This window comes from Lathyrus oleraceus, chromosome 4, assembly GCF_024323335.1.
Source record: "Lathyrus oleraceus cultivar Zhongwan6 chromosome 4, CAAS_Psat_ZW6_1.0, whole genome shotgun sequence".
In the NCBI taxonomy this organism is placed as follows: Eukaryota; Viridiplantae; Streptophyta; class Magnoliopsida; order Fabales; family Fabaceae; genus Lathyrus; species Lathyrus oleraceus.
In genome coordinates, this window is record NC_066582.1 from 56978567 (window position 1) to 57050655 (window position 72089).

Here is a 72089-nt window from a genome sequence, read left to right on the forward strand (position 1 = left end):
TCTTGACATTGTATTCTATACTACAGTTGTGGATATCAATTACTTTCCTAAGTTGTCAAGTTTCCTCCTTTGGCAACTTGGCATAGTATGTTTTCCATTGACAACCCTCCTTACATATAACTCTGACCTTTTGTTTGTCATTTTTTAAAACTTTATGTTCCTCTCAGAATGAACAACATATGTTCAGATTGCTTCCTTAAACTCACTTTTTGTACCAAAAAATGTTCATAACTTCCATTTGTAATTTGGCATATCTTTCTTTAACTTGAACATATGATACTTTTTCTTGGTTGTTCCACTACTCTCATCACTTTCACACCCATTTTCTAACTTTTCACTCTCATTTGCACTCCCTTTTTTCTCTCCATTATCTTCTTCCCATTTTTGTTTCTTCTCTTTACTAGTTCCCTCCTCATTCCCCTCATAGTCAATTAGATTACCAACTTCTTCCTGAGAGATATGACTCTCAACATACTCAGGTTGGGACAGGTGATTTTGTATATAAACATCAACACTCAAATGGATCCTACAAAGGTCAACAATGTATAATGCTCATTTTTCATCATTTATCACATTCATCCTAAAAGTGAGGTCATTATAATATATGGTATTTACCTTAGTATAACCTACTTTCTTAAGTATACCTACCAAATCAAAGTAACTCCACCTATCCATATCAATTTTTAATTCTTCGCATTTCCTCCTTCATACATAGTTTGTTCATTGTCTATAAACTCACCACCATGATGGATTTTCAAACACAATTATTCATCCATTTCTACCTAAGTCCAGGAAACGTAAAATTAACTAAGGAAAAAACAAAAACAACAAATAACATTACTAACCATAAATCCTAAGTCAAACACAAGCATTCATTCAGTCTTAATTCAGTCTTACTTAAGAGTGAAATTCTGAAAATCCTAAGACGAGAGATACCACAAAAGTTTAAACCTTTCAGAAAATTAAAAACAGTAGAAAGCATTACAACCCCTAAATACTAAAATCAAAACAGTGTCACTGATATTAACTGAGGTCGCCTTCGTTTTCTCCACCTTCGAATACGCCTTCACTTTCGCCTTCGTCTTCACCTTCGCTTAGGTCACCTTAGTTTTCTCCACCTTCGAATACGCCTTCACTTTCGCCTTCGTCTTCACCTTCACTTTCTCCTTCGTCTTTGTCGCCTTCTCAGAATATGCTTTCAAGTTTTCAAGTTTCTCTGTTAGGGTTTCTCTATGTTAATACGAAGATGAAATGAAAATCACAAAGCTAAAATTACTAACTTAAAACTTTCATCAAACTCCACCTCATTAACTAATTTCAACATCATTGTCATTTATTTTTGACTAATAAATGTAACGAGAGTTAATAAAAAAGGAACAAAATAACCTGAGGTATAGGTAAGGGAAAAAAATGTATTAAGCCTTTGATTAACTAATGTAATTAAAATCCTAGTTACTTGGACAACTTTTTAAAATAGAAAGGAAAATTGGCAAACAAACTTCTTAATGTATTTTTGGCTTCACCTTAAGGAACTTTCCTCAATTTCAACAATGGAAAAGAGAAAAGGTAGCAAAGAGGAACAAAAACACCACCCAAAGAGATGCCACTCTTCTCTCTCAAGCCACATATCAAAAAGTGAAAACCCAAAAAGGTCATATTTTTAGATCCTATATTGTCCACTCCCATTATCATCCCAAAAAGCACTCATATTTTCATTTCACATTGCATTTCCAAACAACCAAACACTGCCCAAATTAACTCAAGAAGAAGCACAAGCACTAACAAAAACTACCTTGAATCAACAAGAATTAACAATATAAATTATTGATGATAGTAATCTTCTCAAGTCTCAAATGAATAATACAAACGGCATGGAACTTCATTTTATTCAACTCTACTACTTCAATTTTCTCTATACTATACTATTACTAGTAGTACATAACAACAAGATCTATTATCATCAATTACAAAATTATATATATAAAAAAATGAAAATAACAAAATAAATTAGAGAAAATGAATATAATAACTTCAACGCCTGCATCGAGTGATGGCACTGCATCCACGGTGGTAGGGATTCGCCTGAGCACCAGGTCGACAATTATAATAAGAAGCACCGCGTCGTGAGCAAGGGACAGTGTTCCTCCTCAGCGCACCATAGCTTATGTACTTTGTTGCTGCTAAAATGCGCCTGTTGCTCTCAGATTCCATCAGAAACTCGGTATCTTCAAGGCTACATTCGGCGATGGATCCACGGCAGCCGGTGTTCAACGGGAGGAAGAAGTTGCCGAGACGGTTGTCGGTGAAATCAAGGGTAAAGGATAACGAAAACGCCACGTGGACGGCTAAGATTGCACAGATAAGAAAGAAGCTGATTCTGGTTCCCATGTTTGATTTGTTTACTCGAGTTGAGAATTCTAACAAGAGGCTCTGTTCTCATTATTATAGCCACGGTTAATTCAAAAATGCCATCAGATTCTCGTCTTATTTACAAATGCTGCCACTTGACTTTAACGTGACTCGTTATTGCTTCACACGCGCATATTAATCATATTCCAACTTTTATTTAACCATTTTAAAAATGTTTTTAATATAACATTTAAATTAGAATTCGCAATTATGCCCCTTATCGTCCAGTTATGGCTGTCAATGAGATGGATTTATTTATTATTGTTGCTTTTTTATTTTAGGCTAAGAAGGTGTTACAGCTGTTGATATATATATATATATATATATATATATATATATATATAATTGTTGCAAGAAAGACAGAGAAGCTAGACTTGAGAGTTGAAACAATTGCAGATGTTTTTCTTTTTTCTTATTATTCCATTATTAAAACAGTGCTCTATGATGTGTGCAACAGTGCAAGTGCGCTCGAATAATTTAACTTTAATATATTCTTCTCATATGGTAAGCTTTTAATTTGTATTGATTTAATTAGATTTTTAATTTTTTAATTAAACTGTTTTTTTTTTTTTTTTGGTTTTATATTCATGTCATTGTTAATCAAGTTAGTTACAATTTTTAAGAAAGGCTGAATTTAATAAGTTAACCTTCAAGACCAAGATTTTTATTAATACTTCAATAAGTAGCATCAAGATGTCATTTCAACCTCATCTCCCTTCTACCAAAATCTAAGACTGGTTTTAGAGAAATTGCCAAAATCTTAGTTGTTTCCACTTCCTTTGTTAATGTTTTTGTTTTTCAGTAATTTTTAAGGGAGAGATAAACTACTCTTTTTGTCTAACGACAAATTGAAGAGTGATTTTTTATTTATTTAATTAGATAATGAAGAGAATGAATAAAATATCAAATAATATTATTATAAAAGATTTATTCTTACATCAAAATATATACTACATTGTATTTTATTATGGGATAAACTATCAAATATTATAATAACAAAATAATTTTTTAAAATAATATATAAAAATTAATTTTAGTTTTAAGAAGTATAGGTTGATTAACCAATTTCATAATTTCATTAACCAACATTTCATATTTTATTAATCAATTTCATAATTTTATTAACTAAAATTTTATATTTTATTAACCAATTTTATTTTATTATTAAAAACTATTTTTATATGTGAATGTTTATAAAACAATTTCATAACTTTATTAACCAATTCTTTAGATTTTGTTAACCAATTTTGTTTTACTACTAAAAACTATTTTTAATATATTAGAATTTATTAACCAACTTCATCACTTCATTAATCAATCTTTTACATTTCATTAACCGACTTTGTGTTTACTATAAAATAAAATCATTGTTCATGTACTGTTCATGAATATCGTTAACGGTATTGTTCATGTACATGTTACTATTCATATGGCACTGTTCATGTATGGTTTCACTGTTCACGATATTGTTCACCGTATTTGTGAACAGTGTATTCGGTGTAGGGGTAAGTGTGAGTGTTAACTCAAAGTTAGCCGACACTAACTTCAACAATCCAAAACACTATTGAACCATTAATTTGCACTACATTAGAATTTGTAGGTGTATTGTTCGGTTATAGAATCAAAATTGATGTTAGTTGATGACATATAATTTTAGAATCAATGATGGTGAACTTTGATAGGTGGCGTGAGATGAACTTGTAAAATTAATATTTCGATGTCCAAGTCAGTTGATGCAGGTCAGAAGTGCACGACAATGTGAAGTCGTACAAAAGATATCGAACCACATGTAGATATTATTTGATTATCGAATTTTACTCTAACGGTGTAAAGCTAAGGCGATTGAAATGTTGAGGTTTCAGTGTTGATGAATAAAATTAACAAAAATAAACGACAAGACATGGGGTACATGATTACCTATCCCGACGTACACAATTGACTATTGAAATTGAATATGAGAAAAATAGAACGAGTTATAGAAAATAGACAAAATTGTACAACACCTACTTTTGCGGTGTGTGTACTATTTTAGGTGGATAATTTGTTTGCTTTCGCTAGCCCGAATCATCCATCTGAGAATATTTATTTAGCACGACTATGAGGCTTTCCTAACCAAGAGCGAGATACCCTTTCAGCGTCACCTCGAACTCAGTTGTTAAACAATCCACTTTCAGACACCGATTCATATCCTTTCAATATACGATCGATACTTGAGTTTCCTCGACTTTCTCAAACAACACAAGTATATTGAAGTGCTCAGACTCTAAAATAAAAATTTCTCTTATTTTTCTTATTATTTGTATACGGATGACTCAGTCGGGATTTGTCATGAGATAGATCTCATTACTCAAACATAATTAGAGACATTGCAAGATAAATGATAAAAAGGATAACATGCATAAGTTAACAAACAAAATAAAAGCAATAACAATCTAAATACGCCTTAATCAAAACAAGATTACTTGAATAACGATAAAGAAAAGTGCTCAAAAAATACAACAGAACTTAAAACAAGAGAACTAAAATTGAAAATAAGTAAAATGTAGTAAGGTCCTACATAATCCAATGATTTTCAAGTCTACTTATACCTAAAAATACAATCAAGAGCCTTAAATTTGTGCTAGTAAATGGATGAAGCTTTAAGGACTTAGATGGATCAATTTGGAACACCCAAAATCAGAAAACCATTACAAAACGCCAAAAATTCGCAACTGAAACTGGGTCCAACACAGACAGTGTCGTATAATAGATGGGCGTATGGGGAAGTGGTACGCGTAGCATACGCGTATGAGATAGGTGGTACGCGTATGGAATTGGCTGAGAATTGGGCCATACGCGTATGGGACTAGGCAATACGCGTATGGGCAGGATTGTGATTTTTCTGTGCTGTTGTTGTGCAGTTTTTGGTTGTTCAGCTGGATAATGTAATTTAGCTGAGGTATGATAGAGTAGGGATCATTTCCCGTTGTTTTGAGTAGTATAGGTATTAGTAGAGTGTGCTAATACTATGATTGATTATGATGGTATGCATAATGTTGTGAATGTATCTATTGTGTATGAAATTATGAATGGACTGTTTATGGCTTAGAGTGTGAGCATATGTCCATTGTGGATGATTGTTGATGTTTGCATGACTAAGTGATTTAGCTTGCATATTGTGGCCTTTATGGTGGTAGCTAATTCCCATGGTGAGGAATTAGTGAGTTAGTATTGTGGATTGTTGTTGATGTTTGCATGCTAGGTGATTAACGTGCATATCATAGCCCTTGGGGTGGTAGCTAATTCCCATGGTGAGGAATTAGTGAGTGAGTCACTAGGTCTCAAATGAGTGGGACTAGTGAGCTTGGTAGCCGTACCTGGATTTGGTCGGTGAGGTTGAACTATATGTTCACGAATAGTCGGTACCGCATGCATGGAGTCCCATTGCATAATGTATGTATGTATGACGTATAATATGAATGGATGTATTCCAATATTATACGTGTGTCTTATGGTTGTGTTGAGTTTGAGTATGATGATGATGATGATTATGAGTTGATATTGCCGTTGCTGAATATGTGTGATCTGATTAGGGTGATGATATGTGTTAAATTACTTAGCATTACATGATATTTTATAATGCTTATTATATCGATTGAGGAACTCACCCTTACAACTATGTTTCAGGTAACGAGCAATGATTGAGTAGGAGCTAGTGCTTGGAGTCTAGTGTAGTTCCTTAGTGGGTCATGCTCTGATAGATGTAACATCGGGATGGGATGTTTTTTAATTGTCTTATTGTTGGTTGTTGAACCATTTTACATGTAATGTGTTACATGTTTTACAATGATTGATGAGATTTCTATCCGCTGCGTATTATGCAAATGCTTATGTTTTGAATTAATAAAAGAGCATGACAGTTATTTTGGTGAATGGTGTGAAGTGATTGTGTGACACCCTTAATTGCATATCTACTCTGATATATATAATTGTTGTTTTAATTAAATATTTGGGGTATTTTAGAAGGGTGTTACAGGTGTCGTGTAAGGAAACACAGTCTGCCTGTGTTGTCCTCAACTTCTTCATATTGTAAGGACACAAACCATGTAAAGATGGAGCAAAATTTCCACTCATTAGACACCGTTTCGACTATGATTTTGTACCTAAGTCTCACTTATCGATTTTCTTCTCTTTTCGTTCTTTTATAAATCATATTAAGGCAATGAAATATGGATAATCATCACAAACTATACAAAGTTAATTGAGAATTTATTTGTCATTTACAACACATGAGCGAGTTAGCTTTTGGAAGGGGCGACCATTTCAGGTTAGGCCCGACTTACTCCGACCAACTGTTATTTATTAATTATTTTTTCGACAATGGGGATCAACCACCATTGGATTGAATAATTGAGTAAGGGTTGATTAACTTAATAGGTGCAATAATTGAATATTTTCTCTAATGTTTCAGAATTAGAGAAGAGATGGTATAGAGAAAAATTATATATCATCTCTTGGAGGAGGCAGAAAATACAGTATACGGGAGAATTGGATAAATTATACTATTTTTGCCTTCTTCTCTTGAGTTTTCCTTCCGTATTAAAACAAAATAAACTTGAAAAATGAAACAACACAAAATACATTAGAGAAGAGATGGTATAGAGAAAAATTATATATCATCTCTTGGAGGAGGCAGAAAATGCAGTATACGAGAGAATTGGATAAATTATGCTATTTTTGCCTTCTTCTCTTGAGTTTTCCTTTCGTATTAAAATAAAATAAACTTGAAAAATGAAACAACACAAAATACATTAGCAATTAAAAGTGTGGGTTTCCTCCCACAAAGTGATTCGTTTAACGTCGTTTAGCTCGACAATCCATGAGCGCAAGCACTCATGGTGGTTCCTTCAAAGATGATTATTCAACCTTAGGCTCAATGGTCTTAGGGGTCCATGCCCACCTATCTAACCATCTCTCATATTTACTACTCCCATTTTTCTTACTTTTATGGGATGGTTAATACTTCTTAATCGATGGGAGTGATTTTTGTTCTACCTTAAGTGCCGGTTGATCGGGTTCAGTTCATCACAAGTTTTAATCACATCAACTAAATAGCAAGAAAAATTTATATAAGGGTCTTTCAGGAGACTTATCATTATGACTTCAATCCTCTCATATCCTACCTCAAAGATTAACTTTCCTCTTTTAACATCAATAATTGTGCCATCAGTGCACAAAAAGGGCCTACCAACAATGATAGGTACTTGAGAATCTTCCTTAATGTCCATGATAATAAAGTCGGTTGGTATATAAAGATGTCCTATTTTTCATGGGTGCATCTTCTAACAGATCGAATGGGTATTTGACTGGTCTGTCTAATTGCAGAGAAACATTTGTGGATTTAATCTCACTCATTCCTAAGCTCTTGCACACGAATATGGGCATCAAGCTAACGTTGACCCATAAATCATACAGTACTATCTCAAACTCCAAAGTGCCAAGATGACATGGAATTGAAAAACTCCTCAGGTCCTTCCGTTTATGTGGCATACTTTGGATCATAACACTACTCGTAGCTTGATGCCCATATTCTTCATGTTCCTTTAATCTTCTCTTTTTAGACAGGATTTCCTTTTAAAAATTAACATAGGTGTGCATTTGGGAGAGAACTTAGGTGAAAGGTGTCGCGCCGCGAAAATACTACGGAGTTGCCACCGAACTTTATTTATTTCAAAAAAAAAGAAAAATATTGATAAAACCCATGAAAATAACAAATAGTCGTCGCAACCAAGAGCAAATTCAGGAGTATTATGCAAGGGGAATGTATTAACATCCCTCACATCCGTTGTACTTAACGAAAACCATTTTGTTTGTTCTTTGCGTGCACACATGTTATTATTTAAAGGTTACTTTTAAATTGATTAAAGGGGAAATATGTTTATTAGTTAGTGTGGTCGCCAAGGATTTAGACCATCGTGCCTACGTATTCTCATAGTATAATGAGAAAATCAAAGCTTCGTAGTTCGTGGTAGAAAATACGGATTTGTTGGTTGCTTTTATCGAACGATGTTAATGTTTATGTTCTAGCAGTTAAACGTTGCTTATATTCTCGCGCATGAGAGACCTAAGCGTTTGTTTGTTTGTGGTAGAATGAATGCGCTTGTATCACATTCTAGCAGTTAAATATTACTTGTATGCTTGCGCAAGAGAGACTTAAGCGTTATTTGTATTGCGGTAGAACGAGAATAACATGTCCTTTGTGAAAAGGTTTTGGATGCTTTAAGGCAGAACATTGGATTTGATTGGACCCAGAGTTTAACTCATTAATTCTAATGTGTCTATCCCATTCCGCCCCGTTTCCTTTGTGGACTTTCGTGAACACAGGTTTACTTAAATTTTTGCGTTTTTAGGTTTTAAAATGTGCAATACCCGCCGATTTTCTCCTTTCTATCCTCACTTCTTTCGCGATAAATGTAAGTTTTGGACCCGCATCCTCAATTATACTCCTCCCCGACCCATTTTTCTTTGCCGGGATGCCCATTTGCCACCCTAATTGCAATGCATAAGCGACCTAGCAAAGCACGCCGGTTGTTCGTATTGTGATTTTTCTCCGCTACGGCAGTTACACGCACTGCACCAGGCATCTCCGTAGAATCCAGCTGCTGCTCCCCTCCGTGCGGCCCCAATCGCGACACAATTGGCCGCAATTAACTATCTAGTTTTGAAATGCAGTAGATGGTATATATTTGATCTGCTCAGTTGAATTTCGAGAATTTGGCTACTGACATGAGCAAGGGTATTCATTCTCTGAAATGGGTTCTCTTGGATTTAATTGAGAGGTGCAATGATTTGAGATCCTTCAAGCAAATCCATACACAGCTCTTGACTTCTACCCTCGTTACCAATGACTTGGTTGTTCCCAAAGTTGCAAACTTTTTTGGGAAACATGTCACTGATATTCATTACCCTTGCAATTTCTTGAAGCAATTTGATTGGAGCTTGAGCTCTTTTCCTTGCAATTTGATGATTTTCGGCTATGGTGCTGGTCGCTTACCTTGGGCTGCAATCCTAGTTTATAGATGGTCTGTCCGTAATGGGTTTGTGCCTGATGTGTATACTGTCCCAGCAGTTTTGAAATCATGTGCTAAGTTTTCTGGTATTGTAGAGGTTAAACAGTTTCATACGTTGGCTGTTAAATCTGGTTTGTGGTGTGATATTTTTGTGCAAAACTCTCTTGTTCATGTTTATAGTATTTGTGGGGATACTCTAGATGCTGGTAAGGTGTTTGATGTTATGCTTGTGAGAGATGTAGTCTCTTGGACTGGTTTGATATCTGGGTATGTGAAGGCAGGGTTGTTCAATGATGCTGTTGAATTGTTTTTGAGAATGGATGTGGTGCCTAATGTAGCAACGTTTGTTAGTATTTTTGGGGCATGTGGGAAGTTGGGTTGTTTGAAATTGGGGAAGAGGGTTCATGGGTTGGTTTGTAAATACCCGCATGGAAAGGAGTTGGTGGTGAGCAATACAGTGATAGATATGTATATGAAGTGTGAGTCTGTCTCTGATGCAAAACAATTGTTTGATGAGATTCATGAAAAGGACATTGTTTCTTGGACGAGTATGATAAGTGGATTAGTGCAATGCCAGTGTCCACAGGAATCACTCGATCTGTTCGGTGAAATGTTGGATTCAGGTTTTGAGCCTGATGGGGTTATACTAACGAGTGTGCTTTCTGCTTGTGCTAGTCTTGGGCTTCTTGATTATGGAAGATGGGTTCATGAATACATTGATCGTAGACGTATCAAATGGGATGTTTATATAGGAACGTCATTGGTTGACATGTATGCAAAATGTGGTTGTATAGAGATGGCTCAACATGTCTTCAATTTGTTGCCTTCTAAGAATATCCGTACTTGGAATGCTTATATTGGTGGTCTAGCAATAAATGGACATGGGAAAGAAGCACTAGAACAATTTGGGTATTTGGTTGAATCTGGTACGAGGCCTAATGGGGTTACATTTCTAGCTGTTTTCACGGCTTGCTGCCATTCTGGCTTGGTCGATGAAGGTCGTAGCTATTTCAATCAGATGACAAGTCCCCCCTACAATCTTTCTCCCTTGTTAGAACACTATGGATGTATGGTTGATTTGCTCTGCAGGGCTGAATTGGTAGGGGAAGCTATGGAGTTGATAAAGAAAATGCCCATGCCACCTGATGTGCAGATACTAGGAGCTCTTTTGAGCGCCTCCAATACATATGGAAATGTCAGATTAACCCCAACAATGTTGAAATCACTTCCAAATTTTAAATGCCAAGAGAGTGGTGTATACGTGCTTCTGTCTAATCTATATGCAACTGATAAGAAATGGGGGGAAGTAAGGAATGTTAGGAGATTGATGAAGGAGAAAGGAATATCCAAGGCTCCAGGTTCTAGCATTATAAGGGTGGATGGTAAGAGTCATAAATTTTTAGTTGGAGATAACAGCCATCCTCAAAATGAAGATATTCACATTCTATTAAACATCCTTGCCAATCAAACCTATCTTGAGGGTCATATTGATACTCTCTCTTGATCAAACAGTCACATCGAGATGAGAGTAGCTATTGTTCCTCATAAAAAAAGATGTTTGGTTTAAATTGCAGCTATGGAATGCGTCAACTAATCAACAGTGCGGTCATTGTACCAAAGGTTCATATGAACTCCAAATAGTGTTGGTCTTATTGGTATACAACTTTGGAGAGCAATTTATGTATAGAATCAAATGTCTCAGGAGATGTTCCCAAAATTATTTTAGGATATCTTGCTGGGGCTTGGGCATGCTAAATATTTTCCAACAACATTTTATTCTGTTAAATCCATCACACATTTGACCTGAAATGTGGGGGGCAAGGATACACATGCGTTATAGAGTGCTACTATGAAGAAAGAAATTCTACATTTGGATCATTGTATTTCCGAAATGGTAAACTCCACTCAAAAGTCAGAATTATCTTGATATTAATTATTTATAAGATTGATGAAAACCAGAAATGCTAGATTTTTCAGCTCCATATGAAGTTCCTCTCCTTCATCAAAAACCTTTTCGGAATTCTTTTATCTATAGTAATACACTGTTCCTTCATGCCTTGTTTGTTTATTTTGTGGTTTTGCAATGTAATATCAACTATGAGGTTGTTTATTCATTAATATTTCCAATTTGATTTCCAACTTGCTTATTTTGTGGCTTTCTAAACTGATTTATTTTATTTTATTTTACTTCTGATAGCTGTTGATTCTGTTATTTTATAGGTTTCCAGATATTTGATGAAGAGGCCTATCACCTATGCAATGCAGCTCTTCCACCTACAGACTCATAACCATGCAATGCATTGACCATCTCTTCCACCAACAGACTCATAACCGCAAAGAACCATGAACCATGCCTCTATGCCTCTGTTCTGATCAACATTGACCACATATGAGATGGTTTCCTTCTGAGCACAGGTCTGTAATTATTATTTTGTTTATAGTTTTCTTAACTTATTGCTGAATTACACTATGGTCATTACTCCATTTCTCCACTACATGAGGATTACCCTCAGAACTGATGTTTATGAGAAATGACTGCTAACATTGTCGATATCCACTGCTTATTCTCTCACTCACAAAAGAAAGAACAAGTATCAAACTCAATTGATTATCAGCTTATGCTGCCATCCTGCTCTTTTTGTGGCATGTGATTTACTCTCCCATTGCGTTTGTTTTTCTGTTCAGGGTGATCGCTTGAGGGTAATGTTGCGTGCGGTGATATCTTTGTCTTGAAGGTTTACTAGTACTACTATTGCTCGAGATATTTCTGTTTTATGAACTTCACTAATTTCAATTTATAAATTCTGCAACTTTTGTTTTTCTCATCTATAGCATTAACAGAGATATGTTAATATAATCAAACCTAAAACAGAGGAGTAAATAACAACTTAAACCAACAATAATATAACTATAACTTGAATTTTTGAGTTTCTACAATGTACTATGATCATTATGGAAGAATCTAAAATAGAGGAAAAATAATTCAGACTTGAACTAATCTTTTGAGTTTCTACATGATTTTTTGAGGTTTCCTTTCTCATCCTAACTTGTTCTTGTATATCCTATATTCTCTTTATAATTAGATGCGGAATATGTTAGCAAATAAACCTAATTCATGATTCCCGTCGCAATATTTGCATGAAACACCGACACCATCATTATCAGCTTCCTCATCAGACCATGTTGACTTCAACTTCTCTGTTCCACCACATGTGTCAGAACAACAACACAGAGACAGATTTTGAACCACAACATGATTTTTCACCCACATGCTTTTAATAAAAGACTTCACCCTCTTTCTACATCTTGCAACCGTACTATTGCACGTGGAATTTTTCAATTCACCAAAGAGATCAAAACCAAGTTTTCTTCCTTCTTCATCTTCTTCACAATTAGCCATCAAAAGCATTGAATAAACATATTTAGCTTCATGATGACCCTCTAACGCAGCCTTTTTCAAATTCTCAAAACCCAAATTCACCATTGAAGTACTAAAATATTGCACCATTCCTTCACGATAAAGAATCTCCAAATTATCATTCTCTCTACAACGTCTCAAGAACGAGGTTTCTTTTTCGTTTGTGAACCACGGAAGTGGAATCAAAGCAAAGTTTTCCATGGATGCATGTTGATAAACGTAACCTTCTTCTGAAGCATTAAGAAAATCTTTGCAACTTAATTTCATTTGGCAAAGATCAGCCATTGAATGTGATGCAACCTTTCCAACAATCTCCACCAATAATTCGTTTGGAAGAGTTTTTACGATGTTGATGGGAGAAGCGTGTTTTTTTTTCTTCTTCAGTTTATTAATTTCCTTCTTCGCTCTTAACAAAGCCATTTTATTAAACCTTAAGAAATGAGAGGACGAACTTCAATTTATAGGACTTATTTAGAAGACTCCTGAATTAAATAAATAAAATTTAATTTGAAAATTACTTAAAATAAAAAAAATTATATAAAAAAATAGGAATTTAATAAAGTTATACATAATGGCGGTTGGACATAGTGAAAATAGAAAAAGTAGCCGCCAACGTGTCAAAATGGGTTTTTGGTTTTCCTAAACCCACATAAACCGATTCTGGAATTCGGTAGGGGAGGGTGGTGGAGTGGAGATGGATAACAGTCCCACCCAGCTGGATTACTATCATGACATGTGGAACCTCCAATCTACTGCCACACTTGTTTCTCACTTCAAGGTTTTTTTTTTAATTATTATTATTATTATTATTATTATTATTATTGTTATTGAATTTTTATTTTTCAATTTTTTAATTTTGAGAAAATGATGAAAAGGGAGATGATGGGAGGCATGTTTTGATATTGGATCGGACTATTTTCTATCCGCAAGGTGGTGGTCAACCGGCAGATACTGGATTCGTATACATTCATGACTTAGATGTCAAGTTTTTGGTTCATGATGTTCGATCAAAAGATGGAATTGTATGTTTTGTTTTTGGAAACATTATATTTCTTTTGTTGTTAAATTCTGTCTGCTGTTTTTATTGTTACTTTAATTTTGTCTAGGTTTTACATTACGGCGTATTTGAGGGTTTTGGAGAGGAGTTTGAGACCATACTCAAGAAAGGGAAGGAGGTTTCTCTATTTGTTGACGAGCATAGACGAAAATTGAATTCTAGGTATTTTCTTAGTTAGTAGCTATCAATTATTTGCATATGAATCATTGCATCCGTAGCTATGATTTACTTGACATCATTGAAAAGATGTCAAAATTAATTTTGCATCACAAAAATCAATTTTGACTCCTCAAAAGAGCCAAATTTTTACTATATCAATTAAATCTGGATTTGATTTGTTTTGCTAAACTATGGAGTATATGACCAATGTAACTCATTAATCCTACATTAATGATGAAAGTGCTAAATGAATGATACATTAAGCTTTTTGGTGAGAAAATGTAGCTTGGTGATTTTTATGTGGTGCTGACCATTAGTTTCCCTGCCTCCCCAACCAATTTTATTTCCATTACACACTTTCTTAAAACTCTCGTTTGAATGTATGATACTACTACACTGTGTTTCCAAAAATTTGTAATTCTGCTACTATGAATCTCATATTTTTTTTGTTTGTTGTCTAGGTTGCATTCAGCAGGGCATTTGCTTGATATTTGTATGGAAAAAATTGGATTAGGTCATTTAGAGCCCGGAAAAGCTTACCATTTTTCTGATGGGTATACTATACTATTTACAACCTTTTTATCCTGTCTACTTAATATACCAGCTTTGATAAGTGTCAAGAAAATTACGAACTTTACTTTGGACTTGCTATTTTGTTAACAGGCCTTGGGTTGAATATAAAGGTGTAATTCCACCAAATGAAATGCAGAATAAGCAAAAGGAGCTAGAGCTAGAAGCTAATGCTTTAATTACCATGGGTGGGAAAGTAAGTTTAGGTGTTTATGACCTGGCTTTTATATTTGGCAGTGGTACTTTTTACTTGTTCTGAAAATCTTCTCCTTGCCATGTAGGTTTCTGCTGATATATTACCATATGATGAAGCTGCCATGCTTTGTGGTGGTATTCTTCCTGATTATGTTTCTAAGGTCAGTCTATAAAAGAAATATACTACGCCACAAATAATTCCTGTGTTCTTCATCTTAAACTACTTACCAGTTTTCGTATATAACTGTGGTGTGTTCTTCATCTTAAACTACTTACCAGTTTTCGTATATAACTCTGGTGTGTTCTTCATCTTAAACTACTTACCAGTTTTCATATATAACTGTGGTGTGTTCTTCATCTTAAACTACTTACCAGTTTTTGTATATAACTGTGGTGTGTTCTTCATCTTAAACTACTTACCAGTTTTCGTATATAACTCTGGTGTGTTCTTCATCTTAAACTACTTACCAGTTTTCGTATATAACTGTGGTGCCTGTGAGTTTGTTGTTGAATAAGACTCTATTGGAATTCAAGTGTGAGTAGTAAAGTTCAACATCAACTAAAAATGGAGGAAAGTTGGGTATATAAAAGAGGTGACCCCAATTCCCATTGCCTTAAGGTTTTAAGTGGATATGTGGTGTCAAGATCTCTTGGATCTTGAATACGTTAAAGCCATTGACACTTCCGGCTTATGATTTTTATTTCCAAATATGAATATTTCATGAATTTTGATTTATTTATTTTAGTTTTTTAACAATTATGTGTTCATTAGTGTGCCGCTATTCGAGACTGATCACATAAACTATGATTGGTTTATAACAACTTAAACAATTTTAAATTTCATCTCTAGAATCAGTCTGTTTTGCTGTTTAGTATATCTAGTTTTAATGCATCAACTCATACAGGAAAGCACACCTCGCATTGTGCGGATAGGAGATAACCCGGGCTGTCCCTGCGGTGGTACCCATGTTTTAAATATTTCAGACATTACAAAAGTTAAGGTGTGTAATCCATTTACTTCTTACACTACTCAACAAAAAGGTTGATTTGATGATATTTACATTAATTTACTCTTTTATTATGTTTCATATTATGATTTGATCTATATATAAAAAGATGTTTTTCTTTGGTTGCTAATCTATATAACATTTTGCTTATAGTTAGTTATACGTGTATTTGATCAGGTTTCTCAAATTCGGTCGAAGAAGGGATTGACAAAAGTATATTACAATATCGAATCTTAGTTAAATGGTCGAGTCTTCTATCAATGAACTGTTTGAGATTCATGGCAATGACTACTCCTGGCTAGGCTAAGGCTATCTAAATTTGAATCATAGTTGTCTCTTAGAACAACTATATTTTATCTATTTATGGTTTATGGATGCTGAGTTTGAAAAAGAACAATAATGCAATAACTTTAGTTTGTGATGACAGTGACACATTCACACATATACAGCATATATAGAAATAGCCTTATACGTTCTTCTCTTGCAGTCATATTATACTCCTCATTCCAAATTCTGGTTTCTCCTTTGGATTTGGAATCAAACTCAATAACCACCCTTTCTTTTTGCTTCAAGCTCACGCATATTGACCAAAGCATTTTTCATTCAGCATTTCTCACACGTCATAATCACAATGATTTTGATCTTTGTGTCCCCATCCTCACATTGTGTGGGTGGTAGTGATGAGTTTGGCACCTTGTCCTCTAAACCCTTTTCCCTTTGCTTTGGCTGCCTAAAAACGAGGCGAAACTTAAGCTTACAACGAACAAGTCCAAGTACATCTGCATATTCGTATTTGGTTGGTGTTGTTTATAGTATTTTTAGCAAAATCTCTTTTAAATAGAAAAATGGGGTACAAAAGGGGAATCTCACGTTGAGGTTAGGCCATTCAAATTCTTCCGTGCGGAACATATGTTGGGCAATAATTCAACATAATGGGCATCCTATCCGATTCCATAACATAAAGTAACATAATGTTTCACCCAATTTTATGTTGTTTTCATCATTAAAAACAAGAACTTAAGAAACTAGACTGACTAGAAAGTGGAAATGTCTAATATGATTATTTCTAAAAATAAAATTATGTTTGTAAAAAACAACTAAGAAAGTATTTGCTAAGAAAAGCCCTACACCATTGGTCATCCAGTTTGGTGATCAAGTCCTACAACATCTTCATTACAATAGTCTCATTCACATGATAGAGTCTCTTAAAACTCAAACTATCGTTGACTTTATGTTGACAATACACATCCCAACTCATCAGATGTGCTTTCCGCCCATGCTCGGTGTCCAAATTGGACGTCTACACAAATTTAAGCAGACATTTTTATGTGTAATTTTGGAACAATTATAAGTTGTAGAGAACAAAAAGTAAATAAAATATATAGTATAGAAATAATTACCCTATGGTGAAGGAATTTTGATTTCAAAACAACAAAAGGCCAATGACAAAAGGTTCAAGAGTGAATTTTTAGAACGATTTAAAGTAGAAAAGATGCACATTAGATTTTGATTTTGACCAAAAGAAACAATATCGTCCTCCAACACTTTAATCACTATTTAATTCAATCAGATGGTTGTCTGCACAATATACCACATCATGTGCGAACGATTTCAACCGCTCTTGATATATAAGGGAAAATCACGTCATTTTAGGTATTTAAATTCACATTCATTTTCATACTATTTCTCATTCATTCAGTGACTTGGGCATTGGAGTGCTAATTTTACAGATCCGCTCTACTTCGTCACATCAGAAGTATTGTTCCACTACAAAGAGATACAACTCTGCCACGTTATCTTCTATTTCGAGTTCCCAACCGAACCTTATCTTCTATTTCGAGTTCCCAACCGAACTTAGGCATCATATATGGGTATTCACTTCTGATTCTCGCTAATTTTCATGAAAAACTAATGTTTCTTCACTAAAAATCCTGCTCACCGATATTCTTTCTAGAAACTTCATCTCTTTCACAAGCATCTCTACTATCAAACTCATCGAACATGGTGACATCCAAAGCCATTCGATCTTATGCCAACGACAAGCTATTGCTGAAACCGCCAAAGCTCCACTTTTCCTCCCCCTTCTTCGGTGGAAGGGGTCCAATTCTTATGGCATCTCCATTTGATCCTATATAACAAGATTTCATTTCTCCAAGAGTTGGTCAAAGAGCGTTCAAAAATCTCACGTTCTTCATACCTATATAGCAACCTAGTCAGGGAGAACCATCACATAGACCTCCTTCACAACCTGTTGTACCTGGACAACAAATACTCCTAAGCTTTCGGTTGTTGCAAGGTTGTTGCAAGAAAATCATGAAATGCAGGGAGCCATCGGCTTTCTAAACAATGTCTACAATCTAGTACACCAGCATAACTCACAATTCTTGGCCTATAGGATACTCAAAATTGACGAGAACCTTAAAATTAAAGAGAACCTCATAATTGAAGAGAACCTCAAAATTAAAGAGAATATGCAATACCCCATCACTATACAGGAGGCGACCTCCCACGTTAAACAAGTCGCCACACCATAACCAATCCTTCTTGGCATAGTTATGCCACGAAGAGAGGCCACAAAATCAAGATATTCACTACCAAATAGAAACCATGAAGTTCATTTATCCATCAAAGATACACCCAAGAGGATCACTTCAAATAAAAAATAAATAAGGGACTATGCATCAAACTCATCCCTAATAAAGATCGGTTCCCCATTCACCATTTCATGATTTATATAATTTTTCTCTAGCGAAATATGCACCGTAGGATAAAATTAGCTCACCTGCTACAACACATTATCGAAAGAAACATGCACGACATGGAAAACTGTTGGTGTAAGCCCCAGAGGCCAATACTTTTGGTACTTGTATCAAATTGTTTATTAATAATAAAAGGCTTTTTCTTTATTATGTTTGTTTAATAAAGAATAGATAGTCCGTTTAATGTATCAAGTGTGACTTAATCATGAGACCACATTAAACATAAGGACACTATTCTTAAAGTATCTGTAGTCGAGCTTTATTGTGAAGTGGGATAACATTAAAGCATGAAGACTATTATGTTTATAGACTGATGATCACATCTCGTGGATCATGGATAAGGAGTTATCAAGTCTTAAACATAGGTATGAATATTAAGAGTAATATTTATACTGGATTGACCCGCAATGAGAATACTATATAGAATGTTATGCAAAGTGTCATAAGTTATTCTCATGGTGATAATGGTGTATACCACCCTTCGACCTGAAACCACTATGGACCCTAGATGTAGAGTCGAGTGCCTTATTGTTGATCAAACATTGTCCGTAACTGGATGACCATAAAGATAGTTGATGGGTACTCCACAAAGCATGCTAAGGGACATGAGTGACCTAGATGGAATTTGCCCATCCTGCGTAACAGGATAAATGTCTATGGGCCCAATATTGAACTGGACAAGGATGACACGGTCTATGCCTTGTGTTCAATATAGACATAAGGGCAAAAGGGTAATTATACACATAAGTATTATCACATAAGGATTTGTCAGATCACATGACATTTTCGTGTCTTAGGTAGCAGTGATGTGTTGCTAGATACCGCTGACTGTTTATTATGTTAAATGCGTGATTTAATATAATTGACAATGCCGCGAAAACCTACAGGGTCACACACAGAGGACGGATTGATGAGAGATAGAGTAACTAAGAAACAACGTAAGGTATGATGCACTTAAATAAATTATAGAACATCGTAAGGTACGGTGTACTTAAGTATAATACGAAATATGGTAAGGTACCACGCGCTTAAGTGATTTTGGCATATTATAAGATATGGGCCACATACACTTAAGTGGGCTTTTTAGCTTATAACCCACACAAGTGGTTCTATAAATAGAACCCTTGTGCAGAAGCATTAGAGCAGTTGCAATTTCGTCTCTCTCTCTCTCTCTCTCTCTCTCTCTCTCTCTCTCTCAAAGCCTTCATTCGTAGCAGCTAGCACTGAGATTGAAGGAATTCGTTCGTGTGGACTGAGTAGAGGCGTTGTCATTGTTCAACGTTCGTGATCGCTCCGTAGATCTACATCAAAGGTTACAATCGCCACAAGAGGTAACGATTCTATCACTGATCATGCCCATTCGTAAGGATCATTAAAGGAGAAATTTTAAATTCCGCTGCGTTTTGGATCGCCCTTCTTCTTCAAAACCATCTTCTACTAACTTCGTATAATTCTTTTATAAGACAATATTTTCAAGACGCATCTACCAACGGTCGTCCTCAGTCTTCTTCCAACCTTCTCATACCTCTTTTAAAGAAGCCTTCAGCTCATCTACCATCTTATAGGAAAAACCAAGTATTTACCCTAACAAGAGTGGCCTCAACCTTGGTCAGTGTTGTTCGTTAAAGGGCTAGAGCTTCATCACTCTTCTTCACATCGTGTTCAAGTGACCACACCTTCTCGGTCTATGTGTTGGGGTACCTGAAAGTTTCTATAATTGCCCATATCCCCAAAAGCAAGATAGACGCCTCTTTAAGCTCTTCCAAGTACCGGTCTTGCTCGATTGGGAGAGTATGGTCAGGTTCTTAAAGCACTTCTTTTTCTTTCTGAAGACGGTCGGGAAAAATACCTCTCCCATATCCGCAGTACCAAAGGCCAAGACGACAATGCTTGCCAAGTATGATACACCACTCCGACTAACTCCTTTTGGCGATCAACTTCAACCATGCTTCAAAAATAGGTATAACCCTCTTCAGAGATAGAAGTTCTAAATTCCCCGACCATTTGTGAACCTTTACAAGAAAAGAGAGAATGAGGGTAATGCAATCGTTGTCGATGGAGAGCCTTCTTTAGAATAAAATCCCCCTAAGTTTTTCTCAAGCACTTGGGGCCGACTAATAGCTGAACTTTCATCATGAAATGCCTCAAGCTCAGCGCTAAAGACATGGCACCTCACACCCACATGTGGGACGAGCTTAAAGCATCTTCCACTACGACTGAGTCAAGAGAAAGCTCTGGAGTCGGAGTACTTCCATCGAATGGGATGTTAGCAACGCCTACCAACAAGGGGACAATCCGAGAGGCACTATTCAATTGCTGCATTGTTTTGTAACATTTTTTTGTATTTGCACGCCACGATTAGACGTGTTAAAAATTAAACCACCAAATGAACATTCAAGAAAAAGAGGATTCCCTGTGTTACTCACAAAAAATAATCTTTTTAGCCTCTATCGAGCCAGTGTCCACCAGCAAACGCATCTCTATGTACCACTTATTATATTTCTTCGACGTAGCATCATAAGGGGTAACGTCGTCGACGAAAATCAAATCCCCTAAAAAAGATATCAATTACCTCTTCACATAAATGTTCTCTTGAGACAAATGATCCATCTTAAGACCCAAGTCCTAGAGTCCGCCAAGAAATGGATCTAATGCCAAAACTTGGAGAATTGATATGAATATTAATAAGGTGGCCTAAGTTCTATGGTACACAGGTTAGCATGAGTCTTCTCGGTGAGATGAGTAACCAAGTAGTACTGATCCTTGAAATATTTCACACTTTCTAAGTAAACGTTGAACATCTTGGTACACTATATGAGAGATATCAGGCCTTGACCCCATACTGAATCGGCGGCGTTGCATTGAGCTTTAATGAAATGGAAGAAAAGTGTAACAGTCGACATTCCCTTCTTTTACCCGCACCAATACTTTAATACTTTGACGTAAGTCTAACTCACCAGATACAATTTCGAAGGAGCATCGTTTAAAGACAAATTTGACATCCTTATCAAATGACATTTATGGCAAGGAGGTTTATGAAAATTCAAGACAAAAATACCCGAAATATTGTAACCCTCTTCCCTAAAAACCTTAATGAATAAAGCATGAATAGAAAAGAAGGAAGCCTGTGTACTACCTCGAATAAACAGAGTTGATGGACCACATGTTGCAGATCCTGTCAAAAAGAGCGACACGAGTAGGTCAGATACGAAGAAAAATATAGAAATAATGGTCGTAAGAGAAGAAGTTGCTGGCGAGATAGTAGAAGAGTTCAAAATTTCACAAATGATAGAGAAATAGTAACTAGTAGTTCAAAAACTTCATATATGTGTCTAAACAAGGGCGAACTGTTGCAATCTATTACATTGGGAAACACAAACTACACCAATAAAGATCAATATCACATTATGAAATGTTTATAATACTTGAGTATACTAAGACATATATGATGTCATTGTCATAAGATATAGGGACACTCATTAGGAATTCCCTGCGAAAAACCGCCGATTAAGAGAAAGACATTTAAAACATCTATTCCCAATGCTAATGAAATCCCGTAAAGACTACTCACTTATTTATGCTAACAACTGGCCTAAAGGTGTGCACGGAGAAATCCTCATTCCATATAATAGGAATAAGGGCTTGGGCATCAGCTTTTTTAGACCTTCCGCAAGACCCATGTAATGGCTCAAGAGTGAACTCCAAGTAGAATGACCCACGGAATAGATAGACCTTCACTCTAATCAGAAGTAAACAATTTTGCCCTCTAATGCATTAATCACCGTCTAATTCAATCAGATGGAAATCCGCACAACTCTTCGCATCACGCACGAACGGTTGAAACCGCTCTTGATATATGTATGTATATATATATATATATATATATATATATATATATATATATATATATATATATATATATATGGGAAAACGCACTATTTCAGGTATTCAATTGCATTCTCACTCTCACATTACTTCTCATTCTCTCTCTTACTTAGACGTTGAAGGGCTAACATTGTAAGTCTGTCCCGCTCCATCATATCGAGACAGAACTCCACTACCTCATCTTTTATTTCTAATTCCTAACCGAACAATAAAAATTATGTGTAGTTTTGAAAACAATTATAAGGTATATAATACAAAAAGTAAATAAAAAATATAGTATATAAACCATGACGATCAAAGATGAGTTACAAGAAAAATAATACTGTTAAATTTTTCAACGACAAATTTTAGTTTTACAAAAATATTTTTCAATCTAATCAATTTTTTATAATATAAACCATACAAACCTAACATGTTTAAGGTATTTTTTAAATCTTTTGATGATTTCAAAGGTTGTGCAATGAGTGACAACGAACTTTATTTATAATTGATAAAACTTTAAAGATTCAAATCAAACTCAAAATATGACTCATTACGAAACAAATCTGAGAACCAAATCAATCTTACGAACCATCCATCGCAGACGTCACCATTTTGAAGGAGCACCTCCACAGCCACAATCACGCCCCTCGCCAGAAAAATCAGCAATACTAAAAGATTTTTTTTTTTCTCTTATTTTCTCACTTGAGTTTTAAAGACAATATTAGAACAATGAACTTTTTATTTTTTACTCAACTCATTTCCAAATTTTGTGTTTCAAAAATAATAAGTGAAAAAGAAAATGAATAAACATGAGGTGACATTGTTAGCTAAACTTAGTAATTAGAAAGTGAGAGATAACAAGAGAAGACATAGATACAACACAAAGGAAGAAGTGGCCAAGTAGGTGTTAAGCTGAAAATAGGAAAAGTTTTGTTGGATGTTGATTGTTAAAATATAGTAGCTAACTAACGTGTAGAAATGAAACTCAAAGAAAACGAGTGATTCTTTTTGTGAATAACAAAGTGGACAAAATAGAGAACTACTAAATCTAACTTCAATTCTATGCCCCTCTTGTGTTTCAATGTTGACACATATTCTCCACTTCTTGGTTCACAAAATGCGACCAAAACATTTTTCCTCTATGCTCTCTTCACCTTTGTGAATTTCTAAGTCACACTCCCACTCTCTCTCTCTCTCTCTCTCCCTCTCTATATAAACTCACAATTCCTCTTCTCTCTTTCTGTATAGCTTGTCACATTCTGAATTCAACAATTCTTTTATCTTTCTTTATCTTCACTTCTCCATCATACTCTCATCTAATGGTAATAACTGAGGTAAGTGTCTGTTCTTTCTTTTTCTTTTATTCATTTGTGCTATCACCATGATTTGGACTATTTGCTTGCCTTATCTTGTTATGAACGTTCATTCAGGTATAAATTTAGACCTTTACTTAATGTAACACTGACACCTCTAAAAAAAGGCGTGTCTGTATCTGCGTGTCTATCAGCGTGTGTGAGACCTTTTCTAGCACATCACAGTGTGTATTTATGTGTAGTGAAATTATTTTGATATGATTCTAGTGGTGTTGATAGTATTGAGAATGGATTTTTGAATGCAGGAGAGAAACATGCTTGGTCCTGAAGGAGAAATTAAAATAAGTTTTGGTTATAAATGCAATAATGATAGAGGTATTTCTAGCGAGATCGCTAATGGGTACAAAAATCATCCCGAAATCCGTAGAACAAGTAGTTTCTCTTGTTTATCTGGTGCAGCCTTAAGTGCAAATGCTACACTAGCCAACACAAACATCTGCAATGGTAAGATAGGTGGAGAGATCCTTCCAAGTTGGGACTCTCCTAACTCGTTTCGTAGAGTACCTTCTTCGCCAAGTCTTTCACGATTCGACAGACTATCGTCTTCCCTCCCAAATAGTCTCTCTTACCTTAGTTGCAGTCCATTAACTGCTAGTGACAGCCTTGAATATGAAAAATCTGCAAGTGATCGTTCGAGCAGCGACGGATTTCTTATTGCCACAGAAGTTCAAGTAGCAGGAGGAGCTGCAGGCGAAGATAGAGTTCAAGCTGTTTGTTCTGAAGAAAATGGCTGGCTCTTTTGTGCAATTTACGACGGTTTTAATGGAAGAGATGCTGCTGATTTTTTAGCAGGTACACTTTACGACACCATCATATCGTATCTAGATAAGTTAATTTGGGAATTGGAGCCAGGTTCCATCGCAGCTCCCCATCACACGGATTTGGGAGAATTCTTTCCATATAAGATGGATGACAGTCTTCATTGTCACCAGGATCGTTCTCAGTCAAGAACAACGCGCAAATCTTTTTCACTCGGGGTGCTTGATAGCCTCGATCGTGCTCTTAGTCAGGCTGAGAATGATTTCTTATACATGGTTGAGCAGGAAATGGTGGAACGTCCGGATTTAGTTTCGATTGGATCTTGTGTTCTGCTTTTGCTTCTTCATGGTAATGATTTGTATACGTTGAATCTCGGCGACAGTAGAGCAGTATTGGCGACATGCAGTAACTGTGACAGAATGAATAAGAGTGAGAGACTCAAGGCTATACAGCTTACAGATAATCACACTGTCGATAATGAAGCTGAAAGAGCTAGACTCATTGCGGAACATCCCGATGATCCTAAGGTCGTCATAGCAGGAAAAGTGAAAGGTAAATTGAAGGTTAGTCGCGCATTCGGAGTTGGCTACTTAAAAAAGGTTTGTATTTTCTTTTACTTTTTTCAGTGTCTTAAGATATTTCCATAAACTCTTTCAAACACTTCGATCCGTGTTTATTATCATTCCCTTGCAGAAAAATCTGAATGATGCTTTGATGGGAATCCTTAGAGTTCGCGACCTTACGAGTCCACCATATGTTTCCACTCAACCATCACTAAATGTCCATAAAATCTCGAATTTCGATCAATTTGTTATACTAGGGAGTGATGGTTTATTCGACTTCTTCAGCAATGACGAGGCGGTGAAACTTGTAGAGTCTTACATCTTAAGCAACCCTTTTGGTGATCCTGCAAAGTTTCTCATAGAGCAACTTGTAGCTAGAGCAGCTGATTCTGCAGGTCAGTTTTTCTATATCTTATGCTACATTTTAAGTTTGCGCGCACACGAATATAGATTGTTATGCGCTGTATTGACAAGTAAAGCCGGTACAGGTTTCAGCATGGAAGAGTTGATGAATGTTCCGCCCGGGAGGAGAAGAAAGTACCATGATGATGTTACTGTTATAGTGATCATGCTTGGGATGAATCAACGGACTTCAAAAGCTTCAACTTGCATCTAAGACGAACCAAGATACGACACAGTTTTCAATCTCGACCGTTAATATGAGATATGACAGTTTAGATTACACAATAACCGCGTGACACAGTTACTGCACCAAATCCAAATTCATATGAAATTGTCCAAAGATAACATGTGTGTAAACTTGCATGTAAGTAGTTTTTCAATGAATGCTCTTTGGTTAGATAAATTTATGGTATTGAAAGTGTATATATCCTTGTAAAACATATTTTCATATTTGTGCGTTTTTTTTTAAAAATTTAAATTTCAGTAGTCGCCTTAGGTTATTATTTCTATTTTGTTTCTATATCAAAAATAAAATTTCTTCTTTATCATTTGAAAGACATTGTCCTATTATGAGTGTGATTTCTAGTAATGTAGTAGTGCTTGTTTGTTTCACCTTGCATCACCTTTTTATCTTCTCGGGCTTCAAGCTTCTGATAATGGACTACAACACTTCACACATGCTTCTTCCTTTAATACTTTATTTTTTCCACTTTATTTCATTGATGTTCACAATGGTTTAGGTCCACAAGCTGAACCACTCACATGGGGCTTAACAACATGAAAAATGTAGAGAAGACATTAATTGTGCCCTCATCCTCTCATTATAAAATTATGAATTTGTATATCAACTAGCATTGATTCAAGTGCTAACTGCTTTATTCAAAGCAAGCAAAACCAATTGAGATTCGATCGTGTTTCCCTACAGTCAAATATGCACGCATTCGGGGCATTAGGGACCGTTCGATCAAGATCAAACAGTTTATATTTAAGTTTGATATTTTATCATGTGATTATATATATAAATATTCTTGAAAACGAGGTAGGTAGAAAAGCAGTAAATATATATATGCCCAGAAAAGTAGCAATCAAATACGGCATTGTTCACGGCTCAATCAAAAGCTCTCACAATCATATAGACTCATAGTAGTAAATAAGTTATTATTGCACAATTTGATATGTTCTCCTTCCATCACAATTTCTCCAAATTAAGTACACTCTAATGTGTAGAGCAAACTTGTGAGTCCATGTGTTGAAAAAAAAACTAAAGTTGTGAGCATTTTCAGTGTTGAAAAAAGAACTTGTAAATGTAAAAATGATCCCTACAAAACCAAAAACATAATGCTTAGCTAAATTTCCCTAACTTACAAAATTACCATAACACAACAAAACTATCCTATAAGAGAACAAACCAAAACCAGTTAAGAGTGCAACATCACATAATAGAGCATCCATTTGCATTTTCATCACTAAAAAACTCAAATGGAATCAACGGTGCAGATTGAAACTGATAAGAGTCACGATCAAGGCCTGCACACATGTAGGGTAATGGCGGAACATAGTAAGAAGGACAATCCATTGTACCCATGGGACATAATCTGTTGTATGTAGCATGTTGTTGTACCAAAGGAGGATAGCACGTTTCTGGATACATCATGTACGGTTGCTGACGTGTAGGGCTGAGATTCACTTGGCCCACTACCTTACCTGGACAATGGAATTCTGATCCACTGTGTGCAGGTGCACCATTAGATGCTGAACTCAACCCATTGTTTCTGGTTCTAGTTCTAGTTCTAGTTCTAGTTCCAGTTCCAGTTTCACCACCACACTGAACTTTCTTTATCTTCTTCTTCCCAGAATCTTCTCCTCCCTTGTTGTCCTTTTCCGGTCCCTTACCACTTGCCGGAGACTTTTCCGGCGACCCCTTAGTTTTTGCGTTACTACTGTTTTTTTCACCAGCATTTTCAACAACTGAACTACGGTTGAATTCAGTACTATTTCCTGAAGAATTGTTTTTCTTTTGCACGGTTTCTTTGTCTCTTTGTTCACTCTTGTTACTGTTCTTAGCTTTGTTGGAATCTTTTCCTTTTGCAGGAAGATTCTCCGGCAAAACCTCCGCATGTTTTCCAGCTTTGGCCAGTTTCCTTATCAGAGTCTCAACAGCAACATTTCCTGTCACTGTTACTTTCTTCTGTTGCGGATCAATTGCTGTAGTAAACACTCCTGAACGCAAAACCAGAAAACATATATGAATCAAAAACACAAACAAACATATTCGACACAATACTAATATAATGTCTGACAATAACATGTTGAATCTGTCGTGTCGGGTGCTACATTGTTAATGCTAAAACACAAAACCATACCGTTGTTTGTTGTTTACACTATATGCTTTTGGGTTTATTATAATTTATAACAGTAAAATTTGAGTTTTAAATCTTTCCATGCATGGGAAGAAGAAGAAGAAGAAATAAAGTACCATCAATGTTTTGTAGAACTTTCTTTACTTTTCTTCTGCAACCTTCACAATGGATAGAAACTTTCAAGAACCATGTCTGAGAAACATATAAGAGAAACAAACTTTAGCTTATAAAACTAAACATAAACAAAAACAAAAGAAAAAATTTAGACAGTAGAGTTGATGGAAGATAGTTACCTGAAACTTCAATGGTTGTGAAGTAGCATCCATTAGAGAGAAAGTGTGAGAATGAGAGGGAATTAGAAAGTTCAAAATGAAAAAAATGAAAGTGAGAGAATGAGAAGGAGAAAATGGGAAGATGAATGGCTTTGAAAGTATAATGTGACAATGACAGAAGAAGTAACACAGTGATGCTTCTTTCCTCTGCCCTCTGAAATCATTCACTCAATCTATTCTCCCATTTTTCACTTTTCTATTTTTATTTTTACTTTCTTTAAGACTCTACTCATTTACACACTCAAATATTACTAATTTTTTTTTGTCTCTTGTAAATGTTCTAAGCTTTTGTTTCTTTATTACAAGTAACTTATTGGTATGTATGAGCTTAAAATATAGAAGCAAGAAACAACATAGGACAAGTAAAAGAGCCAAAGTTGATAATCGCCGTTTAGCAGAACAAAAAGAGTGACTTAAATATTTCTAGTTTGGAAGAAAAGTAACATCATTTTACCCAGTTTAGATTATTTACTGTTCTTTAAAGAAAAGACTAATCTACTTAGGCCTATGGATTTGTTTATTTATTTAGTATGAAAGGGAAATGACTGTAGGGCAATCTAGAGTGGAAATTTTCTTATTGGTAATTGATTTCAGCTATGTTGCTATAAGATGACCAAGTTCAACAGTACCTTGAAAGTTGTTGTTTAAAATATGAGAATATATAATTCAGTGCTTGTGAATTTAAGTTTGCTCAACCTACTTAGAAGGCAAACTAAGTACTTGATCAGTAACAATCATTAAATGAGGAAAGAACTTAGGTCATGAGTCATCACTCACTTGAGCAACTTGTTTAAATGAATTAGCAGTACTCTATATCCAATCTTCATGGCTTAATAATGACATCTAGAACTACCCCGACCTAGACGTCATTCACAAGGCAACAAGTCATCAACATGTTTCAAATTAAGGTTATTTTTTAGAAGAGAACAAAATTGGTTGAATTTGTAGTGTTTTGTAAGATTAGCGTTTGAAGTGACTTATAAATATTTAAAAAATAACACAAAAGATATCTATAATTAAAATGACAATGATAAAATTGAGAGAAAATGATAAATTATAAGTTTTCAGTTATAAGCTTCTTAAATTATCGAAAAAGTTATAAATCAGTAAAAATAAGCTACAAGTTTACGAGGAAGTAATGGTTACCAAACAATTTCTTTTAAATATATGAGTTGTTATGTGGTAGAATCAAAATCGTTATGTGGATGATAAAATGGTATTTATTATAATTGATTTGAGTTTCTGGTGTGGTGGAATAGTGATTGACGTATATGGTTAACACTTCATCACTCAAATTAGTAAGAGAATAAAAAGTGATGTAAGAGTGAGCCGTGGATCGCGATCATCCATCAAATTAATTTAAACATGCAACAGAATTCTTGAAGACGGAATTGTCTGTCTCAGGGGGAGTAGAGGTTTATTTGCTCAACGTGCTTTACTACTTTTACTTTTCCATTAAACCTTTTGTCTTGGGCCTTGTGGATGATCTAAAACAAATGCCCACACAAGACAAGAATTTAGATAGTGGTTGGGGTTCTCATGTTAATAATTGCCTGACATTTGTCTGTATTTGCCTCAATTCCCCTTCCGGTTAACATGAAACCCAAAAAATTTCTCGCTTGCATCCCGAACGACCATTTATTTAGATTTAGCTGCATGTTTAGCCTTCTCATTGATGTCAATGTTTCCTTCAAATCTTCATAATGTCACCCTTCATTTGGGGTTTTAACCACCATGTGTCGATGTATACTTTAAGGTTCCAACCTATCTGATTTGAAAATATAGTATCCATGAATCTCTGATATATTCCTCATGCATTCTTCAACAGAAAGGCAAGACATCGTAATAGTAATTGCTCTAGTTTATCATGAATGCTATTTTGGGGTGTCGATGAGGCTCATCCTAATTTGGTTGTACCCAGAGTAGACATCCATGAAGCTTAAGGTTCTGAAACCCGACACGCCATCGATGAGCTTGTCAATTTTGGGTATTGGATAAAGGTCTTTAGGGAATACCTTATTGAAATCCATCACATTCACCACTTTCCCGAGTTCTTCTTTACCAATACTATATTCGTCAGCCATGTTAGATACTTAATTTCCTGGATGGCTCTCGCTTTCAACAACTTTTTTACCTCTTCTGATACGACCAAGCTTTTTTCTTCCTCTTTTTTGCGTTTTCTTTGTGCGATAGGATTTACTCTAGGCTTTATGGATAGTTGGTGGCAAACAACATTTGGGTTTATTCCGGGCATATATGTAGGCGCCCATACAAAAATATTCACATTCTTCTTTAGTAGTTGCACAATCTCAACTTCTTCGTACTTTGGAAGCGTCGTCTTGGTATGGGTATTCTGGTGCTCTTTGGTGCCTATTTGAATAGTTTTCAGTTCCTCAATGAGATTCATAACATCCTCTAGAGGATCTCCACAGGGATTGAAGTCCACATAGTGGACTTTGTGCGTGTCTGCTTATCGGATGGGCTCTTTGTTGCTTCTCTTTTTTAACTTTAGACTATCTCAATAGCAAATCCTCTTTAACTCTTGACCCATATTTACTATGCCCACTCATTTATTAGTTAACTGATATTTCATAGCCAGTTATAGTGTTGACATAACCGCCTCAAAGGCGTTGAAGGCCAACATGCATATGATGATGTTGTAAGGTGCTAGAGCATTTTTAACCATGTATCGTACTTTTACTATCTTCGCACTCCCTTCCTTCTTGAAAGTGGTATTGATAGCGATATAATCCAAGACATGAACCTGCTCACCTGAAAACCTAACTAATGATCCTTTGAATGGTTGGAGGAGTCCGAGGTCTAACTTCAATACTTCGAAAGCCTCCCAGTAAAGGATATATGCGGAACTATTGGGATCGATCAATACTCTTTTCACACTCCAATCATAGATCTGGAGATTAATTACCATTATATCATCTTCATGTGGCATTATATCCTTTGCATCTCTGTGAGAGAAACTAACAGTCAAGACCATGGCTCTTAATTATGTAAGTAGAGCATTAGAGACATGTATCATTTGTCAGACACATTTCTTTCTGGATGAGCTAAATTCATCGCCGCCTGCGAATCCGCCAACTATTGTATTCAAAGTATGATACATTGCACTCTTCATATGTTCTTCCTTCACACTCTGTGCTCTCTTGGATGAATGGAATTTTCCCCAAGTTTGTTTATATGGGGATCCTCTTCTTTTGCGTCATTGTCGCTTTCTTGCAAATATTTATGCAGTCGGAATCTCTGGACTAACTTATCAATCTCATGCTTTAAATGGTGACAATTGTTGGTGTGATGACCCCGCACTCTATGGTACTTGACTATTTGTCAGTGTATGTAAAACCTTAAACCTTCAAACTTATTTTAAAAGGTTTACACGATAATTTAAGGTGTCATCAATGACAATCCTTCGAAAACATATCAAATCATTTGAAAAATACGTAGCATAAAAACATTTTATAACTACTTCATAAATAAAGTAATGACTTCAAAACAAGAAAGTAAACATCAATATAAAGCATAACAAACTCTCGCCCCCGATGTTACACGACCAGAGCATTAAAAACCACTAATATCCGAAAAAATGGATAAATAAAAGAAAAAGTAGCTCCAACAAGCCACCTTCCACACACAACAATAATGCTTACTCCTGAGTATCTGCAAGATGTCCATGGTGGACAACATGGGCAAAAAGGGTGAGAAACAACATTTAAAATGAACAGTGTAAATAATGTTAAGGTAGAAAGCATACAGCAATATACACATTCAATACACAATCAACAACACCATAGTCTCACGCCCGTTCATAAGAACATACACATTCATTAGATAGACACACTATTCATAACAATTCATTAACTACATCAAGTATTCTAACCAATAACAACATCATGAATAATCAATTACATATGCAAACATGTATGCAATGTACTTCACAACTGACTAATTATGCATGAGGTACCATTCATGGACAACACGGGTCCATCTCACTCTTGAATCCCCACCATAGAACTAGAGCACACCAAATCGCTATTAATCACCATATAGTAACGCTTCACTAATTCCTTATTGGAATTAACTACTCGCTCCTAAATCCACACCATCAGACCAAAGCACACCAAATTGTTACTATCACAATAAGTAACACTTCATCGATTCCGATCCATAACAAGCATCTCGCTCATGAATTCATGCCACCAGACCAGAGCACACCAAATGGTTACTATCACCATAAGTAACTCTTCACTGATTCCCATCCAGAATCAGCTACTCGCTCCTTAATCGATACCACCGGATTAGAGCACACCAAATCGTTACTATAACCACAAGTAACGCTTCATCGATTCCCATCCGGAATCAGTTACTCGCTCCTGAATTCATATCACCGGACCAGAGCACACCAAAGTCGTTTTGGTTTTCCTAAAGTTATCGTATCTGATAATGGTGCTCAATTCGCTAGTACCACAGTTTTATATTTTGCAAAGACCTGGGAATACAAAATTGATTCATCTCAATTGGGTATCCTTAAGCCAACATTCAAGAAGAAGCAACAAATAAAATCATTTTGTTAGGAATGAAGAAAAAGTTGGACAGAGCCAAAGGATTATGGGCCGAGTATCTGCATGAAATTTTATCGTCTTGCCACACCATGCAGAATTCAACTACCCGGGAGACTCCATTCAGAAAGGTTTACGGTGCAGATGCGTTGATACCAGTTGAAATCAACACGTCAACGTGGAGGAGCTTGGCTTTTAATGAAAGCATAAACTCATAAGGATTGGACGTTTCGACAAGTTTGTTGGATGAAATAAGGGAAACGGCTCACGTCAGAGAATTTGTAGCTAAATAAAGAATTGCTCAGAGGTTCAATATCAAAGTAAGATATAGAGGATTTCATAAGGGTGACTTAGTGGTGAAGAAAGTAATTGATCCCACAAAGAAAGAGAAGTTAGCTCCGAATCTAGAGGAACCCCACCGTGTTCTTCAGAGATTAAACAAAGGGGATTACAAGTTGGAGAGCTTAGAGGGAGTTGAAATACCCAGAACTTGGAATGTAACTAGTCTCAAATTTTATCTGAGTTAAACTATGTAATAAATATAGTGAATAGAAGTCATGAAGATGCACTGTTCTCCCTTGCAATGAGCATGGGTTTGAATGAGGCACCCATAGTTGAGACAAATATCTTTGTAAAGAAAATCCTAGGACTTGATCCAGGAAAAATTTCAAGCGCACTTAAAGCCTCTGGCATAAACGACTTCGGTCGGGTAACGTTTAATGAAACCTCTGGCCTAACTAAAGTCCAAGCGCACTTAAAGCCTCTAGCATAATCGGCTCCGGTCAGGTAACGTTTAATAAAACCTTTGGCCTAACTAAAATCCAAGTGCACTTAAAGCCTATGGAATAATCGACTTCGGCTGGATAACGTTTAATGAAACCTCTGGCCTAACTAAAGTCCAAGCGTACTTAAAGCCTCTGACATAATCGGCTTCGGCCGGGTAACATTTAAGAAAACCTCTGGCCTAAATAAAGTCCAAGCGCACTTAAAGCCTATGGAATAATCGGCTTCGGTCGAGATATGTAAGAACACATATGGCTTAAGAAAAACCCAAGTAGCTCAGGGCTTCCGACACCTCGGTTGTGACTAGGTAATGCTTAATGAGAGCATTTGTATTCATTTAAATGTCAAACCTATGTGGCTTTGAAAAAACGTATAAAGCCAGTACACCTATGAAGTCTAATAACGCAACCAATTTATCATCGATGAAGCATACGACTTATCTTAACCTCCTAGACTTTGTTGCCGAAGATAAGATAATTGCGTCGGCCAATAAGGTCGGCCTTAAATTCATAACTCAAGTAATAATAAATAAAGCCAAAGGGAATGTATAGAAAATAAATGAAATAACATCATCACAAAGCCTTTAAAAGTCTTAATTATTCAACAGGAAAGAAAAATACTGTTCAAAAAAGATACAAGGTGCACATCACCATTGATGGCTAACAAAAAGCTTTAAAAAAACTTAAACTTCATGCTCGTTCATCTGAGCTTATGATGTCGAGTTGTCATATGTCAAGCCTTTCGAGCCCTCTGCTTCGGGTGAAACATCATCCATGTCGACTAATTTCCTGTCCATCACGGTCTTAAAGAAATCCATCTTCGACACGTCTAAGTCTGGTGTGATGCATAGAGCTTGGGCTTTAACTCTCTCAAAAGCTTCGTCGCCAACAAAAAGTAGGTCCACCTATGCATCTTGAATAGATTTCTTCAAAGTCTCGTTGAGATTCCGAGATTGCTCTGCTTCTTGAGTTAGGCTAACGTTAACTGCTTCCAGTTCTGAGCACCTAGTTACCATGGTTTCGTTCTTTGTGGACATTTCTAATAATTGAGATGCTGACAACTCCTACTATGTCTTCATCTTAGAAAGTTGTTTGGTCAAATCCTCCACTTGAGCGGTCCGGGTTTTCAAGTCATCCCTTGTCTGAATCATCTCTTTGTTAAGACGAATCTCGTTTGGCTCATGCGCATTACCCACTTCAAATAAACCCATAGTCATTACATCACACCTCACCAAGTAGGCCCTAAGGTTTTGGGTCAACTGTTGGGCACCAATACACTTTACTTTTTCAACATCCTTTGATGTGTTTAAATGATCATAGAGGAACCTCAAACCCGTCAAAGATGTTGGACAAAAACTTAAACTCAAAGTAGGGTTTGGCTTGATGACTACTACCCAAATCTTGCATAAGAGTGGTAATCGTCAAGTCTGCTTGATTGGCATTGTCACTCATCAAGGTTTTCATTTTCTTGGGAGAGGTAGGTTTTGGTTCCTCGGAAGCAGGGACATGTATTGACTAGGGGTCCGACGTAATGGAATCCATTTTAGCAATGCCTAGCTTCTTTCGCTTGAGATCCCGGGTCTGAATTCCCGTAAGGTCACTCTTGGAAGAAAATTGATCCCAACGTTTTTCTCTTGCCTCAGCCATCAATTTCTTCTATTATGAGAGTTTAAGGTTTGTCATTTTGGTTGAAATAAAAGTTAGAACCAGTAAAAAGGATGATTAAATGACATTATGTTAAAGTAATAAATAACATATGGACGATTATCCAAAAAATTAGAAAAATTTTCGGGTTCATCAATCATTTGTAAAAGATCTTTAACTTCCACTACCCGAAAAACATCCAAGACGACCAAAGATCAAATTTACAAATCATTCAGTTTGTCGTAGTCAAAAATAGAAACCAATAAAGGGTTGTCCGACTAGTAGATCGGGAAGCGGTGGTTCCCGTCTAAATCATATATAATCTAGGGACATCTCGTCCCACTTTTGACTCGAAGGAATTTGCCTTCAAAGCCCTTATAGTTAGTAGTATAAGCTTGCAGAAAACTCTTTCCCATAATTCCGCTAAGGGAAACCCAACCTCTTTTCTAGGCACCCTTTAACTCAAAGAACGAGAAGATTTGACCTAATGTCGGCACTATGTCTATCGAGTCACAAACAATCTCAAAAGCTTTAACAAAGCTCCAGTTGTTAGGGCGTAATTAAGAGGGAGCTATATTAAAAAAATTTGAGAAGGTCGGATTCGAAGTCGGTAAAGGGAAAGCGAATTTTGAAATCTTCGACGACTCCTAAATAAAAAATAAAAGCAGTCATACAAAACTTCTTTAGGGTGAATGGTGCCCACTTTTTCACATGTTTCGCAGGGTTCCAAAATTACGTCCTCTTCATTCTCGGTGGAAGAGACTGAAGTATTGGACCGAAGCTTCGAAATATAGCTTTCATAAACAATAATGTGGTTGTAGCTCAAAACCTCTTTATCTACCAAATATCTTGTTGCATCCATCTAAATATTCAGAAAACCTGAGGAGGAAGACTCCAAATCAACGTTACTAATGGGGGAAGGGATCTCACCATAAACTTCTCTAATGATGCGGTCAAAATATGTTATATTCAAATAACCCTCACACTCTCGCATACAAGCATTTCAAATTATATTCCTATCACTAATAGTAAGAACGACTAAATATGAACACATAATAATAATAAAGAAAAAGAAACAAATGAGTAGTGATACCTGAAGTTTGAAGGTTGGGAGTCCAATTGATAGATACTTAGTGGGAGAGACGATTGAAAGAAACGCTTGGAAGGGATATTTGAATAAAAGTCAATTTAAAAATAAAACATTTGTAACGGCCAGGAAGTTTTCGCAGAATATAAATGATGAAGTGGGAGTTCTCATAAAAATCATCATGATGAGGAGAGAGAATTTTTTTTGTTATCATTAGAAATGACGGTGGAAATTCGAGTAGAAAGATTGAGGAAGATTTTCTGGGCTTTTCTTGTCCGAACACTTCGATCTTTCAGACCTATTGTTCAAGGGCTTATGTACATCCTGAAAAGTTAATTGATCAAACCTAGGTATGAGATCGATGAAGCCTATCTTGAAGCATGTGAGTTCTTTGAGGCCGAATTGACATGATAGTCGAGTATGGTAGGATTAACAGATCGGGTAGTCAGGATGTCATCTACTAGTCAGAATCAGGTTAGGCCATTCAGATATGCATAACAAAACCGACTTCCCATAAGCCGAGGATGGTTCAATTAAATACAAATCGGATCTGGTGACAAAGCTAGGATATCATCTAAAGAGTCATAAGAGAGTGGATACAATATAATTCATGAAGATAAAGAGTTATCATTATTGAAAAGGAAGTCATTAAAGGACAATTATAAGGGGCAGCGGATGTTACTAACAGGAGATTTAATGAAGGATCTGGAGAGTTCAGGGAGAGGGAAGAAGGAAACCTATAAATAGGAGGATATTCGGAGGATAAAGAAATAAGACATGAAAACCTAACATAACAGACACCCCAACCATTCATTATAGACTCTCCTTAAACTATAACGAGGAAGTCAACATTTAAGTATTTTATATATATATATATATATATATATATATATATATATATATATATATATATATATATATATATATATATATATATATATATATATATATATATATATATATATATATATATATATATTATATATATATATATATATATATATATATATATATATATATATATATATATATATATATATATATATATATATAAACACAACAATACATCACCGACAATTGATTTCATAACAATACACCGACTGAACTCACTAAGCAGTAACAACCCAAAGTAAACAATCACTACCATCGGAAACAACTCGAAAATTGAGTCGACGACCTAAAAATGGTCAACATAGGGACTGAGGGTCAGCCCACCCATCCCGACGATTGTCATGACTGAACAGTCACCCTTTTCCCCACCATACTATCACCCTGTGACGCCTGGGCCAACAACCCATCTTCGGAGACCATGACGGACTCCCCGTCATCCCCATGACAATCGTCACCCAACCCGGAAGCAGTGACAAACAATTTATCATCATGTTGACGCACATCAGCTTTTCCTTATGCAATGATAGGTAGACCGTCACCCAGGTGACGCCCGTTACCGCTATGCAGCTAGCAGAACTTACGTTGCCACCATTTGAGCACTTTCAAAGCTCTGATTTCAACCCCCAACCACCTGAATCGAACAAAAACGCATCACCCATGTTATATTAAATAAAAACCTCATCAAATCAGCACCAATTACACATCAACACCAATTTATCATGTGACTTTAACTACATATTCATCATCACCAAAGCATAAAACATAAACAACACCAATCCAATTCTTCTCATACAATTGCATACGAATTTCAACATGTAATTACACCATAAAACATAATCAAAGTATGATAATCTAGAGGTGTATGCACAACCATCCAATGGATTCAAAATCTTCAACAATGGAGGAAGAGGGTTAAGATCTCTCCCTATACTTTAAGAAAAATACACTCATCTAAGAATAATCCCCTTACCTGAATACTGCAGAAAAATTCTAAATCTTCTTTTTGAAATCCTAGGTTTGCATTTGCCTCTTTGAAATCCTACTTTCACAACTTTTACGTTATGTTCAAAAACTCCCCCTTTTCTCCCTATTTTCTATTAAAAATAAAACCCAATTTATCTTTTATTAATTCTAAATCTTCCATCATCTTTTGGTTTCTCTCGCCTTGTCCCACCACTTTTCTCATTATACCACTTTCTACCCCATTACTCTTTTCTTATTTTTCTCTATATTCTTCTATTATTTCTATATTATTTTAATTAATCAAAAATAGTGATAATAGTATAAATTATATGCCACCTCAAATAATTCCACCAAAAATACACATAACACACCAATAAAATTATATAAGTATATACTGACTCAATTAAATAAAATAAATTCAAATTTTGGGGTGTTAAAGGTAGTATAGCCTGACGGGTGCATCCCAATCCTCCATGAGATTGACTCATTCGACCATGACTCTTTATAGCAAACCCTGATGCCATGTAAGAATGAAAAGGATATGCAACTGCCATTGCATTATCTGCGTACATCGACGCGATAGTCTGTAGGCCTACCATCATTATAATTGGCATGCCATATGGATACTTTGTACCATTGGGGAAAGTGTAAAACTTGACAAAATGAAGGCATAGAACCTCCTATAGTGGTTTGTTTAACCACATGAATAACGGGAAAACTAGTTTGTGGTGGTATCACCATTTCTAGTGTTGCAGTCGAACCCAGTGCCAGACTCACAATAGGAGCAATTACTCCAACGGTTGTTGAACTGCATGTATCGCCAATTGTCTTTTTGATTGGCTGTTCTTCTACATTTGGGGCATTATTCTGGGAGGAAAAATTCCATGAGGGTATTAATTTATTAATAGTTTAGTCATACTAACGGATTTACCACTCCTCAGACGCATAAACACGTAACATATGACAACATTTAGATGTGAAGAAAAAAAGTAAATATAAAAGCACGATATACTATTTGCAAAAGTTTAAATTTTGCATAAAGAGTTTCACTGGACGTGCCAATTTGTTTACTAGTGTTTTTAGTAAACAAATCACAAGTTTTAGTTCACTTAAAGGGTTAAACTCGAACAAATCCTAAATACATTTTGTGCGAGATATTTGAGAAATGTGTTTGTACCTAAAAGTTTTATCTTTGAATTTATAGAGACCAGATAAGAATGTAAAGAAATAAAATGCAGAATTGCTTAAAAAAGGATCAAGTAAATGAAGAAAACAACAAAATAATTGGATAAAAAGTGTTTGAATTAAAAGTGGGTCGCATGTTTATACATTTCTCATGAATTCTTGATCTCGGTGACTCAGATATGTGAATTCTAAAGACAATAGAATGAAAATGTGAACCCTTGTCCTAGAGACCAAATCTACTTATATAATATGTACATCCATAATTCTCGACAACAATTACTTCCTAGGGATTCAACACGTAACTTGCTACATGGGCTTCTTCCTTCTCCTTCTGTTGTGTTTCCACATGTCTTTGGTTCTTGAATTGTCTTAAACTACTATTCCCTCCAATCTCAAATATAAGAAAAAAAAAATTCAATGGTCTTAAATATAAGCAAAAATCATCTATAATTGTTACATTCAATGATAGTATTCCAAATAAACCCTTAACTTTTTTACATATCTATGTTTGTAAGGATTTCCAAAGCAGAAATATTGATAAAATTAGAAAGAGTGTAAGAATTAAATGCAATCATACATTTTTTTTAAAGGATGAACGTTTTTTGTAAATTGTCTTATAAATGAGATCGAAGGGAGTACCATTGTCGAAATTAACTTCAAATCCTCTAACTGTATCTATCGAAGAGTTCTTCTGTCGAATCTTATGATCTGATGTCGAAATGCTTCTAAGTCATTCAATTCCACCTAATAGGCAAGTTGAACCCATCGTCCCTGATAGGTGTGTCAAATTCATCAACTCTGTCGAAACGATTAATATATCGACACTTATACCTTGGTCATCTTACACTTTAAGATTTTCATACTTTTGTTTCATATCTTCATGTCAAAACGTTAAGTTAAAATTTTCTTCAATTTTTTTTTTCAAATTTAATATTAATTCAACAAACATGTCGTGTATATAAAATTCATCCATAAATACTTATGTTACCATGTTAATTGTGATTTATTTTGTATCTTACTTTCTGTTATTTATTTACCTCTAATTTTCTTTTCTTTTTTTAGTTAAACCAATGAATAATCAATTTTAACTTATTTATTCATGAACCAATGTCGAGCGGCAACAGACAAACCCATGCACATACAAGGATAAGTTACTAGGAAAATATTTATAATAGTTCAACTTCTAAAATATACCAAAAGATAAATGACATGAAACGCCAAAAAATATGTCTCATCTTCTTTTCATCTTTCTCCTAGGATGAATTTTATTACTACACAATATATAATGCAGAAATACAGAACCAGTATGAATGATCTGGGGAACATTCATTCGTTCCAGCCTACCCAACAAAAGGAAAGTACAGCATATTATCAATATAACGTTAACATGTTCTGAACTGCACACACATAACCAACTGTTGATCACAATACATATGGTGCTTTGTTGCATTCTGGCCTTTTTTTGTAAGAAGAAGAAACCTGTGATGTTGGAGTAGTAAAGCAAACCTTAAATTACTCAACAACAAAAAAAAAGAGAGAAAAAGAACCTAGAATATGAACATATATATTATGTAATTGCTCTGCCTTTCCACTTTGATGGCATGATCATGAAAAAAAAAATCATTAAGAGGGAATGTAAGTTTAACTTCCATGTCAATATCTATTGATTATTGCCAAAAACACAACTTAAAAAAGGAAAGTACAAATGCTATTGGCTATTCAGCTATTGCTTAAACTCTGAACCTAAATCAAGAAAAGGAAAAAAAATCTAATTACACAACGAAATCAAGTTCCTGAAGCCTCGTTCGAATCTTATCCAATGTACCATCAATGGTTAAATCAAATGCATCCTTCTTCGTTCTCAAACCAGGAGAACTATTATGCTTCCTATACACAACCCTAGGAATCATCTCCATTACTTTCTCCCTCATTCTCCTAACCCTAGCTCTAGGTATTCTCTGCAACACATCAAGAATCCTCAATCCCTTAAACACAACATCCTCCTTAGGTATAGTAACAGAAAAACTCTCAAATTCATTCTCCGGCAAATGCCACGAATACTGCAATTTCGCAGACAAATCCTCGAAAAACACAGGTATACAACCCACAAGAATCGCATCGAAAGTCGATCTCCGAGTCGGAGTATCCCCGGGAGGTTGCAAACAGAAACTCGCCCCTAACATTGGTTTCATAAACCTAATTGGATCATGCTCACAAACACCATTGGAACAATCAATAGTATCACAAAGTTTTTCATAACCAAATGAATTTCCATTCTTACTACTGCCACTGCTGTTATCGCATTCGATTCTTATACTCCGCCGGATATTCGGCGTCGAAGAGTAACCTCCACCGCCGGCGAAAAGAGCAAGAGAAAATCTCTTCGACCGACGAACACGCTGGATCCATGAATCCAACAAAGCGAGATTCGGCGGATGAAACGACGTCGGAAAAGGAACAGCGTGTTCTTGCCACGGCCAAGCACGAGCCTCGAGAGTCAAAGCCGTTACATTGAAAAACTGCTGTAACTCAAGAAACGAAGTTCCCCAAAGATGAGGATCCGTATCCAACGGCTGACAAAAATCCCAAGCGGGTCGGGCCATAACCAGAAAATGATCGTGACCCGAAAAACGGTTCCATATGGAAGGGTTATCGTTTTGAAGGAAATGAAAAAGTTGAACACCGTGTTCTTCGCTGGAGTTATATTCAGGACCGTAAAGATAACGGAGAGCGTCGAAGCCAGCGTAGTAAGGAAGATAAACGGCGTTAGCGATTTGCGGATCTTCCGTTAAACATGGATATTCCAACATTCGGCGATGGAAGATGAGTTCAAGCATGGACGGGTCGGTTCGGTACCAACTATGTGAACGGTTATGGGTTTTTTGACCCAAACCATGATTTGCTAAGAAAGGACATAAATCGTCTAGGAATGTGTATTCGGAACAATTTGAGAGGAGATCTAGGTTGAAGATTGAAGGTAGTTTTCTTATGTGGATCCAACGTTTTTCACAGTCGATTTGTGTTTGTGTTGTTGATTTGAGATTTTCATTGTTTTGAGATGTGGTTGGATTGAAGAGGAGGAAGAGAGTGATGATGGAGACGGTGATGGGTGATATTGATAATGCCATTGATGATTGAAATTTGAAGGTTTGTTTAACGGTTTTGATTGTGTTTGGTGTGTTTCATTGTTTTGGTTGTGACTTGTGATAATGAATGATTGATCTGGGTTTGGGTTTAGTATGAAAAGGGAATTAAGGTGAAAGTGGAAATTAGTTAATTTAAGAGTGATTAATTGTTGTTTAACTAGTTGTATTTAATTATTTATTTATTAATGGGGGGTTTGATTTATGAGTGTGCAGGGTTGTCGGTGTAGGACGCGTGGTTTGGACTTTGGAGGGTGGTTCTCACTTCTCACTGCCAGTGGCATTGTTTACTTTTGTTTTTACTACTGACAGTGGAAGCCATCAATTGTGTTGTGCGATTCTTTTTTGTACTGAAGCAGAAGGGAGGGCTCATTTTATGTGTAGATGTAGAAAGGGTCATCATCTAATATGGAAGTTGTTTTTAACACCTAAGAGTAAGTTTTATTGTAAAATGTAGAAAATTAAATCAAGTATATAAAAAATGTTTCTAAATAATTTCATCAATTTAAGAAGATTCCTTTAATTTATATATCAGTATTATCTTTTTGTGAATAAATATTATTCTTAGTCAGAATCATAATTATGTTTGAATAGTGAAGTTGAACTTTCTAATTCGAGATTGCAAGTCTTTGATGCAATGGATTACTGGGTGAATATTCAAGGCTAACATTCAGATATTTAAGTTAGTTAATGAGTTTAAAATGGGATAGGATAAAATATGGAAAAATATGAATGTACCTTATGTATTGGGTGCGTAGAAGTATTTATTCTTGAATCAAGTTGGTTGTTGGATCTTTTTGGAATATCGGTCGGTCTCTTCATATTGGGATTTTGGTCGATCTAGAACAGTTACTCCAAGATTTGCCATTGAATGTTGGACGAGAAATGTTCAAGGATTTGTGTCGGCCTAACTTTATTATATCGTTTATGGGTGAGACTAGTCGTGTCCGACTGAAAGAGAGAGGAGGAACAAGCATATTAAATTCCCTTTCATCATTTAGGCGTTTTGAGTGAATTTTAAATGTGTTCCCCTAGGTGTGACGTTTTTCCCTAGGGTGCTTGAGTCCACTCAAGAGTTGTGGTATTCCCGAGGTGAGATCTGATTGTTGCTTTTCATTTTCTCATTTTCTTTCCATCTGCATTGTTACTTACTTAGTTTGTTTTTCTATATAAGGATCACATGATTTCGTAAGTGGGTTTTTGATCTTACCACCACTTGAACAACACTCACCCTTTTGAGAATCATTTTCTCTTCTTGACACTTTTGGCAATATTTGATTACAGTGCCCCTTCCTTCCTTACTAAAGCAGTGTCTTCTCTGAGTGACTCTTAACTCCCTTACCTACCTTTCTTCCTTGACATATCTACACCCAAGGTACCTAAAGGGAAATCGCGATATGAACGCAGCGGAAAAACAAAAATTTCCCTTAAGTTGCTATTATGAATGATCATGATCAGTGATAGAAACAGTTACCTCTTGTGGCGATTAAAACCTTTGATACAGAATCAGATGAATGATCACTAGCGTTGAACAATGAACAACGCATTGACTTAGTTCACGCGAACAGAGTGCCTTCAATCTCAGTGATAGCTGCTAAGAATGAAGACTTTGAGAGAGAGAATACGACTAGGGTTCAAAATTGAACTTCATCAAGTGTGAAAGCTTATGCACAAGGGTTCTATTTATAGAACCACTTGTGTGGGCTACAAGCTAAAAATCCAACTTAACTGCAATGTATCTTTTGATGTAATGTATTTCACTTATGTGCACGACACCTTAACGTATTCTGTGTTCCACTTAAGTGTATCGTATGTTACAATGTTCTATAATTCACTTAAATGCATCGTACTAGCAACACATTACTGCTACCAAAGTCACGAAAATCTCATATGATTTGACAAAATCTTTTTAAAATAATGCTTGTGTGTACAATTACCCTTTTTCCCTCATGTCTATATTGAACACAAGACATAAATTGTGTCACCCTTGTCCTGTTTAATATTGTACTCTTAGACATTTATCGTGTTACGCATGACAGACAAATTTCATCTAGGTCACGCATGTCCCTCAACATGATTTGTGGACTACCTATTAACTGTCTTTATGGTCATCTAGTTACAGACAATGTTTGATCACCAGTAAATTACATGACTCCATATCTAGGGTTCATAGTAGTTTCAGGTCAAAAAGTAATATACACCACTATATCCATGAGAATAACTTATGACACTTTGCATAACATTCTATGTAGTATTCTCATAGCGAGTCAATCCGGTATAAATATTACTCATAATATTCATACCCATGTGAAGACTTGATAACTCTTTATCCAGGACCTATGAGATGTGATCATCAGTCTATTCACATAAGCTTTAATGTATCATATTTCACAATAAAGCTCAACTACAGATACTTTAAGATTGATGTCCTTATGTTTAATGGGATCTCATGATTAAGTCACACTTAATGTTTCATTAAATAAACTAGCTATTCTAGGAACTTTATTATTTTGGAAAAACAAAAATAATAAAGAAATACAATTTAATTATTAATAAATAATTCAATATAAGTACCTAGTTCTAATAAAACTATCATCCTCTAGGGCTTACACTGACAATGCCATCTTCAAACATTGACCTTTATTATATAATTTTCATTCCTTTATCTTTGTTATGGATGATATAAAAAATTCGTCATATAACTCGGGAAGTGACCCCTTTGATTATGATCATTCATCATCAATGGGGATAGAAACCTCTAGTGACCTGAATAATAACTCGGGTCGTATTCTCGCCCTGATTCGGACCTGATGATTATTTCTGAATCTAGTGGTACCTTTGGTAAAACCATTTTTGGAGAGGATTTTTCCAATGAATCTTCTAACTTTTCTCATAGGGATGTTGGGAAGTCTATTGATGAGGCTCAATTGTGTAACGTTACTTTTGTTCCTTCAGTGTTCATCGACGACTCTATTGATGAGGCTCACAAAGTAAGCGCAAGGTTGGCGAGGAAAAAAAACAACTATTGATGAAGAAGTATAGAAGTTGACAAGCGATGATTTCATAATAGAGGTAAAATACCCATCTTAGCTGGCTAAATTGGTCTTGGTAAGGAAGACGTCAAACAAATGGCACATGTGTCAACTTTATTGACATTATAGTTGCATGCCCTAAAGTTTGGTACCTCGTACCCAATATATATCGCTTGATTGATGGATATTTGGGCTACAAAATGCTTAGTTTCATGGATGCCTACTTTGAATACAACAAGATTAAGATGGGACTCGTTGATGCACCCAAGAGAACATTCATGTCTAGATATGAAAACTATTATTATAATAATGTCATGCTTTTTGGGTTGAAAAATGCATACGCCACCTATCAAAGACTCATGGACACGGTGTTCTGAAAACAAATAGGATGCAACCTGGAGCTTTACATTGACGGTATGATAATGAAGATTTTAGAAGGGGAGAGTCACATAGAAGACTTGGAATATATCCTAGGGTTAGTTAGGAATTATAGCACACACTTGAATTCACCCAAATGCTCATTTGGTGTGTAAGTAGTAAAATTCCTTGGTTTCATGTCGACCATGAGAGGCATATATGAAAACCCGTACAAGTGACAAACCATCATTGACATGAGGAGTCCTTCCAATATTAAAGAGGTTTAACAACTAATAGGGTGAATAACCTCCCTATCTCATTTTCTTTTTTGTGCAGGTGACAATCAACTTCTTTACCACACATAAGAAAAATGAGAGGTTTTAATGGACGGGCGACTCCAAGGAGGCATTCTCAAACTTAAAATCATTTATAGTGTCGTCGCCCATCTTGACACACCCGATAGATGGTTCACCTTTATACCCTTATTGGTCTATTATTGACCAGGAAATAAGTAATCTACTCGTTTAGGAAGCAAATAGAGTGGAGCGACCTATCTATTTCGTGAGCAAGGTGTTTAAGGGCATTAAGGCCCGATATTAGAAGATTGAAAGAGTCACATTAGCAATAGTGGTAACCATAAGCAACCTTATGCCTTATTTTCAGGGACATCAAGTAATGGTCAAGGAGAACTATCCCATTCATCATGTCCTCAAGAAACTAGATCTAGTAGGAAGAATGGTGTCTTGGGTTGTCAATATGTCTGAGTACAACATCTAATATATACCTAGAGAAAGCATTAAGTAACAAGTACTAGCAGATTTCCTGGTAGAATTCAATTTAACGGTAGGCGAGGATACTCCCCTCACCTGGATGTTTTTGGTAGACAGCGCCTCTAATGTGAAGGGAAATGACACAATGATAGTGCTAGAAGAACCAGACAATTTTATGGTCAAGCAATTGTTAAATTAGAGTTCAAGGCTAGCAATAATCAAATTGAATATGAAACCCTCATCATCAGCGTGACCATCGCCCCAGAGGTAGGCGCATCGACTCTGAAAGCCAAGAATGAGTCCCAATTAGTGGAAAAATAAGTCATCGGGGAATATCAGATGAAGGAGCCCCAACTCATAGAATATCTAAAAAGGTACGTGATTCGTCTGAGCGTTTCAAAACTTTTGAGATAATGCATGTGCCCATGGAGTAGAATTTCAGGGCGGGCCTACTGTCCAAGCTTCCTTGCTCGAAGAAAATAGGGTACAACCATATTGTAATTTAAGAGATGCTATTCATCCCCAACATTGATGCGGACGATACCAACATGGTCGAAACCGCCTAGTTTTCAAGTTGGATGACACCTATAATACATTATCTTCAATTAAACGAATTACCACAAGACAAGTTAGAGACAAATAAAATATGCAAGCTTGGAATAAAGTAAATTTTGATGTCATAAAGGATCTATAAAATGGGAATGGCCTCTCCCATGTTAAGGTGCCTAGGGGAACACAAAATCTCTTTAGTCCTCGCCGAAGTCAATCAAGGGGCTTATGACAATCACATTGGAGGAAGAGCCTTAACCCACAGGCTACTAAGGATGGGATACTATTGGCCTACCCTAATGAGGGACAATATGAAGTTGGTAAGGAAATGTAACAAATACCATAAACATGCCAATCTACACCAGACTCTAGATGAACTCCTCAAGTTCATAATAAATCCCTATCCATTTTACTAGTGGGGCATAAACATTCTAGGTCCATTCCCCTTGACTCCTGGTCAATTTAAGTTCTTGATCATTGGAGTGGGTTATTATAGAAAATGGATAAAGGCTGAAGTTGTATCCAAGATCACACCATAAAGGGCCTGCTGCTTTTATTGGCAGAGGATATGTGCAAGTTTGGTTTTCCAAGGGTCATCAATTCAGACAATGGAACATAGTTTGCCACCAATGTCATGGTTGATTTGTGTCACGACCTAGGAGTGTAAATAAAGTTTATTTTTGTTGTCCATCCATGGGAAAATGGGCAAGTGGAATCAGCATACAAAATAATACTAAAAGGGATCAAGAAGAAATTGGATGACAACAAAGAACTGTGGATTGAGAAGTTGCATAAAGTATTTGGTGGTGTAAGCCCTAGAAACCAATAGTTTTGATACTTGTATCAAATTATTTATTAATAATAAAAGAATTTCTTTGTTATGTTTTTTTTCCAAAATAATAAAGTCTCTAGAATAGCTAGTCCATTTAATTAAATATTAAGTGTGACTTAATTATCAGATCTCATTAAACATAATGACATTGTTCTTAAATTATCCATAGTCAAGCTTTATTGTAAAGTGGGACAACATTAAAGTATTGAGAATATTATGTGGATAGGTTGATGATCATGTCTTATGGATCATGGATAAAGAGTTATCAAGTCTTTACATAGCTATGAATGTTAGGAGTAATATTTATACTAGATTGACCCACCATGAGAATATTATATAGAATGTTATACAAGTGTCATAAGTTATTCTTAAGGTGATAGTGGTGTATATTACCCTTCGACCTAAAACCATTATGGATCCTAGATGTGGAATCAAGTACTTTATTTCCAATCAAGCATTATCTATAATAGGGCGACCATAAAGATGGTTGATGGCTACTGTAAATTCATATTGAGGAACATGAGTGATGTAACACCCGAGGCTGGAGAGGACAGAGAGTGGTTACATGTTACACCCGAGGGCGAGGGAGTGGTTGTCGGTGCACGATTCATGATAATGAGACACTCCTGGCAACTTCTAGAGAAAAAGTGAATTCACATCGAAATGAGAGGGGTCCTGAGGCTGTGCAGGTATGAGACTGCATGGTTGAAGGAAGGCTAATAAGGATTAATTGGTACTACCTATACCAATAAGATGCATCTTCTTTTTGGTAGCCTAACAAATAAGAAATCCATAGTTAAACGTGTTTGACTTGGAGTAATATTTGGATGGGTGACCTTCTGGGAAGTTTCCTAGAAAGCGTGTGAGTGAGGATAAAGCTTGTTGAAAAGACTCGTGTTGGTTTGTGGGGTCGGTCGATAATCCTGAAAGCATTATGGGGCGTTACATAGTGGTATTAGAGCATAGTTGATCCAATCGGTCAATATTTCATTAATTATTTACTTCCTTTTGTGTGACGAGTTTAATTAAACTCTGTCAACACATTGTTTCTTATAATAGTTACTTGCTTGAATAGAGAGATATGGTTGGAAGGAACGATCGTGCTATCACTGATGCATTGGAAGCTATTGCCTATGCGATGCGACAGCAGAATCAATAAGCTGTTGGAGGTGATTATGGTTTGGACATGTTTCTGAGAAACAAACCTTCAACTTTCAAGGGAAAGCATGATCCGGAGGGTGCTCAGGCATAGTTGCTGGATTCTGCTAATCAATCGGAGGAACTACTAAAGGATGAAACATAATTTTTCGCGATGTTTGCATCCCTGGAGGCTGAAAGTAAAGCAGAGTTAGTTGAATTGAGGAAGCAATTGGAAGATTTACTTGATAAGAAGTTCATCAGGCCGAGTGTATCACCTTGAGGAGCTCCAGTCTTATTAGTGAAGAAGAAAGATGGTAGTATGAGGTTATGTGTGGACTACAGACAACTTAACAAAGTAACCATTAAGAATAAGTATCCACTTCCCAAAATTGATGATCTTATGGACCAGCTAGTGGGAGCATGTGTGTTTAGTAAGATTGACTTGAGGCCGATGTATCATCAAATAAGAGTGAAAGATGAATATATTTCTAAGACTGCCTTTAGAACTCAGTATGGTCACTATCAATATTCAGTGATGCCATTCAGAGTTTCTAATGCACCTGATGTATTTATAGAGTATATAAACATAACTTTTCACCCGTTCTTGGATAAATTTGTTGTGGTATTCATTGATGATATTCTTATTTACTCTAAATCAGATGAAGATCATGCATAACATATCTGTATTGTACTTCAGGTTTTAGAAGAAAATAAGTTGTTTGTGAAACTGTCTAAATGTGAGTTCTGGTTGCGGGAAGTTAGTTTCTTGGGTCATGTGATTTCCAGTGGCGGTATGGCGGTGTATCCTTCTAAAGTTGATGCAGTGTTACAATGGAGGGCTTCGAAAATGATTACTGAGATCATAAGTTTTCTTGGCTTGGTTGGTTATTATTTGAGATATATTGAGGGTTTCTCGAAGTTGGCCTTACCTTTGACGCAATTGACTCGGAAGGGTCAACCTTTTGTATGGGATTTTCAATGTCAAGAAAATTTTCAAGCTTTGAAGAAGAAGTTGACAATTGTACTAGTGTTGATTCTACCTTATCCTACAAAATCGTTTGTTTTTTATTATGATGCATCTAAGATGGGTTTGGGTGGAGCGCTTATGCAGAATGAAAAGGTAGTGGCTTATGTGTCATACCCCAAAATTTGCCCGTTAATATTACGAGGCATTTTTAAGGCACCCCAACTTATTTTTCAAGGCATTGATCTTAAGGGAACCAAGACCCAGCTCACAGATGGCCAAATCCAGAAAATGGCCCAAACTGGCATGCTCGCTAGGCGAGCAACTCCTTCGCCTAGCGAACCCTTCGTTACGCCACTCGCCTAGCGAAGCTTGCGAATACCAGAAAATTCTGGGCTTCATTCTGAGCCCATTAGGTCACAAAAAGAGCATTATAAATACCACAACTTCAGTCAGAACATGGGGAGGAAAACGGGAGAACGGAAACGGAGGCTAACCCTAACACTCACAGACGGCAAACCCTGGAGGCAAACCCTGAAGGAACTCAGCGGCATCAAGGTTTACCTCTGCCCAATTCAATCCGATTTGCCAACTCAAGGTCGTAATTCAATTGCAAACAGGTTTACATTGCTATTACCGCCTTATGTTCTTAATGTGCATATGGCATTATGATTAAATTTATGAAAATATCTTAAGTTTGGCATGTGAATTTTTAGTATGTATTTGAATACCTTAAATGATTAACCATATAATTGCTGTAATGAAAGCCATAAGGCATAAAATTGGCTGAAATTATACTGTTATCAAAACCAGAATCCGCAGCCGCTCGCTAGCACATCGCTAAGCGAGCATGCAGCGAGTATTCGCTAAGCCTTCGCTAGGCGAGGCAGGAGCGAACGTGACAGTAGCTGACTTTTCTGTTCTGATTTTTCACTCATGTTTTATCATAGACATGCATCATTTACCTGACCCCATTACTGTTGTGATCTTTTTTTTTTGGTGTAATCTTCGATTGCACCCTGATTTGGTATTCTGACATGTTTGTTGAGTTTTGTAAAGGTTCACATATCCCAGGAAAAGATAGCTTGTTAGGTATTCCACTTTATTTGTGGGATACCCTTGTGGAGATTCACCCTAAATTACTTAATTGATTTTAATGTATTGATTTTAGTGTGGAGATCTACCCTAAATTACCTAGCTGATTTTAATGTATTGATTTTAATGTGGAGATTCATCCTAATTACCTAATTGATTGTAAAATACGGCCTTTGAATATATGATCCTGGACCTCTCTTTGTTACCCTACGACTCCGGTATTACGGTCATGTCCCGTGAATATAGGGATACACTTAGCAAAGACCCTTCGGTTAAACCATCATAGTCCCTCGAATGTTGCCTTTGTCCCTCGATGACCCTTCGGTGTAGCCTACGGTTAAATGATGGTGGTCCGTTCGAATGCTAAGGTATCCTCACAACTGTTGCCTTCAATGACCAATCAATGACCCTACGATGACCCTTTTACATCCAAAGGATAAAACTACTTACTCTTCAATAGTAAGGACGGTTTTACCCTCATAAGGATAGGAAATGCCCATAAAGACTTTGGGTGGGTATAACTCTTAATTGCTAGCTCACAACCTAAAATATTTTTCATACCTCACACTTTGCAAATACTAGAAAATCACCACTTGGTATACATTTGTACTAGAATCGTTACCAAGTTATATTTTTCTAAACCGCTTTCAAAATTAAACGAGATAAACACTTTGTATACATTCGTACAAGAATCATTACAAAGTTAAACTCTCTTTTCAAAACATTTTTTTTAGCAATTCACAAACACTTTTTTCAGACAAACATAAGTGATCGGGCAATTAAGAGCCCATGGATAACCATGGATACAAAGGGTGCTAACACCTTCCCTTTGTATAATGTACCTCCCGAACCCAAAATCTAATTAAGGTCTTTCCTGTTCTTTTCCACCTTTCCTTATTGGATAAAAGAAAAGTCGGTGGCGACTCTTGCTAACCGCGACATTTGCTTTCCAAAGCAAAAACACACCAAGTCAGTTCACCGTATGACAGAACTGGCGACTCTGCTGGGGACCCTTAAAAAGAGAGGTTACCTTAAAAACAAGATCACTTAATCAAATTGTCTGATTTACTTTTAAGGGATTGCTTGGGTATGTTATGCTTGAGTGAAAGGTCCTACACCCGGATCTAGTGCACCTTAGGTAAGTAGCAAAAGATCATCGCGACTATCCGGCGTATACTGGAATGGTCAAAATGATGGCTACGGTTAATGTGACACTTTGGATGTCCTGATGTTCCTCATGTTTACTTGAGGAAAAATTTGGCTTCCGCGTGGTGTCACCAAAGCATTAACCAGACCTTTAGAACCCTAATTGACTCATCCTAGCCATTAGAAAGTGGTGAGATAACTGACTTCGGTTCCGACTGGGGTTGGTTGAGACTCGATACTACACTCTTTGAGATTGGACTTTAGGGAAGCTTCGGTCAACCACTTGGTGTTGCACTGAAGTGGACTTAAGGAAAGGTCAATGATTTGAGATCCTTCTAGAACCTGGTTACTATTCTAGGACAGGTTGAACCAACCAAACTTCAGTGGGGAGGGTACTTACCTATGGAACTCATGCAAGCCTTAAAACCTAGGAATGATGGTTGTGTGACTTGCTTGTGCTTGTTATTTACTTAACATCATAACATCATAACATCATAACATCACAACATCATAACATCATGACATCTGGCATTGTACTAACCATTTCAAGGACTTTAAACATTGAAAACATTTCATACATTGCATAGCATAACATAACATTTCATAATAGGTACTCTAAAGGGATCAATGTTCTCACGATCTTCCTATTGCAAACAGAAAAATGGCCCTCGAACAAATTGTCAAGGATCTCCAGGCTCAGAATACTCAACTCCAAGAGATGGTCTTGAACTTATCCAAGGGGCAGGAGGAACTGAAGGCTCTCTTGCTCGAAAAGAAAGACAAGAAATCTGTGAGTCACATTAACCCGGGAAGAAGGCAGTTTACGAAGATCAATATGACTTTAGCACAAGCACTGCAGGGTATGCTAAAGGCAAATTTGATTACCCTTAGAGTTCCTCTTGCAAAACCCAACACTACCTCTCCTAGTTATAATCCCAACGCCAGGTGTGCATATCACTCCGATAGCCCCGGGCATGATACAAACGATTGTTGGTTGTTGAAAAATAAGATTCAGGATATGATCGACGTTGGAGAATTTGAATTTGATCATCCGGAGACTCCTAATGTCATCACTGCTCCTCTGCCTAACCATGACGAGACTGTCAATGCTGTAGAAGATGCTGATAGCGATTGCAACCTGGATAGCTGGATTTTCCCAACAATTGGTGACGGACTCAATAATTGGAAGGCTGAAGACACTATCCTAATTTCCTTTAGTCAGGAGTAATTGTTATTGCTATTTTAGTATTTCAAAGCATTGTGTCTATGCCCGGGGCACAATAGCTAATTTTTCAAGGGTTTTGTCATTTTCATAAGCATATTCGTATTCAATAAATCAATGGACCTTTTTGCATTCAAATATTGCGCTCCTTATCTTTCTTGTCATTTTTCAAACAAGCTATGCTTTCTTGCACACACTCACGTAACAATTCGCAGACCCATATCCACTCTGGATCCTGTTGATAATAATTCTACTACTGTTCATTATGACTTTGAAAATCCGATCTACCAAGCCGAGGATGGAAGTGAGGAAGATTGTGAAGTACCTGGAGAGCTTGCCAGATTACTGCAAGAAGAAAAGACTATTCAGCCGCATGGGGCATCGATCGAAATCATAAATCTGGACCGCGTCGCCCGATTTAGCTCCCATTTGACCGCTACTTGCAAATCCGTCTCCAAATTACTGAGACAAAATCAAGAAGTATCTCCAAGAACCTTCAATTCTGATGCCACCAGTTGAAGGAGGACCTCTAATCATGTACTTGACCGTGTTAGAAAATGCAATGGGGTGTGTGCTGGGGCAACATGACGAGTCTGGTCGAAAAGAGCATGCAATATACTACCTTAGCAAAAGGTACCGACTGTGAAACAAGATACTCACAGCTCGAGAAAGCTTGTTGTGCTTTGGCTTGGGCTGCTCGCCGACTAAGACAGTATATGTTGAATCATACCGCTTTATTGATTTCTAAGATGGATCTTATCAAATACACATTTGAGAAACCTGCTGTCTCCTGAAAGAGCTATCACTGATAATGGTGCTAATTTGAACAACAAGATGATTACTGAACTCTGCACGCAGTTCAAAATAAAACACCATAATTCCGAAGTGGCGACTTGGTAATAAAGCGTATCATTCTACCACAAGGTGATTCTAGAGGCAAATGGACTCCCACATACGAAAGGCCATTTGTAGTTAAGAAGGTATTCTCTGGTGGAGCCATGATGCTTGCTACAGTGGATGACGAAGAGTCCCCGCATCCCATGAACACAGACATAGTTAAAAAATACTACGCATGTACACCCGGCAAGTCGAAAACCTAAAAAGGCGGCTTGGGCAAAAAAGGGTATCCTGGTGGACTGAAAACCTGAAAAGGCGGTCCAGGCAAAAATTAGGGATTAAAGCGTATGACTATGTCCCGTTCTCGGTCAGCTTCACCCAAGTTCAAGGGACTGAACAAGCCAATCACTTCTATCTGACAGCAGGAGATGAGAGGCTTGAAGACATAATGACAGTAGCAAAATTAAAATCGATGGGACTTTTTCTGCATAGCTTTCTCTTTGTTTCCTTGACAATTTCCTCTTACTAGGATTTCTGTCTCCCTGTACACGAATTGCCTGTTTATAGGCCCTCTTTCAAAATCGATACAATTTTACTTCCAAAGAAATGATTTTGTTTTACTTCCTCTGTTTTGTTTGCGTAAATGTCCATTGATTTAGTTTGAATTAATATATGCATTTGAACATGATTGATGTTTACCGAAAATACAGGCATAAAATAGCAACCACAGTTACTAAAAGACTTTAGGATCGTGGATAAGGTCGAACCATGCTTTCCGATGAATCCGGTTACAAATCCTTTCCCCAACAAAAACCAGCTATTTCTCAGAAGAGGTCGACATCACCAGACAGACTAGTCATCTCTTCTATCCCCAGCCAGGCTCTGTTGAGTGTTTCCACCATCAGACAGAAATCAAGTATCCCCAGCTAAGAAAGGGCCATCAATACAAATATCTCCAACCAGAATATTGGGATTTATTTTCCCTTGGCAAAATTTTCAGACGCATAATTCATTCATTACATCATTTCGCATCATATACATGCATACATTGTTCGCATTTATTTTCAGAAGCATAAAACATCTCATGCATCATGACATGGCATGAAGCTAACTTTATTTTTCAGGTTAATTATCCTCCTGATACAGTCAAAACAAAGGTTCATTCAGACGGACACCCTTATCGGTTACATTCGAGATTCAACTACATCTTTCAGATATACTCCATGTCAACATTCATTCTGACATCCTCCTAACGATGGCATCTATAAGCCCATCCCAGACATTTATTGCAAATACAACATATACAAATATCATCGGATATAGCCTAACGGACGGCTCATTCTGATTCAGCCTAACGTATGGTTTCTTCAACTATTCAGAAACAGCCTAACGGACGGCTCGTTCTGCTGCTCAGAGACGGTCTAGCGTACGACCCATTTGGATGTTCATCCCCTCAGATGCTACCTAGCATACGGTACATTCTGAAGTGTAGTCTGGCGTATGACTACCCCCTTCATCATCAGAAACAACCTAACGGACGGCTCGTTCTGCTGCTCAGAGACGATCTAGCGTACGACCCATTTGGATGTTCATCCCCTCAGATGCTACCTAGCATACGGTACATTCTGAAGTGTAGTCTGGCGTATGACTACCCCCTTCATCATCAGAAACAGCCTAACGGACGACTCGTTCTGCTGCTCAGAGACGATCTAGCGTACGACCCATTTGGATGTTCATCCCCTCAGATGCTACCTAGCATACGGTACATTCTGAAGTGTAGTCTGGCGTATGACTACCCCCTTCATCATCAGAAACAGCCTAACGGACGACTCGTTCTGCTGCTCAGAGACGGTCTAGCGTACGACCCATTTGGACGTTCATCCCCTCATATGCTGCCTAGCGTACGGTACATTCTGAAGCATGGTCTAGCGTACGACTCCCCTTTCATCCTCAGATACAGCCTAATGGACGGCTCATCTTGCAACTCAGATACGATCTAGCGTACGATCCATTCTGATCCTTCCTCCCCAGCGAAATCGCCCGCCTAATGGACAACTCATTCTGCTATTCAGATGCGATCTAGCGCATGATCCATTCTGATCCCTTATCCCCAGCGGTGTATGACTCATTCGGATCCTTATCTCATCAGGTCTAGCGTACGACCCGGTGTGGCACCCATGTCTTCAAATTGGTCTGACGTACGACGCAATCTGAAGCTCTCATCATCAAACTTCCTGGATGGCATCTTTAAGCCCATCTCCATCAGGAATAACTTCTGATTAACAAGTGCAAATTTTTAGGGCATCCTAGTGTTTAATATTCTTCCACCTCCAGACCACGAATGGCGTACATACCATTCTAACTCTCTCGGTTCAAGAATATTAAACAGGGGCAGCTGTCATACCCCAAAATTTGCCCGTTAATATTACGAGGCATTTTTAAGGCACCCCAACTTATTTTTCAAGGCATTGATCTTAAGGGAACCAAGACCCAGCTCACAGATGGCCAAATCCAGAAAATGGCCCAAACTGGCATGCTCGCTAGGCGAGCAACTCCTTCGCCTGGCGAACCCTTCGCTACGCCACTCGCCTAGCGAAGCTTGCGAATACCAGAAAATTCTGGGCTTCATTCTGAGCCCATTAGGTCACAAAAAGAGCATTATAAATACCACAACTTCAGTCAGAACATGGGGAGGAAAACGGGAGAACGAAAAACAGAACGAAAACGGAGGCTAACCCTAACACTCACAGACGGCAAACCCTGGAGGCAAACCCTGAAGGAACTCAGCGGCATCAAGGTTTACCTCTGCCCAATTCAATCCGATTTGCCAACTCAAGGTCGCAATTCAATTGCAAACAGGTTTACATTGCTATTACCGCCTTATGTTCTTAATGTGCATATGGCATTATGATTAAATTTATGAAAATATCTTAAGTTTGGCATGTGAATTTTTAGTATGTATTTGAATACCTTAAATGATTAACCATATAATTGCTGTAATGAAAGCCATAAGGCATAAAATTGGCTGAAATTATACTGTTATCAAAACCAGAATTCGCAGCCGCTCGCTAGCACATCGCTAAGCGAGCATGCAGCGAGTATTCGCTAAGCCTTCGCTAGGCGAGGCAGGAGCGAACGTGACAGTAGCTGACTTTTCTGTTCTGATTTTTCACTCATGTTTTATCATAGCCATGCATCATTTACCTGACCCCATTACTGTTGTGATCTTTTTTTTTTTGGTGTAATCCTCGATTGCACCCTGATTTGGTATTTTGACATGTTTGTTGAGTTTTGTAAAGGTTCACATATCCCAGGAAAAGATAGCTTGTTAGGTATTCCACTTTATTTGTGGGATACCCTTGTGGAGATTCACCCTAAATTACTTAATTGATTTTAATGTATTGATTTTAGTGTGGAGATCTACCCTAAATTACCTAGCTGATTTTAATGTATTGATTTTAATGTGGAGATTCATCCTAATTACCTAATTGATTGTAAAATACGGCCTTTGAATATATGATCCTGGACCTCTCTTTGTTACCCCACAACTCCGGTATTACGGTCATGTCCCGCGAATATAGGGATACACTTAGCAAAGACCCTTCGGTTAAACCATCATAGTCCCTCGAATGTTGCCTTTGTCCCTCGATGACCCTTCGGTGTAGCCTACGGTTAAATGATGGTGGTCCGTTCGAATGCTAAGGTATCCTCACAACTGTTGCCTTCAATGACCAATCAATGACCCTACGATGACCCTTTTACATCCAAAGGATAAAACTACTTACTCTTCAATAGTAAGGACGGTTTTACCCTCATAAGGATAGGAAATGCCCATAAAGACTTTGGGTGGGTATAACTCTTAATTGCTAGCTCACAACCTAAAATATTTTTCATACCTCACACTTTGCAAATACTAGAAAATCACCACTTGGTATACATTTGTACTAGAATCGTTACCAAGTTATATTTTTCTAAACCGCTTTCAAAATTAAACGAGATAAACACTTTGTATACATTCGTACAAGAATCATTACAAAGTTAAACTCTCTTTTCAAAACATTTTTTTTAACAATTCACAAACACTTTTTTCAGACAAACATAAGTGATCGAGCAATGAAGAGCCCATGGATAACCATGGATACAAAGGGTGCTAACACCTTCCCTTTGTATAATGTACCTCCCGAACCCAAAATCTAATTAAGGTCTTTCCTGTTCTTTTCCACCTTTCCTTATTGGATAAAAGAAAAGTCGGTGGCGACTCTTGCTAACCGCGACATTTGCTTTCCAAAGCAAAAACACACCAAGTCAGTTCACCGTATGACATTATGCTTCTCGACAACTGAAGATTCACGAGAGGAATTATCCTACACATGATTTAGAGTTAGTTGCGGTTGTTTTTGTTCTGAAGATTTGAAGGCACTACTTATATGGTTCCAGATTTGAAGTTTTCAGTGATCACAAGAGTTTGAAGTATCTCTTTGATTATAAGGAGCTTAACATGAGACATAGAAGATGGTTAGAATTTTTGAAGGACTACGACTTTGGTTAGAATTACCATCTTGGTAAAGCCAATATGGTAAAAGATGCTTTGATCAGGAAATCTTTGCACATGTCGACGATGATGGTCAGAGAGCTAGAAATGATTAAACAATTTAGAGATTTGAGCTCAGTATGTGAAGTGACTTCGAATATTGTGAAGTTAGGCATGTTGAAGCTAACCAATGGTTTTCTTGAAGAGATCAAAGAGAAATAAATATTGGCTTTGGCTTTGGTTTATCGACTAACATTAGTAGGTCAAGGCAACAATGAGGATTTCGAAATTGATGAGAAGGGAATTCTAAAGTTCCGAGGTAGAGTTTGTGTACCTGATGTGCCAGGGTTTAAGATGATGATCTTAGAGGAAAGTCATAGAAGCAATTTGAGTATTCATCTAGGAGCCACTTATATGTACCAGGATTTGAAGAAAATATTCTGGTGGTCAGGGATGAAGAGGGACATTGCACAATTTGGTTATTCTTGCTTAATTAGTTAGAAATCCAAAATCGAGCATCAGAGACCGTCTGGACTGATGCAACCATTGAATATTCCAGAATGGAAGTGGGATAACATATCTATGGGCTTTGTAACTAAATTTTCGAGTACTCCGAAAGGAAGTGATACGATTTGGGTGATCGTTGATAGGCTGACTAAATCGGCTCACTTCATATCGATTAAGATCAATTTTCCACTGTAGAGATTGGAAGATATTTACATTGAGGTGATTGTGAAGCTTCATGGTATTCCATCGAGTATCCTCTTTGACAGAGATCCGAGGTTTACATCTAGATTTTCAGGAAGCTTACAGGATGCTTTGGGTACTAAGTTGAGATTGAGTTCGATGTATCAGCCACAAACTGATGGACAAATGAAGTGGATTATCCAGTCTTTGGAGGACTTTTTGAGGGCTTATGTTCTGGAGCATGGAGATGCTTGGGATAGTTACTTGCCTCTGATAGAGTTCAGGTACAATAACAACTACCATTCTAGTTTTAGGATGACACCATTCGAGGTGTTGTATGGCAGGAGATGTAAGACTCCTCTATGTTGGTATGATTTTGGAGAGAGCATTGTACTTGGACTAGAAATTATACAGCAGACAATTGAGGAAGTCAAAGTAATTCAAGAGAAGATGAAGGCATCTTAGAGTTGGCAGAAGAGTCACCATGACAAGCGGAGAAAGGATCTTAAATTTCAAGATGGCGATCACGTTTTCCTGAGAATCACTCTAGTGACTGGTGTTGGAAGAGCCCCGAAGTCTAAGAAGTTCACTCCTCACTTTATTAGACTGTATCGGATTACTCAGAGGATTAGAGCAGTTGCTTATCGTGTGGCCTTACCCCTATCTCTTTCGAACCTGCATGATGTTTTCCATGTGTCGCAGCTTCGAAAGTATGATCATGATCCTTCGCACGAAATCTAGATGGACGATGTGCAAGTTCGTGCCAACCTGACTGTTGAAGCATCTCCTATTTGGACCGTGGATCAAGAGGTTAAGCAGTTGTGAGGAAAAGAGATTACTCTAGTGAAGGTCACTTGGGGAGGACCCGTTAGAGGTAGCATGACTTGGAAGCTAGAGAGCAGGATGAAAGAATCCTACCTAGAGTTGTTTTCTCCAGGTAATTTTCAAGGGCGGAAATCTTTTTAAGTAGGGGAAAGTTGTAACGCCCCTAACTTATTTAATTATTTTTATTTAATTATAGCATTTTATGAATTATTTGATAATTTATTTATGTGATGTTGGTGTGTTTTATGACGTTTTAGAGTATTCGAGGATATTTTAATAATTTAATAATTATTAAAATATTTGGATGAGAGCGGTATATTTAATTTAATTATTTAAAACAACGATAATAATTATTTAAGGTTTATAATAATAACTATTTAATTATTTAAATATAGTGTGGCACCTTATATTAAAAATATATTTTCCTTTTAAAATCCAATAAATATTTTATTTATATATTAAATGTGTGATACTTAATTGAATAATTATTTAATTTAAGATTTATTTTGTTTTATTTATCAATTAAATAAATATTTCGTTTGAGACTAAATATTTGAGAATTAATCTTAACGTTGAATTAAACATAATATATATCGTAAAGAAGAGTGTGAGAGTGAGGGCAAAACTAAGGTTTGAGGCGCTAAAAGGCGCATCTAAGTTTGGGGAGATCATTTTGGGAGCGATCGTGAGACAACGATTTGGAGAGGGGGGAAAATCAAGACCTTGAAAGCTAAATCGATAATGTAAGGGAGGAAATTGCTTACTATATGATGGATTTTAGGCAGCAGAGTGATGAAGGTTCCCTTACCCTCTCATCAGCGCCAGGTTATTGTTATTTTTATCTCTATAAAATATATCGAATCAAAATACAAGTGTTTTATTGTGCTGATTTTGTCTGACCATATAGGGTTTGACCCAACCCCTTTGGTCACATATTGTATGATTTTGTATGAATAATATGTTTTATATTAAAATTTTGGTATTTGTGAGTTGATCGTTGTTACGATATGTGCCTAAATGAGATAATCTCATTTGATCATTTTTGGTGATCGATATGATTTTTGGATTGATAAAATTGTTTTTGGTGATTTGTTAATAAAATTGAATTTTGATGTTAAATCACAGTATAATATGAAATTGCATATTTATGATTGTTTTATTAAAAGGTATGGATCCCTGAATGTTTGACCAAATTGGGTTTTCCCAAAACCTTTTTGGTCAATTCTATATGATAATATCCCACAAGGTTTTGTAGGGATAATCTCATTTGGTCAATCTTTGTCCTTTTTTATTATGTTAATCGTAATCCCTTTTTCATAAAAAAAAACATAATCGATAACTTTTTCCTATAAAAACTCTAAAATTAATCTTTTGGGAAAAATCATAACTTTTGCGAATTTGTCATTGGGAATTGTATGATGTAAGAATTCAACCTTGGGAGGTGGAAACTTGAAAAATCCGAGATAGGAGGGCTGGTTGCGCTTATCGAAGGAGAGGTCGCACTTTCGAGCGGTTTAACAGAATTTTGCGGAAGTTTGACGTCCGATGTCAGAATAACTTGTATCATATCTTTTCGGAAAGGGAATCATCCCCAAAGTCAAACTCACTACTATGTAGTGACTATTTTCTTAGCCGTTTAAGTTCCGAAAGCAGCGTTTCCATATTTTCTGAAATTTTAACAACTTATGTTTTATTTGTTTTATTTATGTCATACGGTGAACTGGACTTTTTGTGTTTTGCTTTTTATCGCAATGTCGCGGTTAGCAAGAGTCGCCACCGACTTTTCTTTTATCCAATAAGGAAAGGTGGAAAAGAACAGGAAAGACCTTAATTTAGATTTTGGGTTCGGGAGGTACATTATACAAAGGGAAGGTGTTAGCACCCTTTGTATCCATGGTTATCCATGGGCTCTTAATTGCTCGATCACTTATATTATTTTTGTCTAAAAAAAAGTGTTTGTGAATTGTTTAGAAAAATTGTTTTGAAAAGAGAATTTAACTTTGTAATGATTCTTGTATGAATGTATACAAAGTGATTATCTCGTTTAGTTTTGAAAATTGTTTAGAAAAATATAACTCGGTAATGATTCTAGTATGAATGTATACCAAGTGGTGATTTTCTGAAGGTATTTTGAAAGGTGTGAGGTGTGAAAAAATGTTTTAGGTTGTGAGCCAGCAATTAAGAGTTATACCGACCCAAGGTCTTTATGAGTATTTCCTATCCTTATGAGGGTAAAACTGTCCTTATTATTGAGAAATAAGTAGTTTTATCCTTTGGATGTAAAAGGGTCATCGTAGGGTCATCGATAGGTCATTGAAGGCAACAGTTACGAGGATATCTTAGCATTCGAAGGGACTATCATCTTTTAACCGTAGGCAACATCGGAGGGTCATCGAGGGACAAAGTTGTATATTCGAAGGCAACATCCGAGGGACTATAATTTATTTTATGATGATTTAACCGAAGGGTCTTTGCTAAGGGTATCCCCACGTTCGCGGGACATGACCGTAATATCGTAATCGTAAGGCAACAAAGAGAGGTCCAAGATCACTTATTCAAAGGCAAAGTTTTACAATTAATTATATAATTAGGATGAAACTCCACATTAAAATTATTAAAAATAATATATTAAAAAATTAATACATTAGAAATTAATACATTAAAAGTTAATTTAGGATGAAACTCCACAAGGGTATCCCACAAATAAAGTGGAATACCTAGCCAATAACCTTTTCCTGGGATATGTGAACCTTTACGAAACTCAAAAAAAGAAACATGTCAGAACACCAAATCAGGGTGCAATCGAAGATTACACCGGAGAAATATCACAACAATAAATAGGATAGGATGAATAATGCATGGCTATGATAAAACATAAAAAAAACAGAATAGAAAAGTCAGCTACTGTCTCGTTCGCCTCTGCCTCGCCTAGCGAAGGCCACGGATTTTGAATTTGAAAACAGCCCCATGTTAGGAACTTTGAATTTTATGGCATTTTATCACAGGAATAACATGGTCAAACATTCAGGGTATTCAGGCATATTTAAATTCCCATACGAAAGCAAATTATATATCAACATTTAATCATGATGCATTATATATGTAGATATGGCCAATTGAAAGTATAAACAATAGAGATACGCAAAACCTGTTTGCCAATTCAAGGTTGAAGGGATTGACCACTTGTAGTATCGGAATAAGTTAGGCAGCGGGAATTGGACGGCGATGGCTTCGGTGCAGATGGGCTGCCTTCAGGGTTTCTTTACTCTGAATTCTCCGGGTAGGCAGGGTTCCTATGCCAAAGTTTCTATCCGTCCTTCTCTGTTCTCTTTCTTTCTTTTTTCTCAAGGTTTTGTTCCAAGGAAACCTCAGAGTGTTTTGCTTCTCTTCCTTCTTTCTCCAGTGAATCTCCCAGTGTAACTCCAAGTCTCCAACTCCCCCTACTGAAACTTCAGTATTTATAGACTAATTTCGTGGGTAATGGGCTTGGAATGAGGGAGACCCAAGTCCAAAATAATTTGTTATATTTTATTTATTTATTTATTTTAATTATTTAATTAATTAATTAATTAATTAATTAATTAATTAATTAATTAAAAAAAAAATTCTCTTTTTTTTTCTTCTTTTTTTCTTCTTTTTTTTTTTTAAGGAAAAATGATGGGTAATTTTTGGGGTATGATAGCTGCCCCTGTTCAATATTCTTGAACCGAGAGAGTTAGGATGGCGTGTATGCCATTCGTGGTCTGGAGGTGGAAGATTATTGAACACTAGAATGCCCCAAAAATTTGCACTTGAGAATCGACAGTTGGTCTTGATGGAGATGGGCTTAAAGATGCCATCCGGGAGGTTTGATGACGAAAGCTTCAGATCGCGCCGTATATTAGGCCAATTTGAAGACATGGGTGCCACACTGGGTCGTACGTTAGACCGTATAATGAGTCATCCATTAGGCTGCCGACTTCGCTGGGGAGTCGGAGTGTGTCATATGTTGTTGGGGATAAAGGATCAGAATGGACCATACGCTAGATCGTATCTGAGTTGCAGAATGAGCCGTACGTTAGGCTGAATCTGATGACGAAAGAGGTAGTCGTACGTTAGACTACACTTCAGAAATGTACCGTATGTTAGGTAGCATCTGTGGGGATGGACATCCGAACGGGTCGTACGTTAGACCGTCGCAGAATGAGTCGTCTGTTAGGCCGCATCTGATGATGAAAGCGGTAGTCGTACGCCAGACTACACTTCAGAAATGTACCGTACGTTAGGTAGCATCTGAGGGTTGTAAGATCCAAACGGGTCGTACGTTAGACCGCGTTGGGGTTGTTGAAGTTCAGAATGGATCGTATGTTAGATCGTATCCGAGTTGTAGAATGAGCCGTCCATTAGGCTGCATCTGAAAAAGAAAGTAGTCGTACGCTAGACTACACCCCTGAATGTACCGTACGCTAGGCAGCATCTGAGGATTTGAAGGTCCAAATGGGTCGTACGTTAGACCGCATTGGAGTTGCTGAAGAAGTCATATGTTGGGCTGAATCAGAATGAACCGTACGTTAGGCTGTATCTGATAACCTGTATATGTTGTACTTGCAATAAATGTCTGGGATGGGCTTAGAGATGCCATCGTTAGGAGGATATCGAAGTGTTGTCAGAATGAATGTTCCCATGAACTGTATTTGAAATATGTATCTGAATCTTGAATGTGATTGATAAAGGTGTCTGTCTGAATGAACCTTCTACTTTGACTATATCAGGAGGATAATTAACCTGCAAAGAAAAGTTAGCTTCATGCTATGTCATGATGTATGAGATGTTTCGTGTTATGCTAAAATAAATGCGAATGTTGTATGCATGCGTATGCTGTGAAATGATGTAATGAATGAGTTATGCGTATGAGAAGTTCTGCTTGGGGACTCTACTGGGGAAAATAAATCCCCATCTACTGATTGGAGATATTTGTAACGATGACCCTTTCTCGGCAGGGGGTTCTTGATTCCGTCTGATGGTGGAAATATTCAACAGAGCCTGGCTGGGGATGGATGAGATGATCAATCTGTCTGGTGACGCCGACCTCTGTTGGGGAGTAACTGGCTGTGCCTGGGGATACTGCCATTTTCTGAGGAAAAAAAAACAGGCTTGCTGGGGAAGAGAATTGGTAGCGGATTCATTGGAAGCATGATTAGACCTTTTCCTTGATCCTGAAGTCGGGTAGTAATTGCTATTGCTATTCTATGCATGTATTTTTGGTAAACATCAGTCATATTCAAATGCACATATTAATTCAAATTAAATCAATGGACATTTACGCAACCAAAACAGAAAAGTAAAAACAAAAGCATCTTTTTTTTGAAAGAGGGTTGTATTGATTTTGAAAGGAGGCCTATAAACAGGCAATTTGTGTACAAGGAGACAGAAATCCTAGTAAGAGGAAATTGTCGAAAACAAAGAGAAAGCTATGTGGAAGAAGTCCTATTGATTTTAAGCCTACTACTGTCATTATGTCTTCGAGCATCTCATCCCTTGCTGTCGGATAGAAGTGATTGGCTTGGTCAGTCCCTCGAACTTGGATGAAAGTTGACTGAGAACGGGACATAGTCATACGCTTTAATCCCTAATTTTTGCCTGGACCGCCTTTTCAGGTTTTCAGTCCACCAGGATACCCTTTTTTGCCCAAGCCGCCTTTTCAGGTTTTCGACTTGTCGGGTGTACATTTTTTTTTATATATCCCTAATTTTTGCCCGAACCCTTTTGGTTCGCCGGGATGCCCTTACTTTTGCCTAGATACGTCGATCTAGCGGGTCTCTTTTATGCGTAGTATTTTTTAACTATGTCCGCGTTCACGGGATGTGGGAAGTCTTCACCATCCATAGTAGCGAGTATCATGGCTTCACCAGAGAATACCTTCTTAACCACAAATGGCCCTTCGTATGTGGGAGTCCATTTGCCTCTGGGATCACCTTGTGGTAGAATGATACGCTTGATCACCAAGTCGCCAAGTTGGTACACCTGTCTCTTAACTCTTTTGTTAAATGCCTGGGTCATGCATTTCTGATATATCTGCCCATGACAAACAGCCGCAAGTCTCTTCTCATCAATCAGATTTATCTGATCGAGTCGAGTCTGAATCCATTCATCTTCATCTAAGCCCGCCTCTTTCATGATTCTTAGAGAGGGAATCTGAACTTCCACTAGTAAGATGGCTTCCATTCCATAGACTAAAGAGAACGGAGTTGCCCCTGTCGTAGTGCGCACTGAAGTGCGATAACCGTAAAGAGTAAATGGTAACATCTCATGCCAGTCTTTGTATGTTACTGTCATTTCTTGCATGACCTTCTTGATATTGTTAGCAGTCCCCACGGCGCCGTTCATCTTTGGCCGGTACGGAGAAGAGTTATGGTGTTTTATTTTGAACTGCGTGCAGAGTTCAGTAATCATCTTGTTGTTCAAATTAGTACCATTGTCAGTGATAACTCTTTCAGGAGACAGCAGGTTTCTCAAATAGGTATTTGATAGAATCCATCTTAGAAGTCAATAAGGTGGTATGATTCAACATATACTGTCTTAGTCGGCGAGCAGCCCAGGCCAAAGCACAGCAAGCTTTCTCGGGCTGTGAGTATCTTGTTTCACAGTCGGTACCTTTTGCTAAGGCAGTATATGGCATGCTCTTTTCGACCAGACTCGTCATGTTGCCCCAACACACCTCATTGAATTTTCTAACACGGTCAAATACGTAATTAAAGGTCTTCCTTCAACTGGTGGCATCGGAACTGGAGGTTCTTGGCGATATTTCCTGATTTTGTCATAAGCTTCTTGGCATTCATCATTCCATACCATCTCTTGATTTTGTCTCAGTAATTTGAAGATGGGTTTGCAGGTAGCAGTCAAGTGTGGAATGAATCGGGCAATGTAATTCGAGTGCCCCAAGAAACCTCTGACTTCTTTCTTGTTTATTTCAGTACCCAGATTTACAATTTCAATTGATTCCTCATGCGGCTGTATAGTCTTTTCTTCTCGCAGTAGTCGGGCAAGTTCTCCAGGGACTTCACAATCTCCCTCGCTTCCATCCTCGGCTTGGTAGATCGGATTTTCAAAGTCATAATGAACAGTAGCAGAGTCATTACCAACAGGATCCAGAGTGGATATGGATCGGCAAATTGTTACGTGAGTGTGTGCAAGAAACATAGCTTGTTTGAAAAATGACAGGAAAGATAAAGAGCGCAATATTTGAATGCAAAAAGTCCATTGATCTATTGAATATGAATATGCTTATGAAAATGACAAACCCCTAACAAATTAGCCATTGTGCCTCGGGCATAGACACAATGCTTTAAGAAGTTTGATTGTAAAAGAAAATTAAAATTTGCAATTCTAGAATAAACAATAACAATTACTCCTGACTAAAGGAAATCGGGATAATGTCTTCAGTCTTCCAATTGTTGAGTCCGTCACCAATTGTTGGGAAAATCCAGCTATCCAAGTCGCAATCACTATCAGCATCTTCCATAGCATTAATCTGATTTTTGACTATCTTTCCAGAGTTAAACCCCAGGCCAGCTTTATCAGACTTGTACGGTACATTGATCAGTTGACCCCAACCAGCACGATCACCATTTTCAATCGCGGCTTGAGCATCTTTCAGAGAGATCATGACAGGGGGAGCACGAACAACCTTGGGCACAAGGGGAGTTGGCTTAAGGACAGGACTGGGTGGAGGAACCACTTCAAATGACTGAGAAGGAGTCTCAAAGAATTCACCATCCATCTCGACGTATTTGAAGGCTTGCACACTACTGACAATATACTCTTCTTCTCCACATACAGTGACAACCATGCCTGCTATTGGATACTTCAGCTTTTGATGAAGTGACGAAGCTACCGCACCTGCCCCATGGATCCAAGGGCGCCCCAACAAGCAGGAGTAGGCGGGACGAATGTCCATCACGTGAAAGGTAGTGTTGAAGACTTGAGGTCCTATCTTGATAGGGAGAACCACTTCACCATAGACAACACTCTTCGCACCATCGTAAGCACGCACCACAACATCACTAGGTTTCAGTTCAATGCCTTTGTAGTCAAATTTATCGAGTACAGCTTTCGGGAGCACATTCAAGGAAGAGCCGTTGTCGATCAACACGTGAGCCAGGGTGATCCCCTCACACTCGATGGAGATATGCAGAGCTTTATTGTGATTCTTTCCTGCTGGCGTCAGGTCAGCATCGGAAAAGCCTAGGCCATTGTCAACAGTCAAATTAGCAACATAATGTTCGAATTGATCGACGGATGTTTCTTGAGGCACATGAGCGGTCTTCAAGAATTTCATCAATGCATTGGCATGGGATTCAGAGGATAATAACAAGGACAACATTGAGATTTTAGACGGAGTATGCCCCAATTGTTCCACTACATCAAAATCGCTCTTACGGATGATTTTCAGCATCTCTTCCATTTCCTGTTTGGCAACATCTTCAGAAGTAACTTCGACCGATGTCTCTGACTGAGGAGGATAGACTGGTCTTTTTCCTCGAATTTCGGGAGCGGGAGGTGAGATTTCTGGGGAGTAGATCCTTCCACTTCGAGTAACTTTACTAGTCCCCACAATATCATTAGGATTAGCAGAACTACCAACTTGCTTTATGCCATGGATGTAAACGTCGCCTCCATAGTTCCACGGAATAGCTTTGCTGGAGGAATATGGCACGGGGCCAGGTGCGGTAATAATCAGGGGAGCCACTTTGGGCTCAGCGGTAATCTTCACAGGCACTCTAGTAGCGGTAATCTTCACTGGAGCTTTGGACCTAGCAATCACAGATACCTCTTCAATAGAGTTGTCCACCTTAGGAACCCTTTCAAATAGAATTGTACGATCATCCATCAGCCGTTGAATGCCGTTCTTCAACTTCAAACAATCATTGGGTCGGAGTACACAGAGATCGCAATCTTCAGCACAACCTGGAAATAAACCAGCTTGCAATAAATTCTTCTTAACGATCAGGAGAGGAGATGCTAAATCAGCAACGTCAGTAACGTGAGAATTGTCGTCCACAACATTAACATTCTGGTCATGATTAGGCATAGGTGCTGTGATGACATTGGGGGTCGCCGGAGGATCAAATTCAATTTCTCCAGCGTCGATCATATCCTGAATCTTGTTCTTCAACAACCAGCAATCATTCGTATCATGCCCGGGGCTATCGGAGTGATAGGCACACCTGGCGTTGGGATTATAACGAGGAGAAGTAGTGTTGGGATTTGCAGGAGGGCCTCTGAGGGTAATCAAATTGGCCTTTAACATACTCTGCAGTGCTTGGGTTAAAGTCATATTGATCTTGGTAAACTGTCTTCTCGACCTGTCTTGTCTGTGTTGGAAGTTCTGAGATGGCGGTGCGGCAATTGTAACTGCCCCAACAGTATGGTCACGATTCTTCTTGTTATGCTTCCTCTCACTGTACACAGCATTTGATTCATTCTTTCCCTGATAGGACTTTTTGGTGCTTGCAGAAGTAGCTGCCTGTATCTTTCCACTTCGAATGCCGCTTTCAACCCGTTCACCTGTCAAGATAAGTTCAGTGAAACCTGACGAGGAACTTCCCAGTAGATGGCTGTAGAATGGGCCAATCAGTGTACCCATGAACATGTCCACTAACTCTCGATCAGTCATAGGGGGTTTGACTCTGCCAGCCAAATCTCTCCACTTTTGAGCATATTCTTTGAAACTTTCTTTAGAGCCCATAGTCATATTTTGTAGCTGTAGCCGAGTAGGCGCTAACTCAGAATTATACTGGTAGTGCTTGTAGAAAGCTGTTGCTAAATCAGTCCATGTGCGGATGTTAGAGCTCTCAAGCTGATAATACCACTCTAACTGTGTGCCAGACAGACTCTCTTGGAAGAAATGGATCCACAGTTTCTTATCAGTAGTGTGCGGCTGAATCTTTCTCACATAAGCCCTTAGATGCATCTGAGGACAAGAGGCACCATCATACTTAGTGAAAATGGGAACCTTGAATTTGCGGGGAATGACCACATCAGAGACCAGACCCAAGTTTTCGAAATCCGGACCGGGCACTTTCTGCCCCTCCATAGCTAGCATACGTTCTTCCAGCAACTTGTACTTATCATCCTTCGGAGAGTACTGTTCATGTTCATAATCTTCATCGTCGTCCTCAGAATTGACGAGATTAGGATTCTCATCTTCCGAATCATTCTCGGTCTCTTCTTCTGAATCCTTCGGAATTCTAATCTTGACTCCTATAACCTGTCCTTTAAGCCTTCTCCCCGGGTTGATGTAACCCACAGGTTTCTGGTCCTTCTTCTTCTCCATCAAAAGAGCTTTCAGTTCTTCCTGCCCCTTAGATAAGCTCAACATCATTTCCTGGAATTGAGCATTCTGGGCCTGGAGATCTTTGACAGTTTGTTCGAGAGCCATTGTTCAATCTGTTTGAATCTGCTGGAATCTGTTTGATAGGAAAATCGTGAGAACACTGATCCTTTAGAATACCTGTTATGCGATGCAATGCAATGTATGAAATGTTTTCAAGGACTTTCGGGATTTAACTTTGCATAAACTAACAAAAAGAGCTTTTTTTTTTCTTTTGTTTTTGCTTTTGTTTTTGTTTTTTCTGTTTTTTTTTTTAGCAGAGTTAAATCCCTAAATCCTTGAAATGGTTAGTACAATGCCATGATGTTATGATGTTATGTTGTTATGATGTCATGTTGTTAGATAAATAACAAGCACAAGCAAGTCACACAACAATCATTCCTAGGTTTTAAGGCTTGCGTGAGTTCCATAGGTAAATACCCTCCCCACTGAAGTTTGGTTGGTTCAACCTGTCTTAGAATAGTAACCGGGTTCTAGAAGGATCTCAAATCATTGACCTTTCCTTAAGTCCACTTCAGTGCAACACCAAGTGGTTGACCGAAGCTTCCCTAAAGTCCAATCTCAAAGAGTGTAGTATCGAGTCTCAACCAACTCCAGTCGGAACCGAAGCCAGTTATCTCACTACTTTCTAATGGCCAGGATGAGTCAATTAGGGTTCTAAAGGTCTGGTTAATGCTTTTATGACACCACGCGAATGCCAAATATTTCCTCAACTAACATGAGGAACATCAGGACATCCAAAGTGCCACATTAACCGTAGCCATCATTTTGACCATTCCAGTATACGCCGGACAGTCGCGATGATCTCTTGCTACTTACCTAAGGTACACTAGATCCAGGTGTAGGATCTTTCACTCAAGCATAACATACCCAAGCAATCCCTTAAAAATAAATCAGACAAATTGAATAAGTGATCTTGTTTTTAAGGTAACCTCTCTTTTTAAATATTTAGGCTCCCCAGCAGAGTCACCAGTTCTGTCATACGGTGAACTGGACTTTTTGTGTTTTGCTTTTTATCGCAATGTCGCGGTTAGCAAGAGTCGCCACCGACTTTTCTTTTATCCAATAAGGAAAGGTGGAAAAGAACAGGAAAGACCTTAATTTAGATTTTGGGTTCGGGAGGTACATTATACAAAGGGAAGGTGTTAGCACCCTTTGTATCCATGGTTATCCATGGGCTCTTAA

The 72089-nt window shown here is 37.2% G+C and overlaps 7 protein-coding genes across 7 annotated transcripts; 3 read left to right on the top strand and 4 right to left on the bottom strand.

The window, feature by feature from the left end:
- Window positions 1-1808: 1808 nt before the first annotated feature.
- Window positions 1809-2425, bottom strand: LOC127073301 (protein RALF-like 33). The gene has a single exon (XM_051014450.1). The coding sequence runs from the start codon at window positions 2386-2388 to the stop codon at window positions 2032-2034; it is 357 nt and encodes a 118-aa protein (XP_050870407.1). The 5' UTR covers window positions 2389-2425; the 3' UTR covers window positions 1809-2031.
- Window positions 2426-8845: 6420 nt separating this feature from the next.
- On the top strand, window positions 8846-12281 carry LOC127073302 (pentatricopeptide repeat-containing protein At4g38010). The gene is made up of 3 exons (XM_051014451.1): window positions 8846-11352; window positions 11679-11873; window positions 12144-12281. The coding sequence occupies exon 1, from the start codon at window positions 9175-9177 to the stop codon at window positions 10960-10962; it is 1788 nt and encodes a 595-aa protein (XP_050870408.1). The 5' UTR covers window positions 8846-9174; the 3' UTR covers window positions 10963-11352; window positions 11679-11873; window positions 12144-12281.
- Window positions 12282-12339: 58 nt separating this feature from the next.
- Window positions 12340-13345, bottom strand: LOC127073304 (putative F-box protein At1g67623). Its single transcript, XM_051014453.1, has one exon. The coding sequence runs from the start codon at window positions 13294-13296 to the stop codon at window positions 12538-12540; it is 759 nt and encodes a 252-aa protein (XP_050870410.1). The 5' UTR covers window positions 13297-13345; the 3' UTR covers window positions 12340-12537.
- Window positions 13346-13440: 95 nt separating this feature from the next.
- Window positions 13441-16290, top strand: LOC127073303 (uncharacterized). Its single transcript, XM_051014452.1, has 8 exons — window positions 13441-13654; window positions 13752-13898; window positions 13983-14095; window positions 14554-14646; window positions 14756-14858; window positions 14944-15018; window positions 15763-15858; window positions 16042-16290. Exons 1-8 carry the CDS (start codon window positions 13571-13573, stop codon window positions 16099-16101), a joined length of 771 nt encoding a protein of 256 aa, XP_050870409.1. The 5' UTR covers window positions 13441-13570; the 3' UTR covers window positions 16102-16290.
- A 7254-nt stretch (window positions 16291-23544) lies between these two features.
- On the top strand, window positions 23545-26142 carry LOC127073305 (probable protein phosphatase 2C 40). The gene is made up of 4 exons (XM_051014454.1): window positions 23545-23824; window positions 24109-25221; window positions 25316-25580; window positions 25674-26142. Exons 1-4 carry the CDS (start codon window positions 23810-23812, stop codon window positions 25799-25801), a joined length of 1521 nt encoding a protein of 506 aa, XP_050870411.1. The 5' UTR covers window positions 23545-23809; the 3' UTR covers window positions 25802-26142.
- A 588-nt stretch (window positions 26143-26730) lies between these two features.
- Window positions 26731-28760, bottom strand: LOC127073306 (heavy metal-associated isoprenylated plant protein 35). Its single transcript, XM_051014455.1, has 3 exons — window positions 28241-28760; window positions 28064-28139; window positions 26731-27807 (listed from the first exon to the last, which is right to left on the bottom strand). Exons 1-3 carry the CDS (start codon window positions 28271-28273, stop codon window positions 27020-27022), a joined length of 897 nt encoding a protein of 298 aa, XP_050870412.1. The 5' UTR covers window positions 28274-28760; the 3' UTR covers window positions 26731-27019.
- A 12278-nt stretch (window positions 28761-41038) lies between these two features.
- LOC127073308 (probable xyloglucan galactosyltransferase GT19) lies at window positions 41039-42768 on the bottom strand. The gene has a single exon (XM_051014456.1). The coding sequence runs from the start codon at window positions 42528-42530 to the stop codon at window positions 41175-41177; it is 1356 nt and encodes a 451-aa protein (XP_050870413.1). The 5' UTR covers window positions 42531-42768; the 3' UTR covers window positions 41039-41174.
- Window positions 42769-72089: the final 29321 nt, after the last annotated feature.

Excerpts from the sequence above, each read along its gene's own strand:
- LOC127073301 (XM_051014450.1), bottom strand. The coding sequence starts at position 2,388 with ATGGGAACCAGAATCAGCTTCTTTCTTATCTGTGCAATCTTAGCCGTC.
- LOC127073302 (XM_051014451.1), top strand. The coding sequence starts at position 9,175 with ATGAGCAAGGGTATTCATTCTCTGAAATGGGTTCTCTTGGATTTAATT.
- LOC127073304 (XM_051014453.1), bottom strand. The coding sequence starts at position 13,296 with ATGGCTTTGTTAAGAGCGAAGAAGGAAATTAATAAACTGAAGAAGAAA.
- LOC127073303 (XM_051014452.1), top strand. The coding sequence starts at position 13,571 with ATGGATAACAGTCCCACCCAGCTGGATTACTATCATGACATGTGGAAC. Across the intron at positions 14,647-14,755 it reads GCTTACCATTTTTCTGATGG|GCCTTGGGTTGAATATAAAG; the intron begins GTATACTATACT and ends TTTTGTTAACAG. Across the intron at positions 15,019-15,762 it reads TTCCTGATTATGTTTCTAAG|GAAAGCACACCTCGCATTGT; the intron begins GTCAGTCTATAA and ends CAACTCATACAG.
- LOC127073305 (XM_051014454.1), top strand. Across the intron at positions 25,222-25,315 it reads GAGTTGGCTACTTAAAAAAG|AAAAATCTGAATGATGCTTT; the intron begins GTTTGTATTTTC and ends ATTCCCTTGCAG. Across the intron at positions 25,581-25,673 it reads TAGAGCAGCTGATTCTGCAG|GTTTCAGCATGGAAGAGTTG; the intron begins GTCAGTTTTTCT and ends AAGCCGGTACAG.
- LOC127073306 (XM_051014455.1), bottom strand. The coding sequence starts at position 28,273 with ATGGATGCTACTTCACAACCATTGAAGTTTCAG. Across the intron at positions 28,140-28,240 it reads CACAACCATTGAAGTTTCAG|ACATGGTTCTTGAAAGTTTC; the intron begins GTAACTATCTTC and ends TATGTTTCTCAG. Across the intron at positions 27,808-28,063 it reads AGTTCTACAAAACATTGATG|GAGTGTTTACTACAGCAATT; the intron begins GTACTTTATTTC and ends TTTTGCGTTCAG.
- LOC127073308 (XM_051014456.1), bottom strand. The coding sequence starts at position 42,530 with ATGGCATTATCAATATCACCCATCACCGTCTCCATCATCACTCTCTTC.